The following is a 70,391-nucleotide window of genomic DNA, read 5'->3' as shown; positions in this document are numbered from 1 at the left end:
TTTAACCAGTTGGCTTGGATTAGCGTCACACATTAATCCTGTTGGCCCTGTAACATAGGGTGTGTTAAAAATACATAACTGCATCAAACCATTCCAATGATTTGCTGTAGGGATACAAATGGAACTTTTAACAGACTGTCACATCTTGTTAATTTCCGTAATGCTGCCAAATTCATGAACACATTGGAAAGACACCTGGGGCTGGTGAACTTGAGATATGTTCTAAGAACTGTAGTTATTGAATGTGTCAGGATTATACTACTTTCCACTAATCTAGTCCATATCTGGTGATTTCTCCCTGTGGTGAAGAGATTGATTAATGCAGATAACTGAAAAACATGATTCAGAATACAGAGTAGCAGCTGTTAGTCTGTATTCACAAAAAGCAAAGGAGGACTTGTGGCACCTTAGAGACGAACCAATTTATTTGAGCATGAGCTTTCGTGCCGCAAGTGTGCCTTTTCTTTTTGATTCAGAATAGTATCATCGGGATCCCTCTCATCAGTGTAATGCACACGTGTGCCACAGATGGAGCTAATGACAAGATTTGTCACCAGTTCATTGGGTTTTATCTCCTACTTGCTGCTCATTGGCTTTGTGAGTGATGAGTGCTATGAAAAGCAGTTTGAATCCTAGAAACAACATAAAACAGCTGATGAGTTTTAGCCACAAGGTGGCAGCACTCCACTACAGACTACTGAATTTGATCAGAACAAGTAAAAAGAACAGGAGGACTTGTGGCACCTTAGAGACTAACCCATTTATTTGAGCCTAAGCTTTCGTGAGCTACAGCTCACTTCATCGGATGCTCACGAAAGCTTAGGCTCAAATAAATGGGTTAGTCTCTAAGGTGCCACAAGTCCTCCTGTTCTTTTTGCGGATACAGACTAACACGGCTGCTACTCTGAAACCTGTCCGAACAAGTGTACGCTGCACAATAGTGGTACCTTCATCTGGCAGACCTGGAACCAGTTTAAGCACATCTGCTTCTTCTGGGTGGTAAAAGCTGTTAACCTTTCTGGACCGGTAGTTTACATCATGTTAGTGATGATGCTTTATATTTTTCGTGATTCTTAACTTGCTGCTGTTATTGCTGAGTGTGTGTATCTGACTCATTGCTGGTAATTGTGGTAACAGGCTCTAAGAAGAAAATACGATTGGTCCTAATTAGACGCTTCCCTCGATCTCGTCCCATCCTAAAGGTCCGTAAGAGGTCTTTCAGAGCAGGTGGGTGGCGCTGATCACCGATCACTGTGTGGGTGATGGGAACCTCTTCTAAATTCTGCGCTTTCCAAATGCTGCTTAAGGAGTGCTTGTGGTTTGGGTGTGTATAAGCACGGTGTTTAAAGGTGTGCTTGGTTCATATCAGTATGTTGCTTGCTGATCTGACTTTCTAAAATGGGGAGTTTTGTGAATTGCATCTTCGAAACAAGAGCACTTTTGTACTCTTGCCAAATCACCTTGTATGTGACCTCTATCCTGTGTAGAAAACTGATAATTGAAATGCACTAGATCCAGTCGTCATGAGACCTGCTACATGTGCCTTAGGACCTCGGCTTCATTCAGCAAATGGGCAGTTGTTCAATGTTTCTCTTTACTCTCCGCATTCAGTATCAGGCCCCTGCTCTCATTTACTGTACACTATCCAAAACCTGCACTGAATACAAAATTAATCATTTCCTCTTGGGCATCTCTGTGGTGGTCTCCCCATAGGATTTGTGTTTTATAAACACTGATGAAGTTATCTTCATGACGCTCTTGTGAGATTACATGGTGGCATTCCCATTTTGCATGTGGGAAACTGAGAGATTAAGGCCAAAATTGCCAAATCTCCTAGGAGCTGCTAGGAAGCCCAGAGATGGAGCATCCTCAAAGAATGTTTGGCGAATGTAGCTGCTAAACTCTGACTCTCTGAGCATGTGTGAACTGGAGATTTTTTCAGTTTAACTTGGTCAGATTTGGGCAAATTCTCACAGGCACAGAAAAAGGCACATCCTTGACCCAGGGTGACCTTCCTGCCAAATGTCATCTCCCTGTGCCAAAAGGATGGTGGGGCTCCAGCTTCTCAGTGATGGCTGGAAGAATTTTTTTTTTTTTTTTAAAGGCCCAAACACTGTATTTTTCCCCTGCTCTCTTTCTTGGAAACAGCTGAACTGTTCTAGCTGAAATTTATATATGGAAAAGCCAGAGGCAAACACCTGGCATGGGAAATTTCAACTCGAAGGGCTAAAATTAAGTTATCAGACCCTGGTTTTGGTTATTTATAAAGGAAAGTGTCAGGCAATCTGAGTTATAGGTGATACTATCTTCACTGCCTATCCTAGTGTCAGCAAGCTGGGACTTCGCTCTTATGTGGGTGTAGCTCTTGTATGTTCAGCTCCAGAGCATCTGACTGCTGGAATAAATTGGCCCACTGAGTTAGAAATGCAGTTAAAAGGCCTTTCCTTGGGTAACAGCCCTTTACTCTGAACTCTTTCTACCTTTGCTTATCCAGAATGTTGTTGGAAGAGGGGCTCCTAGGGAGAGACTTCCTGCAGTTAGCTTTCCTTGCGACAGGCAGCTCTGGGGATGTTTTGAAAGCTGCAGACAGTGATGGTTACCAGTGGGCATTTCAGCAAAGTGGTGGAGTTAGAGAAACACAACCGGTTATTTTAGCCACGTCGTCTGTGGCTCCAGGTCATGAGGAGGAAGCATGCTGTGTGGTCATAGCTGCAAGGCTAGGCCTGATTCGCTGTGTGTATTGAACTAAAACAAGCTGAGCATTGTTTTCGGATCGCTTGTCCATGGGCAGTGAAGATTTCTAGTGTCACTCTCCAGGAAGAAAGTGGCTGTCCCAAGTCTTAGCCTGTGGTCTTTAATCTGTCAGGAAGATGTAAAATTGCCTCTGCTACCGAGCCTATTTTGTTTAGCACTCTCCTTCCTCACCCCAACATTTTAGCCACTAATCTGAGGGGGATTCGTGTGTTGTCCTGTGCTGGGGTTCCCTTCTGTGTGAGTGTGGAGTGGGGCACAAGGGCAAAGGGGGGCGTACAGGAGAGTGAATCTGAACCTGCGTTAATGACAGCTCTGTTGCATGGTGGCAAAGTTGTTGCTGCCTAGTAGTAGGAATGAGGCCTACGCAGAGCATGGAGATCCAAATTTTATTTGGCACCAGCATGATCTTCAGTATGTGGTGTCGCCTTGGATTTGCCCGTGCCCTGCCCTTTTTACCTTGTGCTCTAGGGAAGGAGCAGGCATGCGAAGGTCTTCCATTTGGGGAGGTACGTGTCCATTGCCTACCCTTTCCTGTAGCCTGTGTTCTCTCTTGGGTTCCCGACTGTGCTCCAGGCAGTATCATTAAGGCCTTTGTGTTGGTCTTCCAGGGGATTGTTACTGTGCTGTTCTGAAGCTTAATTTAGTTAACTGTTTAACTCCGTCCCATAGATGTGCAAGGTGCGACACAGACACACACAAGCAACAAGTCCCTGCCTGAAACACAGCCCCACAGGAGCGAACGATAAAGCGTAGTGTAGGAATTAAGGAAGAAGTGAGGCTAAATCATGATGTGTTCACTTTTCCCTCCCAAAATTTTACTATAAACCTTTGGGACAGTGTCTGGAATGAAATCCGAGAAAGGGAGCTCTGAGGAAGGGTTTGAAAGATCATGGAGGATGTCCTGTGTATAACAAAGCATCTGAATAGGCAAGGTCCGATTGGACGAGTAGAGTAGTCTAGGATGAGATGTAACATGCAGGCCCTTGAAGACAAGGTGTTGAGAGAAGACCTTTTCAGAGAGGTGGATCTTCTCATAATGGAAATATCAACTCCTTAGCACGTGCACGCACGCAAAAAATAATAATTGCCATTTAACTCTAGCTGTTACAGTTGGAAGCTGAAATTTCGTCCATTGCAGCGTCCGCCTTTGATCCCCCAAAATATGCAAACCTAGCTCCTTTCTTCCTTGGCTCCCCAAACCTTGCTTTCTCCCTTCTGTATATGCTTAGTAAAAATAACTTCTTCCTGCTCCAGGCCACCGAGCCCCACCAGCAAGGAGCGGCCATCGTTGTGTAGCAGATAACGCCAACCTGTACGTGTTCGGAGGGTATAACCCGGACTACGATGAGTCTGGCGGGCCAGAGAATGAAGACTACCCTCTCTTCAGGGAACTTTGGCGATATAATTTTGCAACAGGCGCATGGCATCAAATGGGCACCGAAGGCTATATGCCTAGAGAACTAGCATCCATGTCACGTGAGTACAAGAATCCAGTTGCTGCATGTGAAATCTATTCTAGTGGAATGCCCTAGTGCTGTGCAGATCCAACTGTGTAAAGACAGTGTGGTGTAACTAGAGCACAAGAGAGAAGTGAGAGAGCTGTGCTCTGTTTTGACGCTCCCACGGACATGCTGTGTGTCTGTGGGCAGGTCACTGTTACTGTTGTCCTCTTTCACCTCACCCACCTTCTTCCTAATGAGCGTTTTTAAAGTGCCTGGCATAAATCTAAAACGAGTAGTGATTCTGAGTGCCCACTTGAGACAACTTGACAGGGCCTGACTTTCAGAGGACAAGTGCCCAGCGCTTGCTGAAAATCAGCCCTCTCTTAAGGCATCCAAAAATTGACCTCCCAAATCACTAGCTGCCCTTGAAAATGTAGGCCCCGTCACCATAGCAAGCAGGCACTTAGCTTGGGCCTCCTTACCTTTCTCCTGTGCAGCACTCCAAGAAACGTTAGTTCTTCGTCCTCTCAACAGAGACAATAATAGCGCAGTCCCTTTCCATTCTCCCAGAGCGGCGTATGACCCAAACCTGTGCTCCTTTTTTCTAGTTGTGTTGCATGGGAACAACCTGTTGGTATTTGGCGGCACCGGGATCCCATTTGGGGAGAGCAACGGGAACGACGTCCACGTCTGCAACGTGAAGTACAAGCGATGGGCCCTACTCAGCTGCCGAGGGAAGAAACCCAATCGAATATATGGACAGGTACCAAGTGAAACCTAGGGTGCAAAGGCAACCCTTATTAAATAGCCTTCTAATGCCCCAAGTGGATGGGGTGCAACTCTGCCCCACTTTGCTTAGAAGATACGCATGTGCGAAGCTGCCTGTTCGTTGGACGTTCAGTGGTTCTTTGTCTAGTGCCTTCCCCCTCCCCTCTGCTTGTGGCCAGGCCTGTTGTCCTTCGAAGGGTGTGTCTACACTTAAAGCCCTACAGCAGCACAGTTGCAGCGCTTCAGGGTAGACGCTCTCTACAGCGACAGGAGGGGTTCTCCCGTTGCAATAGTAATTCTCCTCCCCAAGAGGAGACGGTGTGAGGTGGACAGAAGAATTCTTTTGTCGACCCTGCTGTCTACACCAGGGGTTAGGTTGGCATGGTTACGTCTCTCAGGTGTAAAAAATCCACACCCCCCACCCCCTCGGAAGACAAAGCTAGGCCAATGTAAGTTCCCAGCGCTGACCAGCCCTTGGACTTTGTCAAAGATCAAAAGTATAAGGTCAGAGGCTCGTCGGTGGTAGAGCAATAGGAATTGACGCTTGGAAGTTTTAAAGGAAGTTTTGAATGGAAGTGGATTGGCCAATGCAGTGTTAATGCATCAAAGTCGACCAATGGAAGGGAGCTTCTGTGGCTGTTTTTTGTCTGTTTCTGTGGTGTGGGAACTTCAGAAGATTTTATGCTCACAAACCACAATGTCAGATAGAAAAGTCTCTCTCTCATGCATCTAATATTCTTATTTGTAAACCACTCTTTTGGTACCACTCGTGATAAATCTTGGATTAAATAGCCTGGTATGGATGAGCACAACCGATCCCCATATGCGCGCACATAGCAGATATCATCTCCACTTGCATCTAGGTACTGTCCCCAAGTGCGGGATGTATAAAGCATATTCACCATCCCCAGTTCGGCACTCACTGAGCTGCAAGATACTGCCTGTGTGCCAGAGAAGCGTCCACATCTCTGCTATGGCCTGGGATCATTTCTGCCACCTCCTTCTGACCACACCTTTGCCCAACGCTGTAAATGGATGGACATTTAAAACACTCTTGAATTGTAAAGGCTGCCTCATCTGCTATCTTGCATGTGTTGTTTTCAATGCCCAGGGTTTTCATCCTTGTCACTGATACATGCTAACTATATGTATGTGATAAAAAGCTAACCATTCTGGTCATTGGTCAGCCCTGTACGGACTCACAAGGTTAACTGTGGTTGAACTTGAACATTCAAACAGCCCCTAGTGCATTGATCCGTCTTTCTTTTTTAGTGCATTCAGAATTCAGCAGTTCTCAATGCCTTGCTTGCTATTCAGACTGTCACTTTCCCTCTTTAAATCCTTCCACTTACTTCATTTTGCCTCACATATCAAATTTAAGCTTCTCGATGTGACACTGGGAATGTTCTGTAATATTTTTTCTGAAGCTGGTGTGTGCCTCAGTTTCCCCAATGCGCTGCAGGGTTGCCTGGGGGTGGAAAGGGTGGTTTGCTCTCTGCAGAGGCTCAGAGACACAGGTTGGAATGGCTTCTAGCTGTCCGGAGCTTAGGTCCCATATCGGTGGAGTATCTGAGAAGACTGGCAAATCAATCGTCAGGACTTTGATACCTAGCAATCAACGACCTTAGATGGCCCACCTCTCTGCAGGAAGCCAGGCAGTGTTTGCCCAGGTGGAGATCAAAGGACTGGGAAGGCGCTAGGGGGTGGTTAAGGGTTGGGTGCTGAGGGCTTCTGGGGACACACACCTGAGCTGGGACAAAGAGGTCAGATGGACTGTGCTATACTCGCTTTTCTCTGTGCTCCCCGTGTTCCCATCGACTAGTAAACTCGTCGGTGTTACGGTGCGAGCTTAGTGTCACTGCAGATGCCGATGGAGGAGGTTCTTTGCTCCCTACGATTGTGCAAGTCTCCCTTAGGGGTCTGCCTCAGTTGGACTCGCTAAACGGAGCTCCCACGGTGGCTGCTGATGGCCCTGCTGTCCAGGCTGAGGAGGCGGTGAAGCTCTGGAGCAAGCGTGAGACCCCTAGAGGTCTAGCACACTGAAGGGGTTCTGCCTAGAGACTGTTCCAAAGCTGGGGCCGTAGCGCCAATCTTGTGGATCTGTGACACTCTTCTTCCCCTTCAGGGCACTGCTCCATATTACTTGGCTACTCTCCTTTCTTACCACTCTGCCAGGAATCCTGTCTCATGCTCCCCATCGCTCATCTTTGCCTTCTCCCAGGCAGCTCCATAGGCTCAGAACTCCTTTAGCCCCATGCTCCAGGTGCCCCTCTCCTTTCAAGTCCCCTTCAAACTCCCTCCTGCTATAAAGCCTGCATACGATAACCTCACCCTACAGTGCGCTTCAAGATAGAACCAGTGCAGTAGGGGGTTGCCTATTTAAAATGTAAGCCCTCTGGGTAGGACTCAGTATGTTGGTGATTAACTGCTGCTGAGGGACCAGTCTGGAGGGCCTCAGCGTTACACTAGAATGAAAAGCCTTGTTCTAAACCAACTTCTCGCCTTCCCTTTGTTGGGTCTGTTCATGCGAATGTCGTCATTGACTGACCAGTACTGAGCAAACGACATGCTGGTTTATGGGCTTTGATATGGCTCTTTCTCCATGAAGGTGCACTCATTTCCCTATGTGGAAGTCACCCCCACCTGCTTTTCTCCTGTCCCCATTTTCTGGGAAGTAGCTACCTGGCCACCTCTACACTGACTCCATTAGGCCCTGTTGAGCAGCTCCTGGCTGCCTCTTCCCCTCCTCTGCTGCATTACTTCTGGAAATGTGGTTTTGTAAGTGATAAAGGGCCAGTTTTCTAGTGTATACATGAGTCATGAAGAATGGGAAATCTCCCCTTCCTTCACTCACTGAACTAACACGTCACTTCTAATAGGCCTGCCTTCTTTCTTTCCTTATCTTCCAGGCTATGGCTATCATTAATGGATCCCTATATGTTTTTGGAGGAACAACTGGTTACATTTATAGCACAGATCTACATAAATTAGACCTTAACACTAGGGAATGGATACAACTGAAACCAAACAACATGCACTGTGACATGCCAGAGGAGAGGTGAGACGCTGACGGTTTTATATTCCCTGCGAGCTTTCGTTTGTTCCAAGATGCGTATTTTGAAAGGAAATTTATGGTAGACTTGATACGAAAAACTACTCTCTGCTCTAATGGCAAATGCATTATCTCAAGAGGGCTTTGACTAGGGAACACACTGTAACTTGTCTGAAGTGGGAGAAATTGAAAGAGCTAATGGGCACGTTTATTAGCAATAGTCGTGTGTGTCTGAAAACTTGCACTTCTGGTATACGGATCCCAGGAAGGAAGTGGCAAACGCCTCAGTCTTGACCCTAAAACTAGACTGTGCAACACAAGAACAGTTGCAGTGCTCTGGGCTGGCTGGTGGGTGAAGTGTGGGGGAGGGAAGGAAGCTGTATGTGACCCATCTCTCATCTGATCCTGTAACGTGATGTCCGAGATCAGAAGAAGATGGAGCTAGTTTTATGCAGGACAGTTGCAACGATACCGTACTTCTCTCAGGGCTTGGGTTTGCTGTCTGGGTTGCTTGTGAAAGATCCCAAAGCACCCAAGTAAAACTCCTGCCACTGCAGACTGCTTTAGGATAGCAGGTAGGCTGTATCAGCCTGAGCCACTCAAGCTAGTCGTGTTTAGAATAGCTTTTAGTGCCAGACTGCAAGGGAGTTATCAACTTCTTGTGATGCTAAATGGACCTGGCTTTGTACCCTCAGGTACAGACATGAAATTGCACATGATGGGCAGAGGATTTATATCTTGGGAGGTGGAACTTCCTGGACCGCTTATTCCTTGGATAAGGTAAAGAGATCAAAATAAATAAATGGAAAGACCTAGGCATTTGGCAGTGGAGGGTTTGAGACAGAGCAGGGCACAATCAGCACTCTCTCTCTTCATCCCCAGCATGTCATCCTAGTTTGACACTAGGGAAGGTGATAAGAACTGGGATAACCAGAAGAAGGGAGAAGAGCCTGTTATAAGTGTACTCCTAGGGAAATTCGGTGCAGCTATGCATGCGCAGAATTCATGTCCCGTGCAGATTTCTTTGCTTCCCTGCGGATATATGACTTTCTGATGAGGAAGCAAAGGGAGGCCACCAGAGCGGTCATGCGCCCCTCCCCAGCAGCATAAGCCAGCAGAGACGTAAATCACTGCGGGAGATGCCCCGAGAACAGGCTCGGCACTTGCGCTGTGTCAGGGTCAGGTGCAGCCTCACTGCCAAGTCCATGTCCTGGGCGGCGGAGGGACTGCAGGGTGATCTCCCACCTCTGTGCAGCCGGTCGCCTGTGCTCCCGACTGCCATGTTGGAGCCTCCACATTTATTTATTGACCAATAAAATTTGCAGAATTTTTCTTTTTTTGGTGGCGAATTCCCTCGGGAATATAAATGGTGGCGTGATTAAAATGTTGACTTGTGAAGGAATGAGTGTACTACCAATTTGTTGTGTTGAATCCCAAATTAAGAAGTCATTTGGTAGATTCTCAACAACCACAGCAATTTCCCAAAGTAACTTGTAGTTCTGTTGAGAAGGATCAGCTTAATGTGGTTAAAGGGAAATGATGTTCTGCTCGAGCATCTTTCCAGACGTACCATCTGTGCCAAAATAAGGAGGCATTGATTCATTAAAAGGAACGGAATGATACTGGGATTCAGGTGTGTGTCTGACTCCTATACTCCACCACCCCCGACTTGTGCTCCGTTTCTAATGGTAAATACTTCGTCTTCACTTCCTCGTTTTGTGGAGCAAATAGGTTTTAGATGCAAAGACACTTGATGGATAGGGAGAGGACTCTAAATGATGCTACATTTTCAAAAACTTTTTCTTTGTCACAGTTCAAATGATTTGTCCTCATCTCCCTGTTCTTTGTGCTTCGTATCTTTCTTCCTAGATAAGTATATCTTGATGCAACTAACTACTGCTGGGAGGGGGGAGAGGGGGAAATGATGTTAAACTCTGCGCTTCTTGCCTTCAACTGTGGGATTTCCTCCCCTGCCCCCCTCCAGACTAGATTTAACTATTACAGACCGTCACAACACACAAGTTTGACAGATACTTTTCTGCCTGGGTTTTATTGTGGGCACTGTTTTGTGATATCTTTTTGTGTCAAAACCAGGGTGAAAATGATTTAGAGTGGCTGGCAAAGGTAAACCATTCTTGGCACTGCTTTCAGAGTAACAGCCGTGTTAGTCTGTATTCGCAAAAAGAAAAGGAGTACTTGTGGCATCTTAGAGACTAACCAATTTATTTGAGCATAAGCTTTCGTGAGCTACAGCTCACTTTATCCGATGCATACTGTGGAAAATACAGAAGATGTTTTTATACACACAAACCATGAAAAAATGGGTGTTTATCGCTTCAAAAGGTTTTCTCCCCCCACCCCACTCTCCTGCTGGTAATCGCTTATGTAAAGTGATCACTCTCCTTACAATGTGTATGGTAATCAAGGTGGGCCATTTCCCGTGGCCCACCTTGATTACCATACACATTGTAAGGAGAAAGAAAAGGAGTCCTTGTGGCACCTTAGAGACTAACCAATTTATTTGAGCTCATGCTCAAATAAATTGGTTAGTCTCTAAGGTGCCACAAGGACTCCTTTTCTTTTTGCGAATACAGACTAACACGGCTGTTACTCTGAAACCTGTCATTGTAAGGAGAGTGATCACTTTACATAAGCGATTACCAGCAGGAGAATGGGGTTGGGGGAGAAAACCTTTTGTAGCGATAAACACACATTTTTTCATGGTCTGTGTGTATAAAAACATCCTCACTGCATTTTCCACTTTTATGCATCCGATGAAGTGAGCTGTAGCTCACGAAAGCTTATGCTCAAATAAATTGGTTAGTCTCTAAAGTGCCACAAGTCCTCCTTTTCTCTTGGCACTGCGTATGGCAGCTGAAGATAGTTTCCTGATGCTTTAATGTGTTGCATATCCTCAGTTGTTTCTGTCCGTGTTCAGTGGGACTGAAGGATGCTCAGCACCAGACCAGGATTGGGTCTTGTGCCAGTAGCTGCCTCTCCCTATTAATTTTATCCTGACAGCACCATATGAGCTAATGTGTCACCTTTGTCCTCCTTAAGATCCATGCATACAACCTTGAAACAAACACATGGGAAGAAATTGCAACGAGACCTCATGAGAAAATAGGTAAGTCTGGGATTGCAGACCTCTTACTCTTTTATGTAAAATGGATGGCAGGGAAGATTGCCTACTAGTAGCAGATGGCACTCAGAAATTCAAAGCCTTTTGTAACGTGGCCGTGTACAAACGGGTCTGCTGTACCTAACTCCACTCACTTTGTTACTCCAGCAGTTGGAACGAAGTGGTCTGAAGTCTTTTTAGCAGTTTTAACCTTGTCGCAAACTGGTAGAGTTGTAATGGTCAACCCCTCCCCGGAGACGGAGCCAGACTGGCTTGTCATTTTCCCGCTCCTCCCAGAAAAGTCACCCCCCCCCCCCCCCACTTCCAGAGTCTCCTGGCCCCTTTAGCAGTAGGGATCATCCTAGCTTACAGAGCTCTGACTCCTGTCCTCTTATAGCGATCCAGAGATCAGAACTCGAGGTAGGGGGCTGTGAGATGTTCTCCCCTGCCCCTGGAAAGTGGATTAGACTCACATTAACCACGTTGGCCCTTGTGGCCTATTGCTGAAACCTGAAAAGTGGAGAATTTGGAGATCATGAACGTGGCAGCCATGTGGTGAAGATCTTAAAAAATCAGATTTTTTTTTTCTCCCCCAAATAAAGGAACTGGCTTATAGCTGTATGACCCAGCACTGAGCTGTTCAGTGGCATTTAGATTTCTCAGTTTGATATTCATGACCATGCTCTTTTTGCAGGTTTCCCGGCAGCCAGAAGATGCCACAGTTGTGTACAAATAAAAAATGGTAAGAATAGCAAATGATCTGTTTCAATGCCTCATGTACACTTAAAGAGAACTTGCCCCAGCAGTGGTAAGAAATGGGATGGCCTGGTCTCTGTAATATGGGAAATGCTGTCTCAGATCCTACAGGAGACCCAAAGAAAAGCAACATTCGGGGGGGGTGTAATAAAGGGTCCAATCCAGCAAAATACTTGCCATCTTCTGTGGGACTGAGGACACAGCACCTCGTGGGACCAGCACCAGAGACTCTACAGTTTATCAAAAACCTTAACTTTCAGTGTCAGTGAAGTGCCACCAGCAGGAGGCGATAATACGCATAGATGTTCACAAGAGAGTTTAGTTACTCCTTGTGCTCAGTGGAGCCAGCTGGATGGAGCTTAAGGAGTGTCTCTTACTACTCCCGGTCACTTTAATTTCTGGAATATAACATACTTTATTTATTACAAATATGATTCTGAAGAGTCCAGAGCTGTAATTATATGCAGCATATAAACTACCGTTTTAGGTGGTGGTTTGTCTTTGAGTGTATTACAGCCTCAATATACAGCACTTTACAACATAGCTGATAACATGATCCACACTTACCAATGAGAGCCCTTCCTCCGATCTGTCATTAACCTCTCTGCCCCAAGAAAAGAGTCAGAGTCAGAACTTTGAAATGGAGTTCTTTAGAGGGTTTATCAGGCACAGGGGCCTTTTTGTGATGGCCTATAAAGCTGTGTGCAGATTAGATTAAAAGACAGTATCAGAGTTGAGCCTGGAACCGCTCATGCAGTAACAAATGAGAGGCCATTATATAAGCTTGCAAAGAAAACGCATTGAGTTTTCTTGGCCTGTGGTGGTGGAGGTTTCTGCTCTCTTCTCTCCACCCCCTCCAGGTGATCTCACTAGAAATCTTACTTTGCTCCATTGCAGAGTTTGCAATGTAGCCTTGGAGAGGGGGGAGGGCAAGCATATGAGATCCATACTCGCTCCATGATGAGCGTTGGCCTACAGCCATGAACCGCCTTGTGAATTGCCTCTGACAAAGTTGAGATCCTCTCTGTAGCCCCAGCAATCCATGGAACGCTTCTGCCCTTCTAGTTCAGCAGCGGCAGCCATGCAAGCTGGTTAAGTAATTACTCACGTGCAACTTCTGAAGAAATTAAAGTCAAAATAGTGACCCTTGACGTCCAAGTCTTTCAACTGAGGCTTACATGTTAAAAGAAATGGGAGCCTAATCAAACCACACCACAATTAACCTAGTCTCAGGTTGATTTTAAGACTTTTTTTTTTTAAAGCAGCAACCCTTGAGCATGGGCGCTGCACTTGCTTCTCAGGCAGGGGCGATTCTATCTTGTACCTCACCGCGTAAGCAACTGCTGTAATTGCCATCTGGCTGTTGTGGGCGCAAATGGGCTGGGAGGTGATATGTGCATAAGTGAATGGCAGGGGAGGTGTCCACACAATCTCTGTTAGCTCTGGTCCCTACCGTGATAGTTCTGAGAGGGTCTTCAGAGCTCACATTGATTGTAAAGTGGACATTCTTTCTGGAGATGTTCTAGAGGACCAGTTGCTGGTTTCAGTTAGTGTGTGTGCTGTAACTCTTAAATGAATTGGCCGTGGCTGATCATCATGCTAGATTGGTCTCTAAGCATTGTGTGGTTGTTGTCCCTTTTCTATAGATGTGTTTGTCTGTGGGGGATATAACGGAGAAGTGATATTGGGAGACATCTGGAAGCTAAATCTTCAAACTTTCCAGTGGGTGAAACTCCCAGCTGTCATGCCTGAACCAGTGTATTTTCACTGTGCTGCTGTCACACCAGTAAGTAGCTGTAGTCTGTCTTTCCCCTATGTGCCTTGTTAGATACAGCTTAATTCATTCACTTACCTGTTCAGACACTTGTGTGGGTCTGGAATATAGATACTAAGGCCAGAACGGACCATTGTGATCATCTAGTCTGACTTCCTGTATAACACAGGCCAGAGAACGTTCCCAATAAAACTCCTAGAGCAGAGCTTTTAGAAAAATATCCCGTCTTGATTTAAAAATAGCCAGTGATGGAGAATCCACCATGACGCCTGGTAAATTGTTCCAGTGGTTAGTTATCCTCACTGTTATAAATGTACACCTTTATTTCCACTCTGAATTGGTCTAGCTTCATCTTCCAGCCATTGGCTCATGTTTGGCCTTACTCCGCTCGATTGAAGTGACCGCTATCCAATATGCGTTTCCCACGTAGGTACTTCTAGACTGCAGTCAAGTCAGTCCGCAGCCAGGCTCTAGCCTTGACAGAAGTCTAGCTTTACAATGTATGGCATGGAGCCACTGGCATCAGTAAAGAGGAACATATTCAGTGGGCTTAAACAAAATCCAGCACACAGGGGAGACTAAGGCCAGAGATGAGTTCCTGCCTTTAGAACAGGAATTCCCTGTCATTCTGACTGTGTACCCAGCGGGGTGCTCTCTGGCTGCCACGGCACACTGCATGCTGTGCTTCCAGAAAGCAGCGATGCTGTTCTAGTCTTCAAACTGTGTTAGCCCAAAGTAATGATTCTTCTCTGAACATCAGTTGCCCAGTCTATAAAAACCAACCTACTGCTGTGGCCTTTGGTCCCCTGAGGGACTGCAGGGAGTTGAAGGTGAGCAGGTGTATAAGTGTCTTGAGAAGACTTTCGCTGTGTTAAGTGAGCGAGCATCGGAAAGCAACCTCCAAACCTGCTGGACAATCCAGGAATTAGAAATCATGGATCAGCTGTAGGATCCGTTTCTAACTAGCTATTGCATAAGGATGATTTGGTATCCTTTAAATGACTCACTGTGACACAGTCTTAAAGGGACACTCTCAGGACTTCTGGTGATATTAATATGTTATCATATTTGTAAGATTCTCTTACAGGCGTTACCTTTCTAGCTTGTCTCTCTCACCAATAGAGGTTGGTCCAATCAAAGATATTACCTCACCCACCTTGTCTCTCTAAGCTTACCTTTGTCCTATGCTCTGTAGGCCTGGTCATTATCCCTTAGACATAAATCTGCATGACTTTAGTGGGACATTTGGGAATAATGGTTGCAGGAATAGGTTCCCCTAGTCATAGTCTGACAAGCTCTTTCTTCTAATGGCCCTCAAAATTACATCGCCTTTTGAGATCAGCAACATTGGTGTCCATACCATCCCTAGAACGTAAGTTGTGCTCCCTCTGCTGGCTCATCAGTAGCACAGCACAGACCTTTTCTTGAAATCAGAATGACTCCTTGGTTCTAAAGATCAAATAGAAATGTAGGGCTGGAGCAGCTCGCAAGAAGTCAGCTAGTCCATCCTCTCACACTGAGGCAGGACCAACTATGCCTAGACCATCCCTGACAGGTTTTTGTCCAACCTGTTCTTAAAAACCTCCAATGATGGGAATCCCACAACCTCCAGTGCTTAACTACCCTGATAGTCGACATGTTTTTCCTAAATCTCCCTTGCGGCAGAGTAAGCCCATTGCTGCTTGTCCAGATGCTTGGTTCTCTCCAGATGTGGATGGCAGGGTTCTTCTGAGAAGCACATGAGCTTCAGAAGCGTAGCCCCACACGCAGTGAGTAGTGAGCTTAGCTCTGTGCGTGAACATGAGTAACTTCCCTCTTGTCCTGTTTCCACCCAGGCTGGCTGCATGTACGTCCATGGAGGGGTGGTCAACATCCACGAAAACAAACGGACTGGCTCCTTATTTAAGATGTGGCTAGTAGTCCCCAGCCTTCTGGAACTGTCATGGGAGAAGCTGTTGGGATTTTTCCCTCATCTAGCAACTCTCTCCAGATCGCAGCTTTTGCACCTTGGTCTCACACAGGGACTCATTGAGCGACTGAAATGAGAATTCCTCGCTGTTCTCACTCTGCCCTAGAAACACTAAAGAGACCCCCCCGCCCTTTATGGATGCCGCTGCTAAGGAGATGGGAGGACCCTGCTCTCAGCGCCTTACTCAGCAAATACGTCGGATGCCTTTCTGTGAATGTTTATTTGGTGTTTATGGAAATCAGCTTTTTATTTATGGATCTCTCTAAATACTTCAGGAACGAAGATGCTGTTCAGATCTCGTTCATAACGTACAGCCACCAACCTGCCGTTAGCACATGCCTGTGGCCTAATAAATGCAGGGAAGGGGCTTAGAAATTGTGGCAGCTCCTGCTTTCACATGGTGTTTAACTTATTGTTTCTAAAGATGCATTTAACGGAGTAGGAGATGCTAACTGCACCAATTCAACCACATGCGGAATGAACAGTCCAATTCCCCTTTGCTCACAGCAGCATCCATCCTCTGAATGCCCGAATTGGCTGTGCCTCTGTATAGCATTCGCTGCCTGAAGATTTGCATGTGTGTTGTGGGCATGTGATCATCGTCTTTGAGTTCTGGCAGATGGCTGGCACGTGGGAGCAGCAAACGAAGATCGCCAGCGCAGTTTAAAATCTCGGTGCAGGGTGGTGTGGTTTTAAGCAACAGTGTAATTGTTCCTCACCTTTTTCATATTGAAACGTCTGCCTGGAAGGGTGGTTAAAAATCGCCGCTTATGGACTACTGTGTAGTTTTCTCTAAACAGGTGGTGGGAAGGGGCAGTGTTATGCTGCACCTTCCCCTTTCTGCCCATGTTGCACTCTGAAAAAGCGAACTGAGGAAACTTACTATAGCGATTTTAAAGCTGTCTTTAACCTTAAGTATGTCATGCCCTCTGTATTCAGGGTCTAGTCCATCTGTGCCAACTCAACATTAGTTACCTAAGCATAACTCGGTAGCCTGTTTGTTCTCTCAGGCATTGGAATTTTTTCTGAATTGCCTGTCCAATGCTTTGTTTTATTCCTTTTGTGTGTGGCTTTTTTTTAACTTCTGTGGACAGTTGCTTCTGGGGAGCTGCAAAATTAACAGCTCATTTTTTCACAATGTTGTCTCTTGCCTTGCTGTGAATACTGTTCGCCTTTCTACAAAAGCGGGAAAGGAAGAAATGTCGATTTCCTGAGTGTCCTTCTCTTCGTGCTCCATGTCACTGTGAAACCAGCTCGAGAGAATGTACAGAACTGGCCATCAAATGTGGAGCAGCTGAACTAGGCTGAGACATTGGGTTTGAACAAAACAATTGTATTTTGAAGACCATTTTTGTTAAGTGCCTTTTTTAGTAGTTTTTCCAAATGACTCTCCCCCTCCAATGTCTAAAGCCAATTTTAGAGGTTTGCTTTTCTTTTAAGAGGTTGCAGTAGTGTTCAATAAATCCCAATAGCAAACCCCACAAGATGGATCTGAAGGCTGATGAGTCTCTGCGGCTACTTTGTGCTCCCAGCTCCACTGCTCAGTAACTACCTAATATATGTTGTGTTGTAAGGTTCCCTAAGTTTCTTTTGCAGATTCCCCTGCCCTATCATTTTGGGTCAGTATTTTACCGTAATTTAGCTTCTTCCTTTCATGGCCTTAGCGAAATAAGGGATGTGGCAGCTTTTCAAATGTAAACGTCTTTCAGTGCCTTGTAATTCAAACCATGTTTGTTTGCTCTGTGCTTTTAACGCTGATAACCATGCTGTCTCAGGCCCCCTTCAGTGCAGTTTAGCAGGATGCTCTCGGCTGCAAGGAGAAGCTAGATGTCTTCTGAGCCTGCAGGATGGCTGATGATATTCATGCAGAGACCTGCTTAAGACCTCCTATGTGGTTTCTCCTTATACCCAGGTGGGATGGTGCTTGCGTCACTTGATGGTCAGCATGTTGGCCTCTGAGTCTCCCAGGTTTGTTCTAGTCTTGTCAGTCTTCGGAGGACGATCCCCATGGGCAGAAAGTGTGGGTTTGTGTGTGGAGGGCACGGATCAACATTTCATTTCACTTTCTGTCCTCTCTCCGGGTACTAGTCTGAGCGACAGCAGCTGACGCTTCCATCCACTGGCATAGCTGTATGCTGCTGTCTGAACTGAGAGCTCCCAATGGAGCTGGATGTCGGGGACCAATAGCCAGATAAGCCCATCAGCAGGTTCTGTGTGCAGGTGGCTGTTCGTAGTAATAGTGCCTAAGATGTCGAGCTGGTGAGCACTCAGTTCCTGGGCTTCCAGTCCCTTTTCAGTGACCAAGGCTGCGGTGTGTGAGAGCTCACCAAGATGTCTGAAGCTCTTCTCCTAACCCCACTTCCAGAACGCTCTCTGGAGGCCCAACTTGATGCTTCCATTCAGCTTCCATCCACCTGAGACTTTCCCTTTGGCCTAATTCTGGCGGCTCCTGTCTTCTCTTGCAAAGATCTCACATCTACACCAAGCCTTAGGGTCTCCCGTTTTTGGCCAAGAGCATCATGTTCGAATGGCAACATAGCACAAGTTCTGGCTCTTTCTTCCCGAGTCCCCAGCGCTTCTTAGGCTGAGCGCTCTTCCACTCCTCCAGCAATTCCAAAGGCAGCATTAAGAGGAATGTAGTGGATCTATATACATGCACGCTCCTGCTCTAGATGTTCTTGTCGGCTCGCATGGCCTCATGGGCTCTGCTTTACACTGGCCTTCCTAAGCCTGTCTGTGATGTGATTTGCCTTGCTGATGCCGTTCCTGACTTAAAGCAGCATTGAAGACAACCCAAGTCCACCCCTGCCTCTGGCAGTCTTTGTAATCTACTTTCACTACTGCAGATTCTTACTTTTACTGCAGATCTCTCAGCGCAATATGGTCAATGCGACTAGACTGCGTGTGGTATGTAGCGTTTTGGTGAAGCTAGAATATAGGTCCCTACAGCACCTTGAAACTTGGCAGCATGTTCACTTACCTCTTCTACACTAGCACCTGGGGCTACAGCTGCACATCCCTCTCTCCCAGTGACTTCCGTGGGAGTTGGATCATGCTAAGAACATCAAGGACCAAGCCCTGAGTAATGAGCCCATTTCATCCTCTCCATTGTAGACCAATAGTCTGATCTGTTAATACTTTGATGGCCTCCCTGCATCTCCTTCTGATTCCTCAAAATAAAGTGGAGCAACAATGATTCTCCACTTGATAACAGTAGTCTCAGCTGAGTTGCTGAAATCGCAGACTTGTATTCTCTATTAGCACTGTACTTTCCAGTGAGCTTGAAATGTGACTAGAAATACCCAGTATTGCTGGGGGGGTTTCCAACCATAAAAATAGTACTTGTATGTGAGGGGAAAGGGTTAAGATGAGCCCTTTAACCTGCTTAATAAATTCTGCAGTTTGAGCAAAGGGGATTCTTGGGCAGAAAACTACGGCAGTATCTGATTTTCATATTACAAAAAATCCTTTTGGACACTGCACTTCTGTCCCATATGAATGTCTTTAGGCTAGTTATTTTGATCTTTGGAGGAAAAATATAGTCTTTATTTTTTGTGGGTTAAAAAAAAAAAAAGGACTTGAAGTACTGCAAACCGAGCTGCATCCTGCAGAGAAACCGTGTTCCTGCATAGTAAAATAAGTGTGGTTGAAACATTATTTTACATCAAACAGCTTCAGCTACATTTTCCCCTCCCTCCTGTTGCTGCTAACTTCCTTTGCTTGGTCCTCCTGATTGTCAGGAGAAAACCTCCTTTCCCTACAACGGTCAATAAAACAGGATCTCTTCCCAACTTCCACGCCTCATTTGCAGCCCTGATGGGTGAGATGTTTGGAGCAGTTTTGTGTAGTGGCTTAAGCATTTAAAAGCGAACAGCAAGCAACGCTTTACCAACCAACCGAGCCTCTGAAGCGTGTCTGCACAGGCTTAAATAGAAGTCTGGCATTTTATAATCACAGGTCAGTAGTTCTTCCCTGGACAGTGAAAATGCCAGGCTTCGGTTCCCCTGTGCTAACTGACAGCTTCACTGTGCTGCCTGAAACAGGTGCCCCTGTTCTGGGACACACACAGACTCGAACTCCCCCCCCCCCCCCCCGTTTTGCTTTTTCAATTGTGCCTCATTAAAGACGTGCAGTTCTCCTCTGAGCTCATGCTTGTTTGCAGCTTTTCTGGTGCAGCTGGAGGATTTGAGTAATAAAAGCCATCATTGTCTCTAAGCAATATGAACTTTGTCACATTAGAAAACAGCCTGGTACCAAACCCTGTGAACAGCCGGAGCAGGGCCTGTTGCGGGGGAGTTCTCCGAGGCCTGATAAAGGGGTAGTGGCACTCTACAAAGGGGGGATACGTTCCTGCCACATCTCTGTAAAGAACAGCTTCCAAGCACTGCTCTTGCTTTTCCTTCCCAGGGAGGTGGGCCAGTTTCAGGAGCTAAGTAGGGCTGGTAGGCCAGCCGGGGCAGATGGACTAGCGAATTCAGTCTCCGGTAACCTTCACTTGGTTGGTGCTGTTCCTACACGTTAGGAGTGAATAACCCACTAACTCCTGGGCTTTGCCATTGTTTAGAGAAACAGGGTTGTAAGTGTTGCAGCCTGTTACTCTCTTCTCTCTCTCCCTCCCTCCCTCCCCCCCTCCCTGTGATGCAGAGTTCCCCCAGCTAATGGCTTGAGTGGGAGTGGGGGCTCAGCACCTCTGAAGCAAGCCCCTATTGTGTAAAACAGGTCCCGTGTTGAAGTCCTTACTTGGCTTTTCCTCTGACAAAAAGGAATGAGTGATGACTGCAGTGTTTGACTAAAATAACCCTTCTAAGTCCTAATCACACGACCCTATGCCAAAGACTTTCCCAGAGCACTACTGTGACCCTGTGTTCCAGCTACTCTGAACGGAGGTCTCCTGGGGAACTAACGAGAGATGCTGACATGACCTGACAGTGTCTTTTTAGATTCCAAGTGTGCGGTTTCAAATCCTGTAAGTGGTTCCCTTGGTGCCAGGCTGACTAGCAGTTATTGCCCTGCTCCAAGCAGGCTCTGCCTCTACTTGCTTCTCTGAGCAGAAACAGTCTAGTAACAGAGCGCTGGACCAACATGTATTCAGCTGTGAGGGAATTGCCACACAAAACCAAACACTCTTCGTTGCTGTGTCAGATAGTCCACGCCTAGAACAACGGAGGATGCAGGAATCGTGCTGCTCCTCCCATGTTTACAGTGTGTGCTGGCCATAGATCTGTTGCTATAAAATGTCTTGAGTTTTCATCCCACGACACTAACTCAATTGTATGCTTCCCTTGCTCTGGCTTTTCTCCATTTATTGCCACTTTAACCTGGTGACTGAGCCTCATGGGTGATGATGGAACTGTTGCTGTGATTTTTTTATTTTTAAATCCTCCTCTGCATTATCCTCCCCCCATCCCCCTTTGATCAAAAGCCATTGGCGGCCAGTTCTAGACACTAATAGACCCAAGGGCAATGTTCTCATGCTATTCGGTATGGATGCAGAGTCCAATGTGAAGTTACCTTAGCTGTAGGGGATGAACTGGGGACAAGTCAGCTGTGTAAGTGCAGTTTCTTTCTTTGGTGTTGAGGAATGAACTTGTGCCCTCTTTCCAGCTGGGGAGCGTTTGGCCAGCCTCTGCGTTTGCCTGACATTCAATCGGTGTCCCCTAGTCCTGTTCGTGTGTTTAGTGTGGGAGTCTGATATGCATGCAGCAATGGGTAGTCATCCCTTCTGTCGCCATGCCAACATCCTGAGGTGTGAAGCTGTGCTGGGTTGGTGGGAGGGCGAAGGGCTGACCAAGAGATGTACTTGCCTGTATTTATGGACCTTGTCAGTGTTTTTGCAGTTTTTTTTTTAAATCCAATAAAAAAAACCTCTGTCCAAATCACATGCTGTGTCCCTTCACCTCTCCTTTTCCTCTTCTGTTGGCCAGGGTAGAGACAGAGCCAACACAAACGGCAAAGTGTGCAGCATTCAACTCAATCATTTCACAGCAGTGGACATGTCGTTGTGGTGTTGAGGGAGAAGGGGTAGATTCTAAACCCATTTCTTACTGAGGGACTTTGTGCTTTATAGCACTTTATTATCTCAGGATCTAAGCAGACAGCTCTTAGGAGTAGAGCTAAAGTGTGTTACTCAAAAGGTAGCTCTGAAAGCTGCTTCCTATACCCCAAAGTTTGGCTTCCCATGTTGGTTGAAAGCTTAGCATGAGACTCCACTGCCTGTCCATATTGGTCCCAGCCCTCCTGGTATCATCCTTTTATTAAGTATGCTACTAGCATCCAGCGTGGATTTAGCACTGAAGCTAGTGTTGCAAGATTATAAATAATTCTGCATTGTTGAAAGTTGCTTCTAGTTTGAACCTCAGCGATCAGTCCTGATGCATTCTTGTTCCCTCCCATTGTCTTCCATGTTAGTATCTGCAGCTGCTAATATCCTTAAAAAAAAATCTTTCAGGGCTATTGCATTAATAGCTTTTCTACTTTCACTGTCCCTTGCAACCAACCCTCTGAATGCTCCTGTGAAGTAGGTATTGTCCCTATATGTGTCAAAGCAGAATTGGGAGCAGAGTTTTTGTCTTTAAATCTTAGGCCTGAGCCTATGCCTCACCCTTGCTGAGATCTAGAAGCTACTAGGGCCAAACTCTTGTTCCCAGAGAGTAGTTATTAGTGGTACGCAGTCATGATGGAAAGGCATAATGAATGGGGTCCTGCAGGGATCAGTTCTGGGTCTGTTCAATATCTTTATCAATGATTAGAAAATGGCATAGAGAGTACATGTATAAAGTTTGTGGACAATATCAAGCTGGAAGTAGTTGCAAGTGATTTGGAGGATCGGATTAAAATTCAAAATGATCTGGGCAAACTGGAGAAACGGTCTGAAGTAAATAGGATGAAATTCAATAAGGACAAATGCAAAGTACTCTACTTAGGAAAGAACCACCAATTGCACACATACAAAATGGGAAATGACTGCTTAGGAAGGAGTACTGCAGGAAGGGATGTGATCATAGTGGATCATAAGCTAAATGAGACAGTGTAACACTTGCAAAAAAAAGCAAACATTGAGATATATTAGCAGGAGAGTTGTAAGATGAGAAGTATTTTTTCCACTCTACTCTGCTGATTAGGCCTCAACTGGAGTATCGTGTCCATTTCTAGGTGCCACATTTCAGGAAAGATGTGGACAAATTGGAGGAAGTTCAGGGAAGAGCAACAAAAATGATTAAAGGTCTAGAAAACATGACCTATGAGGGAAGATTGAAAAATTTGGTTTGTTTAGTCAGCAGAAGAGAAGACAGAGAAGACATAAGTACATAAAGGTTGTTACAAGGAGGAGGAAGAAAAATTATTCTTAACCTCTGAGGATAGGACAAGCAGCAGTGGGCTTAAATTCCAGCAAGTGAGGTTTAGGTTGGACATTAGGAAAAACTTCCTGTCAGAGTGGTTAAGTACTGGGATAAATTGCCTACAGTGGTTGTGGAATTTCCATCACTGGAGATTTTTAAGAGCAGGTTAGACAAGCACCTGTCAGGGCTGGCTGAGAGAATAGTCCTACCATGAGTGCAGGGGACTGGACTAGATGACCTCTCGAGGTCCCTTCCAGTCTTATAATAGCGATGGTGTCACTGAAGCATTTGCTTGAGTAGCCAATGCCGTTATCACCATTAAACTAGCTGACCCTAGATTTCCAGGCATGTACTGGTGCATTAGTCCACAAGCCATGCCAGCATTTCTGTGCATGCACTTACTCCATGCTTGGAGCCTGGGCTGGGCCACTGTACCAGTCCAACTTGGAATGAAATTGCTGCAAGTCCAGTTCCACTCATGCAGGGAGCCCTCCAGAGCACTCCCCCAATACTGCTGCCCAAGCTGCAGTACCACCAATGATCACCTGTCAAGCAGAATGCCTGCAAGCCTGACAGCTGCAGGGGTGCCTTGGGTCTTTAACCCCCCTGCCCAGAGCAGCAATGGAAGAGACACCCTTTGACATGAACTTTATGGATCTATCACTGCAGAAGTAGGGAATCTGCTTTATTGCAACCAAACTTAGTTCTGGAGGTTGTACTAGGAAACTGCTGGCTGCCACTGAACGATCCCCTAGCGCTCTCTCTATAGGGTCTTTAACAAAAGTCCTTGGTCTGGGAAGAAAGGAGGCCTTGGGATGGAGATGCAATTTCTTAGATTCCTGTTCTCTAAGAGAACAGGAGACTTGCTAACAGCTTTGGAAGAGGGAAGGCAAAGCCTCTGTTGGTTTGTGGGTAGGAGATATTTGCCCCAAGCGTTACCTTGCTCATTCTCAGTCAAGCCCAGAACTCACGTTAAGTGAAATGCTAAATCCACACCCCTGGTTGGTTTTTTAAGGCAACAGTTGAGAGGAGGTGGAGTGGTTCTTCTCTGCTGGTCTGTACTTCCAATTCTCTCCTTAAAGGGGCACCACAACATGGAGGCAGTAGCCTGTGGGCAGTAGGGGAAGGAAGAGAGCTAGAGGCACAAGCCTCCTGTAGTAATTAAATCACTCTTTATAGAGCATCAAAAGTCTCCACCTTACTGTCAAACCATCATCCCCTTCTTGTGGCTGATCCGTAGGAAGTGAGCCTGCTCCTGTTACTAACCCTTACTAGTAGTGGAAGGGTTAGTACGTGTGTGTTGCACAGGTAAAGCCCTGTACAAACCGTGCTGATGATCGGGTGGGGGAGAAGAGAGAGAGAGAAGGGCAATCTGAATTTTTCAGGTACTCCAGGGGAACCCAGATGGGAAATAAATCCTTTTAAGGCACAGTTTGGGATGTAAAGTCAGGTACCCCAGAGAAGGAAGCTTTGGGTACTTGTGCTTAGCTCAGGCGCCAGGTGCCCAGGCATGGATTGTTCTGGGCTGGGGCCTCACCCTCTGGAGTACTTTTTTGTCCTCATTCAGTGAGTGGTCGCAGGACTTATTTACTGCACTGACTAATTTCCTTACTGACATTGCTAGAGCATTCTCACACCACTGTCCATGCTTCCAACATTAGCTCTGCCTTAGCCCAGGGAGCTGGTATTAGGCACCTGTGAAAGCTAGCGAAATAAGACCCAGACACATGAAGGCCAAAATTGTCAAGGGTCCATTAACTACAGGCACCCCCCTGGAGACACCTAGAGCCAGACATTGCAGCATATTTAGTGCAGTATGGCCAAAGCCCAGCTCCACTTGCCCTGAACGCTCAGGGCACGTGGCAGTCTAGCCCCAGCCGTTCCTGTTCAGTGTCACAGTCTAGCATCCTCTAGGAACACGGGGGCAGAGGTAGGGATACAATCTCCCCCTCAAGGTCTTCAGGCACAGTGGAAATCAGGGTTTGTCTGATTTAAAGCAACCCAGGCTTTAAGTTGCGGCACACATGGTTTTGAAATACAAAGGGAGCAACTCCTATCAACCATGCTCTTAAAACCTAAGAAGAGATACCAAAGGCTGAGCCCTGCGCCCGCGGCTGGCTTATTGACACCCCTAGCGCACAGATCTAGGGCTAATGCAAGACCGCTCTGCCCTACCAGTAGGGCTGCAGTGGGACACAGGCTATAACCACCGCTCTAGAGCGGAGAGGGAGATTTAAGAAATGGCTTCTCACCGAGAAGCCCAGACTAGGGAGCAGCAGCAAAGTTTAACAAGAACTCACCTGACAGAAGCATCTCTTTAGACCATTCTGCCTTCTGGTCTGTACTAACAGAGGCAGAAGATACACTCCGAGCAGAGGACAGAGGCCCTGAGTGATGGCGGGATGTTTACTCCAAGGAAAGGGTCTCTTAACAGTTGGCTTCTCCGACCGCACATGGGTCGTGCTACATGGAGACTGATCATCAGGCCTAAAAACCTATATTGTCCCTGAGTAAGTTAGTGGTGTGAAGAAACCAGATAGGTCAGTCAACTACAATCCCCCATATCCCTGCATGTGGCTGCCTGCAGAGACCCTTGTTTACCCCTCTAGATACAGGACCAGATCCAGCTTGTACAAAAACTGCTTTAATCAGAACAGTTGGGGAAAAAAAAAACAAACAGGATTCATTTCAAGTTACAGCAAAACCCACCTGTGTTATTTCTACAGGCCAGTGTTAGAGGCTGCCATGTGCATGACAAGCAGGTAGCATTCTGAAAAGAGAGAGTCCTCTCCTGTCCTCCCAGGATAGGTCTGTTTCAAGACAGCACCTTGGAGAGGGCACCACTTTCCCAGCAGCAAGAGAACAGCGCATCCTTCAGAGTCTAAAGAGGACTCTTCTGTTCCTCAAAAGCCTTTGCCAACAACAGATTTCCCTCTAGCCACAATCCCAGACTGAGCTGTACTTTGGTACACAAGGAAACACTCTGGCATTAAGGCTTCTTCTTCGGTTAAGAAGGCGTGACCAGACTACGACCACCACCCCCACCCTTTTCCAGTGGTTAGCAATTCCCCAATTCCATCCCATCTTTTAAAACAGCTGGTGAAGGAAAAACAAACTCCGGTGGCAGGTTCTTTAGCTTCATGCAACTAATGGTTTTAGAGTAAAACCAGACCAGCCGAGTCCCTGAGAAACACTCAACATTTGTTAACAGAAGCTGCCCTGCGGGGTGGGAGGGGGAAGTCTTCTCCCAAGAGAAGAACACAAGGTCCATGGAGTCAGGCCTCAGCAGCCAGCAGGGGAAGGAGCAAAGAAATACACAGCTAGGAGGATGAAGTAGACCATCACCAGCACTGTACCTGGGGGAGTGAGAACCGCCATGGTTAGGAACTAGAGGGCTGGAATCACACACTCAGTGAACAAGACTTGGGAAGGTGGATTTTGTACTAGATGGAACAGCTGCCAGTCTGCTCCGGACAGAATCTGGAAGTTCACACTGGGACAAGTGCTCCAGGATGTGAAACTACACTGTATCTCCAAGTTAAGGGACACTTTAAGCCAACATTTGAGTGCCAGGTAACAGCACGTTATGACAAAAACCTTCTTTGGAGCTGCTTCCTGTGGGAATTGAGTCATCTACCAGTTAGAAGAATCCACTCCTGGGGCAGCAGATTTAAGTTCCAGTTACTGAGCCAGTTAACTGTGAAAACCCAACACCACATCATGAATGATCAGATGGTCTGAAGCTCCTACTGGGGAGATTAGTACGAAGGAAAGGGCCTCTCTGCTCCAAGAGTGGGATTGCAGTTAAGACTTTTTAACCTTAGAGCAATCAGATCTGGAGTCAGAGACAGACATGGGACACAGGGATGCCCCTTTTACATGGTCAATCCCGGTTCCTGAATGAGATTGCTCAGGAAGAATGGGAACATTTGTAAGTGGCTATGGGAGGAGTTGGATAGGATTAAAATTCTCATGGGAGAAGAAGACTGGCCCACATGGACGGTTACCTTGGAAGTAGTCACACTTGCCATCCATGAAGATGTAGTTCATGAGGACCACGCTGAACATGCTGGAATAGACATGGAGGTCACTGAAGACAAGTATGAAACCTGTCGGCTGTGGAAAGGTAGAGAGCAGTTTTCAAACCCTTGGTAAGTCAGCCATGGTTATGCCCTGCATGGACAGTCAAAGTAAATTCAGAAAGTTTGTTCTGCCCATTTAGACAGTCCCAATTCCTTACCCAGAGACTCTTGAAAGACTGTTTTCCACCCACTGCAATATACTCTACCTGCAGCAGTGTGGACAAACAAGCTATGCACATAGTCACAAGAAGCTTAGTATTTTCAAGTCCATGATCAGGATAAAAATGTATTAACCTGCCACGTTCCCAGTCCCTGTGGCACAGCAGGAGGACTGGTTTTAGTCACTCTGGTTCACACACATTAGCAATAATCTCACCTGTCCCATCTGCTCCCCCTTAAAAATCTAATGAGCATGTTTGAGACAGTGAGGGAGTTGTTAATTTGACTGTGCAGTCAGCCCACTGCTTGGGAACCTGGGGAATAGAGACTGGCTCTCCAAAAATCAGAGGTGCTGGTGCAGGGAACCCTGCCTTGCAACTGCCTCCACCATTCCTGCTCTAAGGATAGCGTAGCTCAGTGGCACCATTTCTCCAATACCTTTCGCCAACACCAGCATGATGTTCCTATTTGAGTGACATTCTTAGGCGTGCAACCGTCATAAACCCCTGCAACCACAGGGCGCTTCCTCCTTCCCCAAAGCCCCAGTGTCCACAAGCCAAGTGGAGAAAACCATAGTAACCATGAAGTCTGGCTCCAGCTCCATTACTTACGTAGAAGATTGTGAAGAGCACCAGGATGGGAATCTGAAGCATGCAGACCTGGACAGCAATACAGCTCCCAATCTCAATACTAGGGAGGAGGAGCAGACACACCATAAATTAACCTGTATTCGAGGCTTCTAACACAGCATCTAGAGGTCCAGCGGGGAATACGGAGCCCCATTTCATTATACTGCACTCTTTTCCTGCACGCAGTAGCACCGGTCACACGTTTGAGGGGACCCGGCTTTCAGGAAGGGGCAGCGCTGTGTACCGCTCAGCTGTGCAGGAGGGCCATGTTCGATTTCATTAGGAAAAAGGATTTTTTGGGATCAGTTTCCAACATGGGCTGCAGGCCAGGTCAATCCTGCCCTGCGGACTCTGGTATGCTCAGCACCACCAGGCAGAGGAAAAGACAGGCTAGTGAAGGAGAAACAGAGCTCAAGAACAGGTTTGCAGAGTTGGAAAATGAAGAAGAGGCTCAGCTGGTAGTCGCTGAAGGTGGAAGGGCACGGAAGAAGAGAAGAGCAGCTAGTCTTATAAGAAAAGGGAAAGAGTCAATGGAGATTACACCAAATATGAGCCCCAGGAGGATACAGGATGGGTTGAAAAGGATTACAAGGGAGAATAGGAATGGAAAGAACTTGCAGCCAGAGGGAACAGGGGATAGACTGGAGAATAGCACCATCACCAGGAAAAGGCAGGTCTATGTGATCGGGAACTCTTTACTGAGAAGAATAGACAGGCCTGTAACCAGAGCTGATCCAGAGAATAGAAGGGTGTGCTGTCTTCCAGGTGCTAAGATATGGGATGTAGACCTGAGGTTGAAAAGGATCCTAAAGGGAGCAGGAAAGAATCCCCTAATTATCCTTCACGTGGGAACAAATGATACGGCTAGATTCTCGCTGGAAAGTATTAAGGGAGACTATGCTAGGCTGGGGAAGACGCTTAAGGAAATCGAGGCTCAGGTGATCTTTAGTGGGATTCCGCCTGTTCCTAGAGAAGGGCAACAAAGGTGCGACAAGATTATGACTATCAACAGATGACTTAGGCAGTGGTGCTACAAGGAGGGCTTTGGGATGTATGGCCACTGGGAGGCATTCATGGACAGAGGACAGTTCTCTCGGGATGGACTTCATCTGAGTAGGGAAGGAAATAGACTTCTAGGATGGAGGCTGACACAACAGATTAAGAGAGCTTTAAACTAGGAATTAGGGGGAGATGGTTGGGAGATGTCCAGGTAATCTCCACGCCGGATTTTAGCATTGAGAGGGAAGAAAACAAAGTAAGAAAGGATACAGCTGTGGGTAGGAGAATGGCTATAAGGAGGAAGGGCAGCGTGGATACCAGTCTAATAGGTTATACTGGCTGTAGAATGACCATGCCTAATAGGGTACAGAGTGTGAGCGAGGCCAAAACAGCAAAAATTAAGATGTTTGTACACCAATGCGAGGAGCCTAGGTAACAAAATGGAGGAACTAGAGCTACTGGTGCAGGAAGTGAAGTCAGATATTATAGGGGTAACAGAAACATGGTGGAATAGTAGTCATTACTGGACCACAGGTATTGAAGGATATGTGCTGTTTAGGAAAGACCGAAATAAAGGTAAAGGTGGTGGAGTAGCATTGTAGATCAGTGAGGAGGTAGAATGTAAAGAAATAAGAAGCAATGAAATGGATATGACTGAGTCCGTCTGGGCAAAAATTACATTGGGGAAGAAAACTATTAGAGCCTCCCCTGGGATAGTGCTTGGGGTGTGCAACAGACTGCCGGGATCTAATTTGGGTATGGATAGAGCCCTTTTTAATGTTTTTAATGAAGTAAATACTAATGGAAACTGTGTGATCATGGAGACTTTAATTTCCCAGATATAGACTGGAGGACGAGTGCTAGTAATAATAGGGCTCAGATGTTCCTAGATGAGATAGCTGATGGATTCCTTCAGCAAGTAGTTGCTGAACCGACTAGAGGGGATGCCATTTTAGATTTGGTTTTGGGGAGTAGTGAGGACTTCATAGAAGAAATGGTTGTAAGGGATAATCTTGGCTCAAGTGATCATGAGCTAATTCAGTTCAAACTGAACGGAAGGATTAACAAAAATAAATCCGCAACTAGGGTTTTTTATTTCAAAAGGGCTGACTTTCAAAAATTAAGGAAATTAGTTAGGGAAGTGGATTGGACTGAAGAATTTATGGATCTAACGGTAGAGGAGGCCTGGGATTACTTTAAACCAAAGCTGCAGAAGCTATCGGAAGCCTGCATCCCAAGAAAGGGGAAAAAATTCATCGGCAGGAGTTGTAGAGCCAGCTGGATGAGCAAGCATCTCAGAGAGATGATTAAGAAAAAGCAGAAAGCATACAGGGAGTGGAAGAAGGGAGGGATCAGCAAGGAAAGCTACCTTATTGAGGTCAGAACATGTAGGGATAAAGTGAGAGATGCTAAAAGTCAAGTAGAGTTGGACCTTGCAAAGGGAATTAAAACCAATAGTAAAAGGTCCTATAGCCATATAAATAAGAAGAAAACAAAGAAAGAAGAAGTGGGACCGCTAAACACCGAGGATGGAGTGGAGGTCAAGGATAATCTAGGCATGGCCCAATATCTAAACAAATACTTTGCCTCAGTCTTTAATAAGGCTAAAGAGGATCTTAGGGATAATGGTAGCATGACAAATGGGAATGAGGATATGGAGGTAGATATTACCATATCTGAGGTAGAAGTGAAACTCAAACAGCTCAATGGGACTAAACCAGGGGGCCCAGATAATCTTCATCCAAGAATATTAAAGTAATTGGCACCCAAAATTGCAAGCCATTAGCAAGAATTTTTAATGAATCTAAACTCAGGGGTTGTACCATCTGATAGGAACTATGTTAGCAATTCTCCAATTTTTAAGAAAGGGAAAAAAATGATCCGGGTACCTATAGGCCTGTTGGTTTGACATCTGTAGTGTGCAAGGTCTTGGAAAAAATTTTGAAGGAGAAAGTAGTTAAGGGCATTGAAGTCACTGGTAAATGGGACAAAATACAACATGGTTTTACAAAAGGTAGATCGTGCCAAACCAATCCGATCTCCTTCTTTGAGAAAGTAACAGATTTTTTTAGACAAAGGAAACACAGTGGATCTAATTTACCTAGCTTTCAGTAAGATGTTTGATACTGTGCCACATGGGGAATTATTAGTTTAATTGGAAAAGATGGGTATCAATATGAAAATTGAAAGGTGGATAAGGAATTGGTTAAAGGAGAGACTACAACGCTCCTACTGAAAGGTGAACTGTCAGGCTTGAGGGAGGTTACCAGTGGAGTTCCTCAAGGATCAGTTTTGGGGCCAATCTTATTTAATCTTTTTATTACTGATCTCGGCACAAAAAATGGGAGAGTGCTAATAAAGTTTGCAGATGTTACAAAGCTGGGAGGTATTGCCAATTTAGAGAAGGACAGGGATATCCTACAGGAGGATCTGGATGACCTTGTAAACTGAAGTAATAGTAATAGGATGAAATTTAATAGTGAGAAGTGTAACGATATGCATTTAGGCATTAACAACAAGAATTTTAGTTATAAGCTGGGGATGCATCAATTAGAAGTAACGGAGGAGGAGAAGGACCTTGGAGTATTGGTTGATCATAGGATGACTATGAGCCGCCAATGTGATATGGCCGTGAAAAAAGCCAATGCGGTCTTGGGATGCATCAGGAGAGGCATTTCCAGTAGGGATAAGGCGGTATTAGTACCGTTATACAAGGCACTGGTGAGACCTCACCTGGAATACTGTGCGCAGTTCTGGTCTCCCATGTTTAAGAAGGATGAATTCAAACTGGAACAGGTGCAGAGAAGGGCTACTAGGATGATCCGAGAAATGGAAAACCTGTCTTATGAAAGGAGACTCAAGGAGCTTGGCTTGCTTAGCCTAACTAAAAGAAGGTAGAGATATGATTGCTCTCTATGAATATATCAGAGGGATAAATACTGGAGAGGGAGAGGAATTATTTAAGCTCAGTACCAATGTGGACACAAGAACAAATGGATATAAACTGGCCACCAGGAAGTTTAGACTTGAAATTAGACGAAGGTTTCTAACCATCAGAGGAGTGAACTTTTGGAACAGCCTTCCAAGGGAAGCAGTGGGGGAAAAAGATCTATCTAGCTTTAAGATTAAACTCGGTAAGTTTATGGAGGAGATGGTATGATGGGATAACATGGTTTTGGTAATTAAATAGTCATGGTAAATAGGCCTAATGGCGTGTGATGGGATGTTAGATGGGGTGGGATCGGAGTTACCCAGGAAAGAATTTTCTGTAGTATCCGGCAGGTGAATCTTGCCCATATGCTCAGGGTTTAGCTGATTGCCATATCTGGGGTCAGGAAGGAATTTTCCTCTAGGGCAGATTGGAAGAGGCCCTGGAGGTTTTTTGCCTCTCTCTGTAGCATGGGGCACGGGTCACTTGCTGGAGGATTCTCTGCTCCTTGAAGTCTTTAAACCACGATTTGAGGACTTCAGTAGCTCAGACATAGGTGAGAGGTTTTTTGCAGGAGTGGGTGGGTGAAATTCTGTGGCCTGCGTTGTGCAGGAGGTCAGACTAGATGATCATAATGGTCTCTTCTGACCTTAGTATCTATGAACCTTCCCACCAAGGGACCGGTATGAGATGCAGTGCACCGACACACACCCCTGGGGTCTGGAACATACCTCAGCCTGGCCCTTCTCAGTGCAACTCCAAAAGCAGGGAGGGGGAGATCGGAGATACCTCACCCTGGAGTTTGTAATGGGCCGTTTTAGACATTTAAGGCTCTAGGAAGACTGGACTCTCTCTGCTTAAATAATCCGAGACAAGGAGCAGATGGCTCTTCCCCCTAGATACCATCCTTGGAAGCCAAGTCCTTTATTACAGTGAGAAGTGGAGAGCTACCAACACCTCCACATGGAAATCCACTGCTGGCTTGAACACTGGAGAGTGGCTTGGTGCGTCAGATTAATTGGTCCCCATGGTCAACTCCAGCCAGGGGCAGCTCCTCTTGGAGCATCCCCCTCGGTGAACTAGAGCATTAGGCACATGTCCCAGCCTCTCAGAGCATTAAAGGGAGTTTCCTACTAGGGAACATGGTGACGAGATTAGCATCTATCCATTTGCTCTATTTGAAGCCACGGGCTAGGACTAGCCTCTGGCAACTCATGCCAGCTCTTGCAGAAGCCCTGTGGGATTCCGAGGACTCACTCACCTCAAGCTTAGGTTGTTCTGCAGGGCAAACTGGATTCCATTGACTATCTCAGGGAGCTCGGGCACCATAGCCAGCACGGTCACCCCAATAAAATACTGCCAAAGAGAGCAAGAGAGAGCCCCATCACAGAGCTAGCGAACTGCTCTGCTTCCTCCACAGCCACGCCAGGGCTGAAGAGAATTAGATAATTCATTGATGGACCCATCTTCCATGGCTACTACCCAAGATGGGCAGGGATGCAAGCCCAGGCTCTGGGTGTCCTAAGCCAGTGGTTCTCCACCTTTCCAGACGACTGTTGCCCCACCACCCATGGCAGAAGCTAGAGCCCCACCGCCCGGGGCTGAAGCATGTAACTTAGCATGGGGGCCCTCTGTGGTGTGGGGCCCCAGGCAACTGCCCTGCTTGCCACCCCCTAAGGCTGGCCCTGCCCCTGCAAACCCCTCCCCCAAACCTGTCCCTTGACTCGCCTGGGGGTTGCGACCCCCCAGATTGAGAAACACTGATCTAGAGGAGTTGCTGTACCCCCAGGTTGAGAGTCACTGTCCTAAGCCCCTGACTGCCAGAAGATGGATCACGGTTCTGTTCATTCCCTCTGGGGCACCTGGCACTGGCCACTGTCGGAAGACAGGACACTGGGCTACAGGGACCATTGGTCTGACCCAGTCTGGCCATTCTTATGATGAACTAGCCTCCCTAGTCTGACACAGAGCATTAGGTGCACTAGCTGCATTCAAACCCAGTCACGTGGCTAAACGGGGTCAACTCTCCCGTGACTGAGTGAGGCTTCCCCTTCAGAAGTTTGGGTGTCAGCAACCCAGGATTGCCTGCCTGTCAGGCAAGGGGCCAATGCAGGTGAGCAGAGACTGAACCTCATGGGGGCCTCAGGAAAGGGAGCTTGAAAACAACACAGTCCCGCTCTCAGCGGAGAGAGAACTTGCTGGTTAAGGACTGTATTAGGCCAGGCTCTTCCTGCTAGTCACTAAGCGGCCCCAACTCCACACCTACCACATCAACAAGGTTACATGGCCCATCAGCTGAGCACCAGACAAGTCCTTTACCTGGGGCCATGGGGCTGGATTCCAAAGTAACATCATTCATAGTGACATCGGCATCGGGCCCTGGAGCCTGCTCTGTGTGGGGGTGGCTCTGGGTTCTAGGCTGATCCCATGCATTCCAATCCAGGCTTTACGGGGCTACTTATCCACTCCACTGTGGTTCCCTGCAGGGTGGCTGCAGCACGACCGGCCCGTGGATCTGGGCAGGCCGAAGGCTCCTTACCTGAGACACGGTGGAGTTGGTGAGGATGGGGCTGATGTGCTCCGTGGCTAGGTCAGCGCAGGCGGACATGCACAGGGTGGAGAGCAGGAGAATGATCAGGGCCCTGCAGCGGGACCAGTGGACCACGGCGCTGTGATGGTGACCGGGCACTGAGGAAAGCAAGGAGGCATGTGAGCAGAGACAGACCCCCTAGGCACAGACCTGGGCTCAGCGATTGGGACAGGCCCCCCATCTACCCATCCCCACTCAACTGGTGCAGCCTATCGACACTATTAGCTGCCCAATTATTCCCCTGGGTTAGTCCTTCCAGGGAAGGGGGAGACATTACCGCCCAAGCTTTGGGTCGACACAGTGTTGCTCCCCAGTGGTCTCCAGTCTGCCACCCAGGTCTGGGGGTTAGAGCCCTGCATCTACCCACTGTGCTACTCAGGCACTTCCATGGCACTGCAGGGCAGGTTCCAGATACAGGTCCCGTCCCCGCCTTGTGCACAGAGCCAGCGGCAAGGCCAGGAATAGGACCCAGGAGTCCTGGCTCCCAGTCCCCTGCTCTGGACAGCAGAGAGCACAGAATCCATCTACCGTTCTCCCGTCTTTTCTGTAGTGGGCCAGAGGAAAGGTCAGCCCAGCGCTCTGGGCCGGCCGCGGTGGGGACTTACTGTGGCAGTCGCTGATGTGAATGTCGTAGATGTGCGAGTGAGTCTTCAGGGTGAAGAAGAGGCCGATGAGGTAGGCGGCAGGAAGCACGAGGGACACCGTGTACACCAGGGGCCTGCAACACACCAGAGCTGCAGGGAGCTGGAAGGAGAACCGCCCCCCGCCCCGTTCCGCCTCTCCCACCAACTCCTGGGAATTCACCTCTGGCTCTTCCCCGAGGGGGGGGCAGGGAGGAGGGGTTTGCTGCCTTTGGTCAGACTGGTTTCGGTCACTCTACAATGACTGGGGGCGGGGGTGAGACGGGTGCTACTGTCTGTCCCCCCTCCCCGGGCTCAAGGTGCTCAATCCTCAGGGCTCTGGCAGCATCCAAAGCCAGCTGGCTGCTAGAGCCCCCTCCCCGCTTCTCTCCGCTAACCCTCTGGGTGCCCGGTCTTGCTTTTGCAGGCACCCGAGGGGATGCAGCAGCTTGGGGGGGAGGGGCAGGGGGGAGAGATGTAGCTCATCTCACACAAGTGGCCCCCAGGGGAGCTAAGCCCACCCTCCCTGGCCAGGAGCCCTGCCCTCTGAAGCAACTTGCTGGAGAAAGCCAGGGTCAGAGTGGCAAGTGCGCTACACAAAGGAGCTGGCAGAGCAAGCAGTGGCCAGTGAGGAGGGAGACCTAGGAAGGATTAACCCTTCCTCACCCACATGGGATTTGAGTGCCCTAGAACAGAGCACCCCCCCTCCCCCGCGAGTACTAGCCGATGGGAATCAGAGATGCGGCCATTACATCCATGCTGCACTGGGTCACCCTGCTCTAGCATCAAAGGAGCTGCAGAGATAAACGGGCCCTGTTGTGTCTATGGCTGATGGGACTTCGGGGGTGGGGTGGGGTCAGCTAAGAAGAGAGCAGCACGTGTTCCCCAGACACTGGAGACAGTCATCCCAACCCACCCCCCAGGAGAGAGGTATTAGGCCCATTTTACAGGTGATGAGACTGAGGCCACATGGCTAAGCCAGTGGCAGAGCCCAGATCAGCCCCTGCTCCCATAGAGCAAGCTGACTTGGCCCTCCAGGCAAGGCACCGAGAAAAGCATGAAAGCAAGGCAGCTTGGAAGGTGCTTGGGCAGCCCATTAGGGATCATCACAGCTCTCATGTGCTTCTTTAGTGGGGCCAGGGCTGACCCATTACGTCCAAGCAACAGGACAGACCGTGAGGCACTTACTGGACATGTTTGTAGTACAAGGTGCCATTGTTCTCCATCTGAAAAACAAGAACCACAGGATAGTTTGGTTGGTTCTCCTCTCACGTGCTCAGCGTAGGATGGTTTATGAATGGTGAGATGATACACTGAAGCCATGATCTCCACACTCACCCCTCCCCACAGATGCTAGCGAACAGCAGTTCGTTCGTCAGACTGGAGCAGAGCCCCATGCAGTGACCAGGAGAAATGAAGGTGACTTACCTGTAACTGGAATTCAACCGACTCTGCATATTCCCCACTAACGGGAAAGACTCCGGTACTGCTGAAACTAACTTGGAGACGGGAACAGAGTCCTAGCTGAACAAAGACTGAAGCAGTGCCTCGCCAAACCCTGCATCCACTAGCAGCCAAATCCAGAGCCTAGTGCTGGCTGGAAGCGTGCACCGAAATCCAGATTGCAGATCTCAGCAACTAGTGCCTGCCTCAGCTGAGTGAAGGAAGCAGCCACAGCGCGAGTGGAATCTGTGCAATTGAAGCAAGGACAGGAACTTTTGCTGGCGTGTAATACTCAGCAGTCCCCTGGGAAGAAAGTGTACGCCCTATGTTGTTCTTAGCATATGAAAAACAAAATCAATCTTGAGGTTTTATGAAGACTTAGTTCTGTCCGAATAACAGGCGAGAGCCCTTTTAGCATCCAATGTATGGAGGACAGATTCTCCTTACAATGGGGCTTGGTTGTGGGCAGTGGAAGTGAAATAAAACGGACTGATTTAATCCGGGGGGAAGAAATCTGATGTCACCTTTGCTAAGAACAGGATCAGGTCTAAGGATTGCTTTGTCCTGGTGAAAGGTGGATCAGCTATGAGGGCATGCAGTTCACTCGTTCTCCTGGTGCCTTGAGATAGTTAAAAATGATGAAAAACCACTCAGCCAATGGTTTGATCAGAGATGTTATCAACATGGTCAAAACCAAACTGAAGTCTCAAGAGGGCAGGGTCTCTAACAGAGCAATTACACATTTGATATAAATCTCAAACTTTTTAACCAAAACATAAACAAACAGCCGTCTACAGTCAACTAAGTAGGATACATGGAGTTAGCTGCCAAATGGACCTTTAAATTATGAGATATGCAACCCCGATTTTTCTTTTCAAAAGACATTCAGCATTCCAGAACACAAGAAATGAAGACAGATCTAGGAGAATCAGACTTCCTCTGCACCCAGGCCTGAAACCTGGACTACTGTAGATGGCAGCAATTTCTGGTGGACCATTTCTTAGAGTTAACTAGTATGTCTTGCACAGATGAACACCAGTGCAGATTGCAGGGCTAGGTGAAAAATCCTGCTCCCCTCTTGGGACAGGAGACCGAGGGAGGTGCAGCACGACTGCCAGATAGCTGAAGGAAATTGGTAAACTACTGCCAAGGAGGCCAAGCCAGTGCAAGGAGGATCATCCTGGCCGTGTCCTGACTTATCTTCTGCATCAAGGGAAGCAGAGGAAAGGCATACATCAGACACCTCTTCTGCCTGCCTCCAAAGGAAAGGGTAGAAGAGTGCTGGTTGGTTGGTTCTTGACTCTCAAAGGTCTCACCAAAACAGAGGGTGGACTTGTCTGGGATGAGGATGCAGGCGGTTTAGATTTGGAACCTTGTTTGAAAGGCCTCTTTCCAGAATGGCTCTGTGAGGCTGCACCTTGTTGACGTGTGACTGGATGACCGAAGGTTGGGGTAATGCTGCCGCCTCCGGTACTGGCAAGAGGACTGGAGGGCCTCCTTTGAGTAGATGGCATCGACCCCAAAGATTGAGTTGTTGATCTTATCTCTTTTAGTTTTACCAATGGTCTTTTCACGGAAGAGACTCTCCACTCCAAGACGACGCTCTCCCAGCTGACTTTGAGCATCCATAGCTAGGATGGAGGATCAAAGCAACGCACGTTCCTGATGGTCACACCTGATGCCAACGCTCTGACATCAGAGTCCAAAGCACTGAAGGAAGCCCTGAGGGAGTGTCTAGCTACTTTCTGACCCTTCAATAAGATGGCATCTACTGGCTGTGTCTGGTCATCAGGCAAGACCTGGAGAAAAAGCAACACTCCCCCGCTCTGCCCCCCATTGATGGAATTGGTAATGGGCCAGGACTGCCAGATAATTTGCCACCCTAACACGGAGGGAGAAGGAGGACATCTTTCTCCCCCTTACCCCACTGGAGTGGAGTGTAACTGTCCAGACCCCCTGTTGCTGGCAGCAGCCAGCATCAATGAATTCGGCACAAAGCAGGTATGGAAGGAAGATTCCCTTCAGAAGGAATCTGGTATAGTTCATTAGAGATGGGTTGTCAGTGGGCCCCGCAGAGGTGGCTGGCCCTCACAACTCATCCAGGACAGGAAGAGATATCCTACTCTTCGCAGTGGCACTGAGGATGTAAGATACTGAGAAGTCTCTTCCTCCAGTATTGCAGGGAGATTCGAGTGGACACCATGGGATTCCCTAAGTCATAGAAATGCACAGTATCCCCAGAAGGAGAAAAGCCTGATGCCACCCCTGCATTGGTCGAGTGATAGGTACAGCTTCACCATCAGGTCCTAAAAGCTCCTATTCAAAGAGAGCAGCTCTCTTCATCCTCCTCAGACAGAGTCCCTGGTCTCTCTGTAGTGTCAATGGAACTAGGGGAGCAGGATTGGAGGATCCCTGGGCTTAAAGATTTCTTTGCAGATGAAGTGTTCCCTCTCCATCCATGCGGAGGATAAATTGGAGAGGACCTGAGGTGGTCCCTCACTAAGGCCCCAGGACTGCCAGGTCTCCCCTACTACTGGGTGTCAGGAACATGCCAATAGGGGGCAGACCAAAAGGGTGGTTGGAATCTCACTGCAGGTCAGTTCTTCCTCTATACTCCTCCTGGAGAGGGTGCAGACCTGGACCCGAGAAAGTATACTAAGGATAGTAACCGATGCAGAGGGAGGAATGGGGATTCTGCTCTTTGCTGAGGCCCTGTAGGAAGCCTAAGAGGAGGGATGAGAAAGGTCCTGGGAAGAGCCAGCGGGATCTGGTCTCTTCTTCCTAGGAAGTGATGAAGATGACAATCCTGGAACCAAGGATACATGCCTCCTTTTAGGAGCTGTGCGCCTTGCACCAGGATCCAAGGCATGCACCCGAGCAGAGAGAGACAGAACTGTCCAAAACTGGAAACGACCGCAAATCCAAAAGTTTGGCCACCATTGGATCCGATGACCCGTGTGAGCTCCTCTCTTTAGTTACTGAAGCTGGAAGTGGAACAAGTTTCTGCTTCGGAACTGTTGTGGCCTTATCAAAAAAAAAAAAGAAAAAGAAAAAAAATCGGATGGATCTGCTAGCATTTCTGGTTCCCACGAATCAGAACTCATGCTGGTGGTCTTGCTTCTACGCTGCTTTTTCCTCGGTCTCAGCTGATGCTGCAGCGACGGTGCTGAAGGCCCTAATTCAGAGGCACTGCTTACATCTGTCTTCCAGGCAACTGCAGGACCAGGGTCTCTTCCAACCGCAGGGGCTGCGTTGGGGTTGGACTGCCGTGAGGCATGAGGTACAGCACCAGCCAGGGCAGCTGAACTGGTCCTCAACCTGTCTTCCGGAACCGGACCAGTGGGAACCAACCACCCAGCCCTCAGTTAAGCCACACGATGCCTTGGGGCTTGACTGAGGGCTGCCAGAACTGAGTCCGGCCCAGACAGGGGCTGTGGCTTCTTGGAACCCTTCAGCTGGCTGGAAGCAGAGGCGGCCACCAGGATAGAGGCTGAACATTTAGACCTTGGAGCCGGAGTCTGAACGGATGCAGAGGGGCTAGTGTTGAGGGCTTCCTGAAGCAGGGAGTTGCAGATGAATCTCCATCCTGGCAGGCACCCCCTATATTGTCCTCAGTACATCGGGGATGCTGAGGGGAGAGGCGGGCATGAGAGCTCTAGCTGCCATGGCTGGACGAGGGTTCTGCTGCAAGGCGCGCAGTACCCGTAAGTGGGAACGTGCCTTGCCACTTGAACAGCGCCTCCTGCTCAGAGCTGTGCCCAGTGGGTATCCAGTCACCCCTGCTCAGACATGAGCCCCTGGAAGGCCCATAGCTCTAGTGCAGCTAAGGGACAGCAAACTGGAGTCTGCTCCTCGTGCAGCAGAGTTTAGTTCTCTTCCGGTCAGTTTTACCTGTACAACCCTGCTGAAGACAATGGGGCTGCACAGGAATCTGAGGAACTCTTGTGGTCCTCAGACCCTCTTTCTGGAGACTAGGCACAAGATGGCAATAGCATGCGAGCAGAGAGTCAAGCTGGGTTGAGTTTGCAGTTACCAAAAGGACTGTTCTCCCCTAAGTTAGCAGAGTAGGCTGGAGAGACTGATCTGGAACCTCACAGTGACTTTAGAGTCTTACAGAAGACTTTTAGCTCCCCATATGCCTAGTGGAAGAGGAAGCAAGGAGTCTGGGTGCGTGCAGTGGAGAGAAAAGCGGTCAGATTAATAAGAGACCTCCCCATTCCATGTGATCTCAGTCTATTCTCTCCTCAGCAGCCTCACCCCAAGCCAGGTGCAGGATGCAAGCGAGGAATTAGGAACGCCAACTCCCAGAAGCTAAGAATTGGACCAACCTGCTCTGTAACTCTGGCTGGCACACCAGAGTGTTTGAGTCCTGAAGGCGCACACAGAAAACCCTCGCACGCAGCTCAGTCCTCAGTGGTTAGTTACCACCAAGCACAGGAAAGTCTGTCGGGGTGACCACCAATGCACCCCAAGGAGTTGGCCTGTAAAGATGCAGATCTCAGGGATGCCTCCACCCCAGAGGTGGCTGCATTTCAGTGTACAGGACCAGTAGTTTTGTACAGCATTTGTGCTGTCCAGAAAAGCAAGGCCCTTTTCTTCTTGAGCAGCTGCCTGCTGATCATGAGTGCAAGTTTTGCTAGTTACTTGAATTCAGAACATCCTGTACACCAGGCATCACAGAATGTCCCAGTACACCTTACCCCCGACTGGGTCTTTCCTGTTCCCAACCCAACCTGGAAGCCCCTGTAATGCAGGAACACCCATGTTACAGCAGCCACCAATCTCACCTGGAGGATTCACAGATTAGCAGAGAAGTCTGGCCCTTGTTGGATACACCCTGCCCCCATCAAGGGGGCAGACGCTGCTAGGCAGCCATGGGCACTGCAAGCTTGAAGAGGCCAGTGATCAGGCAGCAAATCCCCTGCATGGCTGGGCAGAGGTATCTGCAGGCAACAGGCCCTGTACAAGAGCTAATACACTGACTTAGGTGCCCAGGTTTCCACCTACCAAGTCAAAGTGGCAATTCTGGCAGAGGTAGTGTCCCGCTGGACTCTGGGTAATGTTCTGGCATTCACCACAGACCAGCCTCCCATAGACTTTGGAGAACAGCGTTGGAGCAAACACGCCTGTCAGGGGAGAGAAAAGGGGATTGGAATGGATCCGGGAGAGGGGGTGGGGTCACATGACACCTTTGGCTAACGCTGGCAACAAGGCCCAGGGCAAGAGGAAAAGGGTCCAAGAGAGACATCACACTTCCACTGGGAAGCTGATCAAGACTTTGGCCACAGAGACTGAACGAGCTGCAGAGCAGAATCCCACTTTGCTGTGGGCCAAATAAGTGCTGATTCTCCTCTCCAGCAGCTGGCTAAGAGGAATTCCCATCCATCTCCCCTTCATCTGGGCCATACCTAGGAGACGGGCCATTAGGGAATAAAAGTCCCTTTAATAGGCTGTTCCCAACCCACCAGGGAGCCCAAGAACACACATCCTCTGTCCAAGGAACAGTACACACTTCCCCCACACTGCCCTGCCAGTGTGCTCTGACCAATACCCACGGCCCCACTCTCTGCACAGGAGTAGAGTTTGTGTCTATTCAATCCCTGGCTTTTTGATAAAAAGCAACACATCCTGACTGCATGGCCACTCTGATGTGGACACCTGCCCGCTCCCAGGACTTAGGCAGAGCCAAACCCATTTTAGGCCAGCCAGCCTGATGGAAGTAACAGCCCTAGGAGTCCAGGTGTCCAGTACCCAGGGGAGGTAAGAGGGGCAATACATTCTGCTCAGGGCACCCCACCTCTAGCTCTAGGAGCTGCATTATGCATTGAAGGGTGTCCCACCCAGCTCCCTGGAACTGTGCGAACCTCCCTGCAATGATGGGCCGCAGCATTTTGTGAGCAGTGTGTAACTCCAGACACTGTCCCAGATTTGCCATAGGCGCTGCCAATTGAAGGGATAGAGCGGAGATGGATCTCCGCAAAAAACCCACCTGAAACAAGGTCATAACCCCCAGGGGATGTGCACAGGGTACATTTATCCCCCAAGGCTGAAGCCCTGCAGCAGAGCTAGGCTTCACTGGAGAGGCCTCGAGATCGGAAGATGGGGACAGGCCGTAACAGCCAAGCCCTGCACAACAGCATGGTCAGTGGATGCGGCCAATACATTCAGGTTAGGAGACGGTCTCATTCCTGGACCCAGGGCTTCAGCGCTTGGTCAATTTCTTGCTTACCTCCCACGGAGAGGAAGAGCAGGGCAGAGCTGACGCCTGCCGATCTGCTGTTAAACCTCTGCTCCTGGTGGCGGATGCCTCCAATCACCATGCACAAGCCCTTGAAAGGAACAGGGGACATTCTGTTATCATCCCGAGCCATTGGGCCACCTCACCTGGAGTGCATTTCATTGCAGCCCAGCTAGCAAGGTAACCCTGCCCCCCACTCAGTTGTGTGTCCCACAATCACTTGCACAAGAAGCGGCTTCGAAGAGGAAAGAGGTCGGCCGGGGCGAGTCTGAACGGAGCGCTTGAGAAGAAAGAGGCAGAACTACCAGAAGCTGCCCGCTCCCAGGGCCCGGATCGACAGCGGAGCCTGGAGCACAGCCCCAGACCACGAGCCTCCTGCCAGACTCACCGGCACGAGGAGGACACAACCCAGCAGGGTCCCTGTCAGGGCCGACTTCACAATCTCCTCGTAACACTTGTTCCCTTCCCGGGAGCCCTTGATCAGCGCCGTGATGTAGAAGGTCAGCTCTATGATGGAGCCAAAGGAGGCGTTCACCACAGCCCCCACCGCGAAGTTACTCTGAGCTGAAATACTAAGTCACATGAAGGCAGGGGGGTTAGCTAGCAGAGGGAGGCTCGAGACAGACCCTGGGTGGAAACAGTCAGATGGATCATTCAACATGAACAGGAGAATTCCGGCTACTGGTGCAACCTTCTATGTTGGAGACACATGGCTCCCAGCCCTCACAAAGGGTCTTTTTTTAGGGCAAGATTGATTGTTTTAGGGAGGGTGCCGTCCTCCTCTGTCCACCAAATCTGTCCACCAGCAGGGCTGCAGTTACGCCCCTTTGTGCTGCACTCAAGCTAAACGGAGCAGCACTGAAGTGGAAACCCGAGGATCAGCCAAGAGCTGCTGGAAGCGGGGTCCCTTCTGCAGGCAGCGCTTGGAGTCAATGCCTCAGTCCAGTGCTAGGGGGCTGGACAGCTTAGCATCATCTCGGCAGACCTTCCCATCGGGGGTACTGCCCGTGGCCTCCCTTTCTAGGGCGGCCTGCAGGGTTAGTGTAGGAGCAGGGGCAGATTAGGGTGTTAGGGGCCCCTCCCCTCCTGCAGTCCCCCTGCTCTGCCCAGTGCTCCAGCCGGGGCTTGCCCCGCTCCGCCTAGCTGGAGTGCTGGGCAGTGGGGTGGAGCGTGACAAGCCCCCGCACCCCAACTGGAGAGGGTCTGGGCAGAGGGTGCCCATTTTTCCAGAGCCCCCAGGCCTGGGCCCCATTGGCCAATCTGCCATTGCATTGGGGGGCTGCATATTCCACCCCAGAGACAGCAGGGGCGGTGCCTGGATACAGAGCGATGAGCCAGCTACGCACAGGGACACTCCACCAGGAGTCCAAGAATCCCACTGGAAGTTCATGCCTTCAGCTGGATTGCACAGCACCTATTGCAGGACTGATCTGCCCAAGCAGCAGCCAGGACTCCTCCCAGCAAGGAGGGGTGAGATGGGAGGGGACGAGAGTCCCGTTGTGCCCTGTTACGCCGCTCACTGGCGAGACGTCATGACGCGGCTTCGGAACGGGACTGGAAATTAACACAAGGGGTTGTTCTGAACCCCAGCCCCCTGCCGGACCTGGGAGAAGGCGCAGCCTCACCTGGCAATGGCCATGCCGATGTAGTACGAGAGGGGCATGATGGAGAGCAGCGAGAGGGTGAACTTCACAGCAGAGCTGGTGAAATGGTTGTGGCTGTCGACGTAGCCCAGAACCAGCGTCACGATCACGAGCGGCAGCAGGTCTGCGTTGCGGCCAGTCAAGGGGCACTTCCAGGCAATGTTGTGGCTCCCGTCACGAGTACCAAAGCGCCTCGCCTGGGGATGTGCTTAGCCTCCACGCCCCAGGAGGGAGGATTTGCAGAGGTTAAATAACCTGAACAGGGGAGTCCATGTATATGGACTGAACCCAGATGTCCCAACTCCCAGGCTTGGTCCTCAGCCACAAAGCCAACACTCACTTTTCCCCTACTACCTGGCCATGCCTCGTGGTCAGAGAGCCCAAGCGTCTGCTGAGCACATGGTACGCCGCTCGCACCTCTGCCAGCCTCCATCCGAGGCAGGGTCCTTCTCCCCCTACCCTGTACTAGCCATGCCAGCTGCTCTGAGCCAGCTGAAGGATTGCCTTGAGCGGATCAGGGATCTGCAGAGAACACCAGGCAGCCGAGAGGCTGCACCCACACCTCTGTAGGAGGTTCCTGTATGTTCAGTGTCTCCATATCCCTTCTCCGCCCCAGGGGAGCCCTGGGCTGCCTGACATGCACTACCCAGCAACACCGGCGTTTCCCCAGTGCTGGCCCCGGAGCCAGGCGTCCGTCTGAAGGATACTGACGGCGAAGACGTTGATCCCGTCCACGGCGTATTTGTAGTAATAGGCGTTAACGGCCCGGTAGCAGCACAGAACCACTTCGGCTTCCAGCGGCACCTCTGTCTGCGGGGTCAGAGAGCCCAGGCGTTAGGTGGCTTCTAATTCGCAGCAAACCTCACTATTCTCGGCAGCGCTGGGAGAGACGTCTCCAGCTGAGGTTGCCTAAAACTTCCCATTTCCTGGTGTCCCCCAAGGAGGGGAGGATTGTTTGGACAAGGGGAAATGGCCAAGGATTCCCTGGGCTCAGGAGGCTCTCCCCTGCCCTCCTTTGTGGGATGGAGGCACCTTTAATGAGGGTCTTATCAGAGCAGCTCTACTGTGCCAGCCAGAGCTCTGAAGCAGGCTGGTCTGGAGCCCTGTGCTAGTCATGTCGACCGGCTTAGCCCTGCGCTCACCTGCACTGGTGTCAGGAAAGGGATATTGGGGGTGGCTTGAACCCAACCATCCTCCAGGTCGCCCTGCTGGCTGCTTCCCCCCCTGGCCAGCCTAGCTCTGCATGAGAAGCAGCCAACCCGCTCAGCCCTTCTGCAGCTGCTCGGCCTGCTCCTATGTCCAGGAGATTGGGAAGCATGGCACTGAGCCAAGATGAACTCTCCTCCCATGCAGATGGTGCTGGGATGAGGAGAGCAGTCTCTCCAAAGTCTTCCCAGTCCAAACACCACCCCCCCATACAGGAATGGGAGAGGTTAGCAAGTAACGGGCCACTCTCTAGATGCCAGGCACCCCCCCGCCCTCCCAAGGGGCAAGCTGGAAACACGTTCCAGTCACTGCGGAACCAACCTTCCTCATCCTCTGGACGTGCACGTGCTCCGGGGGCAGGAGCAGGACTTTGGTGACAGTCCGAGCGTTCATCTTGGCAACGGGGATGATGAACACAAAGAGCCAGGCGATGAAACAGACCAGGCCATGGGCAAGTGCGAGGACTGGGTAGCCCAGCAAGAGCCAGATATATGTGTTCACACGCCGCTGGTGGGAAGAGCGAAGCAAGGGCTGCGTGAGTGGCCACGGGCAATGCACTTCCAATCAGGAGCCATCGGGGCTCCCCAGCTGTTACTCGGATCTGCTGGGACATCAGCGCAGACCATTACGCCCATACTTTGGTTATAGGGACCGTACAACTGGAGGAGACCTACTGGGATCCTGTTTCTCCATCTCTTGGCCCGGGGAGTATCGGGGGCAGGGATTCAGAAGCCAGAGAAGTTTCCCTGCTGGTTCTTTCCCATTCCGAGAGGGTATTCAGAGTGCCACAGGACTGCATTGATACAGACCCAGCAGCGTGAGCCAAGCCACAGCTGATCCAGAGTAGGAAGGGCCATGTCTAACTCCCATCCAGGGGTGGGGTGGGGGGCATTTAGACGAGGAAGGGGAACCCAGCTCCTTCTGGCCTCTCTGCTGCGGGAGTCAGATGCAGGCACCTACCGGGCTGATAGCTGGGGAGAGGCCTTACAACTTGAAGTCACAGCTGAGCTGGTGCGTGCCAGTTTGTAGCAGCCATCCCCTGAGCTGTCCATGCCAACAGCACAGGGAGCAGCTCGAGATGGAGCATCTCTGACTCCTCCCTCCGCCCTGGGCAAAGGGCCTTACCCAGTGCGTGGCATCAGCACGGCTGCCGGACTCCTGTGGAGTGCCGGGCGCCAGGTCATGGCGGATGAGGAGGGGGGTGCTCTCTTTCGCCTCGTTCGCCTCCGAGATGACTTCACATTTGTTGAACTTGATGCTGCACTTTCGAGAGTACGTTCTGGTCTAGGAGACGGGAGAGCAGGTCTTCAGAGAGGGGCAGAGATTTGGGGGTGGGGGAGAGTACTGGAGGGGACATCAAAGGAAACCAAGAGGCAGAGAGGATTCAGCCATGAGTAAAGCAGCTTTCCTCTCCCGCAGAGGCTGGTACTGGAGGCCGAGGCTCAGGGCCTGCTCCAGCTCCCTTTGCCAATTTTACATTTGTTCTCTGCAGGTCACGTGATTGCTGCTCCATGCTGGGTCAGGGCCCTGCGTTAGAGGCACCTTCTGCCACGGAGCACGCGATCATTGCTACCACGGTAACAGAGGCCCCGAGCTGCATTAGGTACCTATGCAGGGAATCGTTCCCAGCATGGCTCCTTTTCTGGCCAGGATGTAGAAGGCAAGCAAGCCAGCTTCCCCCTGGAGAGGGAGGGAGGGGGCGGGGAAGAGTCTATGCTCGTGCAGTTTTGTCAGCCAGTTGGCTAGGGATCCCCAGTTCAGAACTGGGCATGAATCCTGGCACAGCGAGGAAGCAGGTTGCTCATTTTCCACCCCACCGCTCCCCTCTACCTTCTGAATCACTTTGCCAAATGGCCAGAGAAAATACCCAGCGAGTTCCCAGCACAGCTTCCCTGTGGGGAGAAAGGAGATGGCAGTCAGCTGGGACAAGGCTCCCTGGGATATTTCCCCTTGGCCGGCAAGGCGTTCCCTCTGAGCCAGAGGAGGATTACCGAGGCTGTCCTGGGGGATGGGCCTTGCCTAGGTGGAAGGGAAGGTGACCTGCCCTCACCAACATGATGAGTGCTGGGTGGAAGGAAGCTCACGGCTCCTATGAAGCGCTCCTGCAGTTTAGCCTAGCTGTTTCTGGGGAGAGGCGAGGCAAGACCGACAGGGTCCAGGAGACAGGACTCTTGCACCAGAAGCAAACTGCCTGCAGTAGCCGCAGAGCTAGAATGGAGGCAGAGCATCCTTCAGTTCTCTGGTCATTGGTAAGGAGACGCTGACTCCTTCCCCCAACAGTTCACCCTGGGGCTTCTGACCCAGGGCCACCAACAGCCTTTTGGTCGGAGGTCCTACTACCTACCAGGAAGGGAAGAGGAGACCATGTATCCAACGGAAACAAAGAATTACCCACTAAGGCCATCCCATCCTGTCTACCACCCTCCCTTGTTGCACTAGGCTGCCTAATCCTTTCTGGGGCCCTGGAGAACAGGAAGTGAAGTCCCAGTGGATGGTGGCCCTTGGCCTTTTCATCCACATAGCGCCCGCTTAAATCCAGCCACCCCGGAAGAGAGGAAATACCATTTTACAGAGGGGGAAGATGAGCAGGGTTTAGTGATTTGACTTCATGCCCCAAGGGGAGTGTGATCACAGCTCTGGGAGTAGAGCCCAGGAGTCCTTGCATTCAAGCGGTGGCATACAACTTCTCACACTTCCATGAACGGTTTATAGGGGTCTGCAGGCAGGTTTGGGAAGCCAGCTTTTGGGGACAGTGGTCTCACTGCAGCAGGGTAGTGAGATTTGTCCCCTGGATGTTTTATGTAAGAGTTTCACAGCAAGTTCTTTTGCTGCCTACTTATCCATTTGAGGGGGATGACTCTTGGAAGTTGTGCACGCTGCCTGAAGAATCAGAGGCAGCTGCATACCTTAACTTAGGAAATCTTTCACCAATACAAGGTTCAGGCCAGCTGGCAGGCCATTAGATCAGCTAGCCTGACCTGCTGCAGATTTTATCCAATAATTCTTGCATCAAACCCAGGAACTTTTGGTTGAATTAGAGTGTCTCTTTTAGCAAGACACTCAGTAATGAATTAAAGGCTCAGTGGTGGAGAATTTACCACATCCCCAATAAATCTGCCCCCATGGTTAATTACTAAAGGGCTGCAAGTTCTCAATCACCTGGAATCTAAGTTATTGGATGTCTTATATTGCCTCCCTACACCTTATATTGCTCCTGTTTTCCTCCCACAGATGTGATCTAATGCTCTAAGGGGTGGGAAAAATTCAATTTTTGTTGGGTTTCTACAGCAGCTAGGACAACAGGGTCCATGACCAGGGCTCCTAAGCTCTACGGCAACACGTTATTAATGTAACACGAGGTTTATTGTAACTCAGTGTTCCATGAGAACTGCGTTGGGTCTAAGAAATAAAACAGCTAGCACAGATCACTGGCAGGGATCGCATTGTGTGTATCCAGTGCACAATGGGCCCTGGCTACTAGGCCTATGACAATACACATCGCAGTTCAAGAGTCTCTGCAGAACGCACCGTATGGAGCTCCCAGTACTGTGAGGAACATCAGGGCAGAAACCAGGAGATAGAGGAGGGACAGCCACCATCCAAACAGCAGCAGGTAGAGGATGTTCCCACAGGTGACTGTGGAACCTGGTAAAGAGAAGATATAAGGATTGAGGATGCGACCTGTGGAGAAACTAAGATATAAGCTCTGAGGAGCCCATCTGAGGGTGGCCCAGTTGGTCTGGGAGTCAAGTCTCATACCCAGAATTTTGTCCTGGTGAAAGGAGCTGAATTAGTAGCCCTAGAGACTGAAGTCCTGCTTATCCACTAAATGTGTACAGCTGGGCTTGGGAATCCAATCGCTCACTGCCCACAAGCAAATGAGGAACACTGCCTGGTGGATGAGGTGACTAAGCCCCTACTCTGCAGAATTTAAGCACTCCCTTTTAGATGTTTCAGCCCTTATATCTGCAAAGCTAAAAGCCTGCAACTGTGATGGGATGCAGTGCAGTTTTCCTGAGTCTGCAGACAGACTTCTCTGGTACCTCTGCTGCTGCTCAGCTTTGCCCAAAGAGCAGAAGGACACTAACTGGACTGCTGCTATTCCAGAACCCTTAAAGGAGCAGTGGAAGGGTTGTGTTGATTTCACTCTGCTACTGAGAAGAGGTGGGAGACAGACAGTGGCTGGAGCTGTTCATGAGTAACGAGGACTTCCCCCCACCCCAAGGCTGAGAGGGGAAGTTAGAGTAGCTGGGATGAGAGGAAGAGCTCTCTTCCAGCATAAGAGCGACTATACTGGATCAGACCAATGGTACATCTAGCCCAGTATCCCGTCTTCTGATAGTGCTTCAGAGGGAATGAACAGAACAGGCAATCGAGCGATCCATCCTCTGTCATCCACTCCCAGCTTCTGGCAAACAGAGGCTAAGGACACTCAGAGCATGGGGTTCAAACCCTGACCATCTTGGCTAACAGCCATTGCTGGACCTATCCTCCAGGAACTTATCAAATTTTTTGAACCCTGTTACAGTTTTGGCCTTCACAACATCTCCTGACAATGAGTTCCACAGGTTGAAAGCAGGCAGGCTTTGTACTGCAGACTCCTGATAGCCACAGGCAATGAGGGGGAAAAGCCCCTGATTAGGCTGCACCAATAGCACCCCTCTTTCTCTGTAGCTGGGGGCCTTTTGTGGGGAAGAAAGAGGGGTTTCTCCTGGGCGGTGACTTCTATTTCTGCAGATCTCTGCTGCCCTCTTACCATTTTTGTATTCTCCTCTGGCTAAGGAGCTGAGCCCCAGGCTAGTAAGCACCCAGGGAGTTCTTCTGAGCCCCAAGGTACAGCATGGGTAGCAACACCAACTCCCCCAAAATCCCTGGCACTGTATTCAACCCTGGCCCAGAGGAAACTCCGCTAGGACAGGAGAGGGTGGCCATCTGCCCATTCCGTTCTTGGCTTCTCTGCGGAGACTGCCAAGTAGCACTAGTTTGGGGGACTCTTATTCACCAGGAGGGGGACTGAGACCAGGGTCATTCCCAGCTCACTGTTTGACTTCAGAAACGGGAACCACATGAGTGACGAAGCTGGTTAGACGGAAGTTAAAAAGGAGAGAGAGAGTCACCAGCAGGAAATGCCTGAAAGCTACATGGATGCCTTTTAAAAACACCATGAGAAAGGATCAAATTAAATGTATACTCCAATTTAAAAAAAAAAAAAAAAAAAAAGTAAGAGGACCAAGAAATGCCACCAGGGCTCAGAGTAAAAGAAGCAGTTAGAGGCAAAAAGACATCCTTTAAAAAATTGGAAGTCAAACCCTACTGTGGAAAATAGAAAGGGCCACAAATTCTAGCAAGTCAAGTATAATTAGGCAGGTAAAAAAAACCAAACAAATTGAAGAGCAACTCGCAAAAGACTCAAACTAACAGCAAAAAAAAAAAAAAAAAAAAAAAATTACCCCAGAAGCAGGAAGCCTGCCAGACAATCACGGGGCCACCAGACAACGGAACTGTTAAAGGAGCACTCAAGGAAGACCAGGCCATTGTGGAGAAGCTAAATTAATTCTCTGCATCAGTCTTCACTGCAGAGGACGGGAGGGAGACTCCCACGCCTGAGCCATGATTTTTAGGTGACAAAAATATTGATCACTTCAATCTGGGACAGTTCCTCAGAGTGGTCTTGGAACAAATTGATAAAATTAAACAATAATAAGTCAACCAGGACCAGACGGGATTCACCCAAGAGTTCAGAAGGAACTCCAATATGAAATTGCAGAACTAACAACTGTGGTATGAAACCTATCACTTAAATCGCCCTCCATACCAGAAGACTGAGGACAGCTAATGTAATGCCAATTTTTAAAAAGGCTCCAGAGGCGATCCAGGCAGTTACAGGTCAGTGAGCCTCACTTCAGTACCAGGCAAACTGGCTGAAACTATTGTAAAGAACAGAATTAATCAGACACATCGATGAACACAATTTATTGTGGAAGAGTCAACACGGCTTTTGTAAAGGGAAATCGTGCCTCACCAATCTATTAGAATTCTTGGGCGGGGTGGGGTGGGTTCCAAACATGTGCACAAGTGTGATCCAGTGGATATAGTGTACTTGGACTTTCTGAAAGCCTTTCACGAGGTCCCTCACCAGAAGCTCTTAAGCAAAGTAAGCTGTCATGGGATAAGAGGGAAGGTCCTCTCATGGATCAATAACTGGTTAAAAAGACAGGAAACAAAGGGTAAGAATAAATGGTCAGTTTTCAGAATGGAGAGGTGTAAAGAGTAGGGTCCCCCAGGGATCTACTGGGACCAGTGTCGTTCGACATCCATAAGTGGTCTAGAAAAAGGGATAAACAGTGAGGTGGCAAAGTTTGCAGATGATACAAAGTTACTCAGGATAGTAATGTTCAAAGCAGACTGCAAAGAGTTACAAAGGGATCTCACAAACCCGGGCAACTGGGCAACAACATGGCAGATGAAATTCACTGTTGATAAAGGCAAAAGTAATGCACACTGGAAAACAATCCCAACTACACATATGAAAAGGGGTCTAAATTAGCTGTTACTACTCAAGAAAGATTTTAGAGTCCTTGTGAATAGTTCTCCGAAAACACTCACTCAATGTGCAGTGGCAGTCAAAAAAAGCTAACCATGTTAGAAACCACTAGGAAAGGGATAGATAATAAGACAGAAAATATCAGAATGCCTCTGTATAAATCCATGCTTTTGCCCACACCTTGAAGATTGTGTGCAGTTCCCCATCTCAAAAAAAGCTGTATTAGAAATGGAAAAGGTACAGAAAAGGGCAACAAAAAATGACTGGGGTGTGGAACAGCTTCCATATAAGGAGAGATTAAAGAGCCTGGGACTGTTCCCTTAGTCATCTTTCTTTCAAGCTGGAGATGACGGAGGTCTATAAAATCATGAATGAGGTGGAGAACGCGAATGAGGATGTGTTATTTACCCCTTTGTTTAACACAAGAACTAGGGGTCACCCAATGAAATTAATAGGCAGCATCTTTAAAAACCAAACACAAGGAAGTACTTCTCCACACAATGCACAGTTAACCTGTGGAACTTGTTGCCAGAGGACGTGAAGGCCAAAAGCATAACTGGGTTTAAAAAAAAAAAAAAAAAAAAAAGAGCGAGATAAGTTCCTGGAGAATAGGTCCATCAATGGCTTTTAGCAAGATGGTTAGGGATACAACCCCTTGCTCTGGGTGTCCCTAAGCCTCTCTCTGCCAGATTCTGGGACTGGATGACAGGGGATAGATCAATTCTGTTCATTCCCTCTGAAGCATCTGGCACTGGCCACTGTTGGAAGACAGGATACTGGGCTCGATGCACCACTGGTCTGACCCAGTGTGGCCGTTCTTATGTTCTTAACCACCAGGAGGGACTTAGGTCACGGACGTGAGCCAATGATCAATCAATTGATCGATCGCTCACATACACCCCACCGTTAACTGAAGTGAAAAGCTCTTACTCTGTTACTCCAAGCGGTGGGATACATATGACCCAGGATCTGACCTGCACTGCTCAGCTCAGAGACAGACGCAGACAGCTCAAGCCCTAGCTCCCAGCCTTTAAAGGGACGCTCCAAGCCGAATGGGCAGCATGCCCTCTATTTCCAAGATGTGGACAAACATTCCCCTAAAGTTACACTGCCCATTCAGGGAAGCAGTCACGTAAGCAATGGGAATGCAGCACATTAATCAGCTAACTAATGGCTCATACAATGCAGAGAAGAACGTGGGGGGAAGAAATCCCACCGTGCTGAGTACAAACATTCTGCTGCTGTCCACAGGTCCTTGGAGGTGCCATTTCTACTTGCTACAAGAGTCACAGACATGAACCATTTCCTTTGGGGGCCCAGGACACCACCCTCCTTCAACAGAGAGGGAGAGTTGGTCACTGCGGCAGCCACTGCCCTGTAACTGTCACCCTGCTGCTGGTCTTGTGGGCAGGCCTGGTGTATGTTACATTATGAATGCCGAAGCATGGCCACCATTGCCTTCTGCTGAGGGCAATCGAGTGCTTCCCTTTGGCGGGAGGTGGTCTTAAGGAGGGTATGCACAGAGGCCTGGATTTGGAAGCGGTGGCTCCCATTCGGTGGCACTTTAAACACAAGGGCTGGGTCAGTCCATAGGAGTTTGCGACAATCACCTTCCAGACGTGCTGACAAGTTAGAGGGTTGATGGATTCCAGGTGCCCCTCACTGGCCTTGCAGATAAATATGATCAAAACAAAACTCTCAGGACTGCTAGCTGCCCCAGGGGAGAGGGGGATTTAGAGATGCCCTTACCAGAAAGGGGGAGTTTGGGCAGGGCATCATTTCCTACCTGTGGGGCTTTTCACAACGTTCAGATCTGAGTAGAGCTCTTTCACGATTTCCGACCGGTCTTCCCAGGGCCTGGCTGTCACGTGGCTCTTCCATTTCTTAAAGCCAAACTGGGAAGCAGAGAGAAACAAGTCAGACCCCAAGCGACTGCACCTGGCCGGTGCTGCTGTTCCAGAGAGCATGTTCCACTCCTTCCAGCTAGTCAGAAGTGCTGCGGGCTATGGGCAGATATACGGAGGGGGACGGAGGGCAGGAGGCAGTGGCTGCCCCATATTAGGATTGCGGTTCCTAATTCACAGGAGGTTGAGAGAGACCGGAGACAGTAGTTCGATCGCACAGGAGCATGTGGGGGGAGAAGGCAGAGCTGGCGCTCCTCAGACTAATCAGGGAGCCGGCATGCCAGGCTAACTCCAGAGACCAGGAGACAGAGCTGGTGAGGGACTTCTGGCTGGGGTCTCATTTCCACAAGGGCAACCAAACATCAGGATACAGTTGTCTGGGACTAGCCGACTGAGACTAGCCACCAACATAGTAGTGACAACTCCCCTCTGCCCACACCCCTGATTGTGCCCCAGAAACCTCAGTCAACTTCTTCACTGCCCAGCCCGGATGAGAAAAGCAATGGAAGATCCTGTGTGTGGTTAACACACATCATCATCAACAGTGAATACCAGAGCCAGTTAATCCTCGCTAACGAGGACAGACAGGGTAGGTAAGACAAACCAGCAGCACCGTGTCTCATGAGCCTGGGTCAGCTGACTCAGACTTGTGGGGCTGTGGGACAGCAAACAGTGCAGACGTTCCAGGCGAGGGTCTCAGAGCCCAAGTCAATTGAGCCAGGCTCAGACTCGGTGCCGGGGTTTTCTTTGCAGTGTAGATGTACCAAAAGGCATTTTGCCTTCCTGTTACATGAGGGAGAGGTGGTAAAAATCCATCCCCAAATCCCAGAATTCCCTGGAGAAGGGCATGGCAGGTGTGAAGGACTTTCCCCTACAGAATGTTTGATCAGTTCCAATTTGGACTCCATGGCCCGAGTTACCTGTACCGTGTTTTGGTAAGTGAAGGCAGCAAGAATGGGAGGGAATTTCGAAGTTCCCCACAGCACAGCAGAAGGATGGCCTAGCGGCTAGAGCACAAGCCTAGGACTTGAGACCTGGGTTTAATTCCCTGCTTTGCCACAGACTCCCTGCGTGACCTTGGGCATGACCTTTACTCTGTACCCGAGTTCTCATCTGAGTGGGGGGGACAAGAGCCCTGCCCTACCTCCTGGGGCACTGTGAGGATAAGCTATGCAGTGAGGTGCTCAGGCACTAAGGTAATGGGGTAAGAAAAGAACCTCACACAGGTAACATTGGTGCTCTCCCCCAGCCTCTGGTATTAGACACAGGTTACATGCATTTCCCACTCCTAAACTTCATGCACCCCAACCCCCTTCCAGCTGTAGATGTGGAAGTAACTAGACACAAGACTGTGGAAGTAATCTGGACACAAGACCATGACCCCCTCAGCTAAAAGGGGGACGAAGGCACATTAGATCACCTGGGATCTTCAGTAGTTTTTGCTCCCCGGTAACCAACGGACTACAAGGGACATTCAGTTGCCTCCAGGTCCTTAGCTTTGGGTCAGACTTTATAAACCCAATGGAAACTGGGCACTGCGTTGCATTGCTCATGGCCATCTAATAACGTGCTTGTAGCCAACATATGCTGATGGGGGAGTAATGGATGGTGTAAGGCTGGGTCTACATGATCATCGTACATAGGTATAACTCCATCATTCAGGGGTGTGAAAAATCCACACCCTGGAGCGACACAGTTATACCAGCCTAACACTTGGTGTAGACAGCGTTGTGGCGATGGGAGAGCGTCTCCCATTGACAAAGCTACCAGCTCTTGGGGGCGGGGGGGAAAGAAGGGGTGGAGGACCTACGTCAACGGGAGAGGTTCTCCCATTGGTGTAGTAGCATCTTCACGGATATAAAATGCTGCCTTGTAGCAACTGCAGACCTGCTCTAAGCACGCCCCATTGATTGCTTTATGAACAAAGCTTCTGTACGAAGCGAGACAACTGTGTGGGGGGGACGGTGTCTCAGAAGCCAGCTCATTTCTGTAGCACTTGGGCACCACCAGCGTCACAGGACTGAGGAGAGCACCTTGTCACCTATCTGAAGTTCAGACTGCCCAGAACAAGCCCTCAGAGTGCCCTTGTGTTGATCTGTTCTCATCCCGTCTGGAGCTGGTGGCTGGTTGCTGTGGAGCATGCCGCAGAGTGGTTTTGATGAAAAGCCTGTTTGTCATTCCCAGCTACCTACTGCCCCAGATGAACCAGACCCATTCCGTGCGGAGGCAGCGTCAGCAGCCCCAGACCCATGCAGGGCTCAGCAGTTAGGGCTACTTTGCTGAGGTCCTCCAGATTACGTCCAACTGAAATTAATCCAGATTAACGGGCGAAAGGGAGTGAGAAAATTACGATTTTACAGAACAAACAATGGTTGGTTTTCAGATGCATGACTCGCCAGTTCTGCAATTTCACGTAAGTCAGAAGGTGCTATTATGAGATCACGGCTTCCCCAATGGAAGGGCAATCAATTTGCACAAAGTTAAAGGCTCTGATCAGAGCTACGTCATTCATCAATGATGTGGGGGATGGAAGGGGAAAGGACAGTTCCCACTTTTGCCACACCTAGGGCATCTACCTTTCTGTTCTATTCTACATTGGTTTGTACAACACCACACAGCATCCAAGCAGCTACCATCAGGGCACCGAACATGACTAGTGTGTCCCGTGTGGTTCATTCATAGAATATCAGGGTTGGAAGGGACCTCAGGAGGTCATCTAGTCCAACCCCCTGCTCAAAGCAGGACCAATCCCCAATTAAATCATCCCAGCCAGGGCTTTGTCAAGCCTGACCTTAAAAACTTCTAAGGAAGGAGATTCTACCACCTCCCTAGGTAACGCATTCCAGTGTTTCACCACCATCCTAGGGAAAAAGTTTTTCCTAATATCCAACCTAAACCTCCCCCATTCTCTCTCCCAGGGGGAAAACTGTGTGATCAGTGCAGGGCCGGGAGGAGTTGAGCCATTCCCAGATTCAGATACAGGGTGTTTTTTGTATTTTATTGGTCAATGGGGCGGCTTTTTCTCTGCACCCAGGAAGGTAAAGCACCATTGCTGTCGAGCCTGGGAAGAAGAGAGTGGACCCCAAACCCACCACTGTGAGGGAGATCGCCTTTGCATGCATCTCAAGCCCCTAAAGTTCCTCCCAGAGTCCACACTCTCCAGGATGCTCAGACAGAGTGGTGACTGTCATACAAGTCCCTGCATCAGAGGTCCTTGCTTTTGCTCACCTTGATTCTTGCTCACCTAGTGGCCTTCTTTGTTCTTAGTCTATAAAGAAAGAGGACTACATGGTGGAGGTCAGAGCAGGACAATAAACTCTTCCTTTGGCCGGTTGGCCTCTGCCTCACCCCTTTGGCTTCCCACAGGGTATGAGGGTTTCCCCTTCACCGCCAGGCACCAGCCTCGTTAGATGAGAGTGCTCCCTTGGAAGCAAGCCCTTTGTGGGATTAGGTGCATCTGCTCCCCAAGGTCTTCTCTCAGGTAGCAGGCTCCTCCTGTCCATTAGCCTGGGACAGCTAAAACCTTGATCTAGACAAGTGAATTTAGTTATTGACTATCTGGAGAAGCTATTGTCCGACCCATGGCTGAAGAGGAGAACATGCCACGTACAAGGTGACTTGTGCCGCATGTGGCTTTTGAGAGGCCCTATGTGCCAGCCACAATCTAGGAATATAGGCCCATGTTAGATGTGGGTGAACTATGGTTTTAAATTGGAGGTGGGATATTGGCATAAGCAACAGGCCCAAAGCATGTGACCAAAATGGATGAGGTCATGAGACAGAAGAGGTGTGTTACACTTGTAGTGACCCTTAGAAAAACCAGTTCTCTTATTTAAGTTCTGTTACCTTAGGCTGAACCTAAGACATGGTTAATTGGGTACCTGGTTCAGTCAATTGGTTAAATGAGAAATGCCTTCATCTTGCTTTAACGAAGGCCCATTACTTGGCAAGGACATCACTTGTTAACAGGTACAGGAAAGTAAACTCTTTAAAAGGGTCAGGCAGATATTAGCAATGAACCAAGTGGGAGTCAACGGTGTCTAAGCACCCCTGGGTTTAGCCCATTTTTAAGTATCTTGGGCAAATGCTTCTGTTGCTGTTTGGATGTAGCGAATTGCTTATTAGTTAGGCATGTTTAGAGCAATTGTACCTTTTGATTTAACAAAGAAAATATGGTTAAATCAGTGTTGCCGTGATACCCTGCGTAAATAATAATTACAACACATGATCTACGGAAGAGGCACAGCTGATGCGAGTCAGAAAAGGTATTTAGCAAAGCAGCAGGCCCAACATGCAGGTCACTGCCACTAACAGTATAAGAAACATTTAGAAGAGAGACTTAGGCAGGAGGCCAGTTTTCAGCCTCAGATTGGCCAGACGGGGCCTCTAGGAGTTACGCTCAGATTGGCAGCATGGGTGTAAGAGGAGTGGAATTTTAGAACCATCAGAACACCCCGATCAGGCAGTGCTGTTAACCCCGTTTTACAGATGTGTATGAGAAGTTTAAAATTAGAGAATTAAAGTTAACTTGAGTTTGGTTAAGGAAATGTGCGTGTTGTAAAGAAAGGCCCTGACTAGCAAGTAGCAGGAAGGCTTTGGAAATAGTTATAAAGCCAGAAGGAATGAGGTAGGGTGGATGTCTGGTTCAAATAACAACTAATAAGATAAGGGGATGTTTCTACAAAGGCGGCCTCTGAGCAACAGGGTTAACTGCAAATGATTTTAAATCAAACCAAGAGGATCAGTCTTAAAATGAACCAACTTGGCCCTCCCCCAACCCACACACCAGTGTTAAAGCCGACGTGAATCCAGGTGCAATGGGAAAACTGGTGTACAGCAAGAAGGAGGGGAGGAAAGACCTTGGGAGGAGAGGAGGTTGTAAATCTTATCTGGATTAAGACTGGAAACCAGGGTGAACGTCTCAGGTTGGTCTTTAGCTGAAGTCAGTCATTGGCAATGACATCACTTGTTTGTTAAAGGATATACAAAAAGTAAACTCAAAGGGTTCATTGCTAATACCTGCCTGACCATGCTGGAGCCGACCAGTATGGGGCGGAACACCCCTGGGTTTAGCCCATTTGTAAATATCATGATCAAGTGCTTATAAATATGTTTTGTTACTATCTGGATGTAGTAAGCTGCTTAATAATTAGGCTTTTAATAATAGTTTGAGTGACATTGGGCAAGTCACCCTATGTGCAGCGGCAGTCAAAAAAGCAAACAGAATGCTGGGAATCAAGAAAGGGATAGATAAGACGACAGAAATCATGTTGCCTCTATATAAACCCATGGTACGCCCACATCTTGAATATTGCATGCAGATGTGGTCGCCCTTTCTCAAAAGATAGATATTGGAGTTGGAAAAGGTTCAGAAAAGGGCAACAAACATTATTAGGGGTATAGAATGGCTTCCGTATGAGGAGAGATTAATAAGACTGGGACTTTTCAGCTTGGAAAAGAGGCGACTAAGGGGGGATATGATCGAGGTCTATAAAATCATGAGTGGTACAGAGAAAGTAAATAAGGAAGTGTTATTTACTCCTTCTCATAATACAAGAACAAGGGGCCATCAAAAGGAAATTAATAGGTAGCAGGTTTAAAACAACCATTTGACCTTTGGATTTAATAAAGGCATTTATGGTTAAATTGTGTTTGGTGATTTCCCATATTAATTTCAAATAATAATTCCAGCAGACGGGAAATTAAGGCACAAAGGTTAAGTGACTTGCCCAATGTCACAAGAAGTCTGTAGCAGAGCAGGGAATGGATACCAGGTCTCAAGGCCTAGGTTAGTACTCTAACCACTGAGCCACCCTTCGTCTCAGACACTGAAGTAAGACAACCGACCCCATCACCCCAGTGCTAGACCCCCGTTGCAGGAGTGGGTTTTTACAGACTAGGCTCCTCACAGAAACAGCTGACACAGTGCCCCGGACTGTGCAGTGCCCACACTTCTGTAGGGAATCCGAACAACTGCCCTGAGCGAAGGAAAGAGCCTAGTAGCCACAGCGGAGAACAGAGAAGCACTTTCTGAAGCACCCTAGCTTGAGAGCATATGTGCCAGCAGAGAGGTTGCAGCCCTCATGGAGATTCTGGGCTTTCAGCCACCGATGCATGACCCCAAAGAGAGAAGGGTGCGGGTGAGGAGAACACAGAACAAACCTTATAGTTGTTGGAGAGTTTGTTGGCTTCCACCTCGTTTTCCGCAGTGATGGTGGTTTTCACCAGGCAGCCGTCACAAATTTGCACCTCGTCGGAGAGGTGCTGGCAGCAGGCAGGTGTTGAGATCACTGCGCAAGAGACCAGCGAGGAGAAACCCAAGATTTAGACACACATCACCCCCAGCCAGAGCCCCACGGCCAGCTATAGGGCTGCCCTGTAAGGATCCTGCATGTCTGGCCTGTAGGGCTGTTCAGAGAACCATAGAATATCAGGGATGGAAGGGACCTCATGAGGTCATCTAGTCCAACCCCCTGCTCAAAGCAGGACCAATCCCCAATTAAATCATCTCAGCCAGGGCTTTGTCAAGCCTGACCTTAAAAACTTCTAAGGAAGGAGATTCCACCACCTCCCTAGGTAACGCATTCCAGTGTTTCACCACCCTCCTAGTGAAAAAGTTTTTCCTAATATCCAACCTAAATCTCCTCCACTGCAACTTGAGACCATTACTCCTCATTCTGTCATCTGCTACCATTGAGAATAGTCTAGAGCCATCCTCTTTGGCACCCCCTTTCAGGTAGTTGAAAGCAGCTATCAAATCCCCCCTCATTCTTCTCTTCTGTAGACTAAACAGATCCCCAAGTTCCCTCAGCCTCTCCTCATAAGTCATGTGTTCCAGTCCCCTAATCATTTTTGTTGCCCTCCGCTGGACGTTTTCCAATTTTTCCACATTCTTCTTGTAGTGTGGGGCTCAAAACTGGACACAGTCTCCAGATGAGGCCTCACCAGTGTCGAATAGAGAGGAACGATCACGTCCCTCGATCTGCTGGCAATGCCCCTACTTATACAGCCCAAAATGCCATTGGCCTTCTTGGCAACAAGGGCACACTGACTCATATCCAGCTTCTTGTCCACTGTAACCCCTCGGTCCTTTTCTGCAGAACTGCTGCCTAGCCATTCGGTCCCTAGTCTGTAGCGGTGCATGGGATTCTTCCGTCCTAAGTGCAGAGTCCTGCACTTATCCTTGTTGAACCTCAGATTTCTTTTGGCCCAATCCTCCAATTTGTCTAGGTCCTTCTGTATCCTATCCCTACCCTCCAGCGTATCTACCACTCCTCCCAGTTTAGTGTCATCTGCGAACTTCCCGAGAGTGCAATCCACACCATCCTCAGATCATTTATGAAGATATTAAACAAAACCGGCCCCAGGACCGACCCTTGGGGCACTCCACTTGATACCGGCTGCCAACTAGACATGGAGCCATTGATCACTACCCGTTGAGCCTGACAATCTAGCCAGCTTTCTATCCACCTTATAGTCCATTCATCCAACCCATACTTCTTTAACTTGCTGGCAAGAATACTGTGGGAGACCATGTCAAAAGCTTTGCTAAAGTCAAGGAACAACACGTCCACTGCTTTCCCTTCATCCACAGAGCCCGTTATCTCGTCACAGAAGGCAATTAGATTAGTCAGGCATGACTTGCCCTTGGTGAATCCATGCTGACTGTTCCTGATCACTTGCCTCTCCTCGAAGTCCTTCAGAATTGATTCCTTGAGGACCTGCTCCATGATTTTTCCAGGGACTGAGGTGAGGCTGACTGGCCTGTAGTTCCCAGGATCCTCCTTCTTCCCTTTTTTAAAGATGGGCACTACATTAGCCTTTTTCCAGTTGTCTGGGACTTCCCCTGATCACCATGAGTTTTCAAAGATAATGGCCAATGGCTCTGCAATCACATCTGCCAACTCCTTTAGCACTCTTGGATGCAATGCATTCGGCCCCATTGACTTGTGCACGTCCAGTTTTTTTAAATAGTCCCGAACCACTTCTTTCTCCACAGAGGGCTGGTCACCTCCTCCCCATGCTGTGCTGCCCAGTGCAGCAGTCTGGGAGCTGACCTTGTTCGTGAAGACAGAGGCAAAAAAAGCATTGAGTACATTAGCTTTTTCCACATCCTCTCTTACTAGGTTGCCTCCCTCATTCAGTAAGGGGCCCACACTTTCCTTGGCTTTCTTCTTCTTGGCTAACATACCTGAAGAAACCCTTCTTGTTACTCTTAACATCTCTTGCTAGCTGCAACTCCAGGTGTTATCTGGCCTTCCTGATTTCACTCCTGCATGCCCGAGCAATATTTTTATACTCGTCTCTGGTCATTTGTCCAAACTTCCACTTCTTGTAAGCTTCTTTTTTGTATCTAAGATCAGTAAGGATTTCACTGTGAAGCCAAGCTGGTCGCCTGCCATATTTACTATTCTTTCTACACATTGGGATGGTTTGTCCCTGTAACCTCAATAAGGATTCTTTAAAATACAGCCAGCTCTCCTAGACTCCTTTCCCCCTCATGTTATTCTCCCAGGGGATCTTGCCCATCAGTTCCCTGAGGGAGTCAAAGTCTGCTTTTCTGAAGTCCAGGGTCCGTATTCTCCTGCTTTCCTTTCTTCCTTGTGTCAGTATCCTGAATTCAACCATCTCATGGTCACTGCCTCCCAGGTTCCCATCCACTTTTGCTTCCCCTACTAATTCTTCCTGGTTTGTGAGCAGCAGGTCAAGAAGAGCTCTGCCCCTAGTTGGTTCCTCCAGCACTTGCACCAGGAAATTGTCCCCTACATTTTCCAAAAACTTCTTGGATTGTCTGTGCACCGCTGTATTGCTCTCCCAGCAGGTATCCAGGTGATTGAAGTCTCCCATGAGAACCAGAGCATGCGATCTAGTAACTTCTGTGAGTTGCCGGAAGAAAGCCTCGTCCACCTCATCCCCCTGGTCCGGTGGTCTATAGCAGACTCCCACCACGGCATCACCCTTGTTGCTCACGCTTCTAAACTTAATCCAGAGACTCTCAGGTTTTTCTGCAGTTTCATACTTGAGCTCTTGAGTCATACTGCTCCCTTACACACAGTGCAACTCCCCCACCTTTTCTGCCCTGCCTGTCCTTCCTGAACAGCTTATATCCATCCATGACAGTACTCCAGTCATGTGAGTTATCCCACCAAGTCTCTGTTATTCCAATCACATCATAATTCCTTGACTTTGCCAGGACTTCCAGTTCTCCCTGTTTGTTTCCCAGGCTTCGTGCATTTGTGTATAGGCACTTGAGGTAACCCACAGATCGCCCCTCTTTCTCAGTATGAGGCAGGAGCCCTCCCCTCTCACGCGCTCCTGCTTCCTCCTGGTATCCCACTTACCTCAGGGCTTTGGTCTCCTTCCCCTGGTGAACCTAGTTTAAAGCCCTCCTCACTAGGTTAGCCAGCCTGCTTGTGAAGATGCTCTTTCCTCTCTTCGTTAGGCGGAGCCCGTCTCTGCCTAGCACTCCTCCTTCTTGGAACACCATCCCACGGTCAAAGAATCCAAAGCCTTCTCTCCGACACCACCTGCGTAGCCATTCGTTGACTTCCACGATTCGACGGTCTCTACCCCGGCCTTTTCCTTCCACGGGGAGGATGGACGAGAGCTAGTACAATATTATTTATTTGTATTACCATAGCCCCTTTGGAGCCATGGCCAGGATCCCATTCTACGAGATGCTGAACAAACACAAAACACTGAGACAAAATACATTTGCAAGTCTCAGCAAGAAGAATGTGCCAGCATCAGTTTGCTGCTATTTGTAAGGTCAAATTATTAGTTATTCACCCCGGGCAGACAGCTGATGGATATTTGGGTGAGTGGTTCTAATCCACACGTCGCAATCAGGGAGTAGAAGCAGTGCCATATGACCAGCCAGACCCCATGAATGGGAGACACTCAAGCCACCCACCACTGTTCCTCCAAACCAGTGGTTCCCTAAGCTGGGGCCTGCTGCACATCACAAAATCTGGAGCGCTTGCTGGGGGTGTGTGGAGAGCTGGCTGCTCACACGGTGCTGGCTCCAGGAGCTAAATTGGATTAGACATGCTGAAAGATCCATTCCTCATAGACTTTAAGGCCGGCAAGGAGCATCATGATCATCTAGTCTCACCTGCTCAGTACAGGCCACAGATACTCACCCACCCTCTCCTGTGGTAGGCCCATAACCTTGCAATTTAATGTGCCAGTTCCTTTAATATTCTTGGATGGAGATTTTCCAGCCCCCCCGCCCCCAATTTGGTCCCATAAAGCACTTTCCCTGCGTTACTTTTCTTGTGAATTTCTAGATTTTTCCACTGCAACTAACAGGAGAGGAGGTCCCCGAGCCCCATCTCTCATTGGACAGACGGTTCCCTGCTATGGGGACATTTGAGGACCCCCATGGCAAACCGTTCAACACAGCCACGTTCCCAAAAGTCACAAGTGCTTTGGAAAACACGTAATAGAAATGATTCTTAACCAGTCCTTCCAGCCAGTCTCAGGAGCACGTGAGAAGGGACAAGACAGCCCAGTCGTTCTCTGTGGATTTTGTGAGGATGTTGCTGTGACCAGAGAGAAGGAAAAGGACTAAACCAAGCAGACATGAGAAATAACAAAGAGCTGATTACGCATTTGTCAAATTCAGTACGCCACACAGGGGAAGTTACCAAGAGAGAACTGCGGGGGGTTGCACCCAAGGTGTATGATTATTAGCTAATTGCATACCCTAAACACTGCCCCCCCCCCCACACACACACACACGGTCAGCATTCCCACTGTATGGGCACAAGAATGGTGGGAGAGAGGTAAAGCAGCCATGGCCCAGCGTTCTTGGCACAGACTGTGCCTCGAATAGCGGCTTTTGACGTAGAACTGTTTAACCCTTTCATTGCTGCTCCCCCTGTTGCTGTTCACGGAAGTCAAGGGAACGCCACCGTGTTCTACCTACAACATTCGCAAGCAGTCCCTTGGCAAGAGCATTATTCCTCCTATCTAGCTAGATGCAGGTCATGAGAGCACTCCTTGTCTGAAGTCTGCTCTGGCCCAGCATCACTTCCTTGCTCTCTTCATAATCACTATTTAAGTATTGGGTATTTTTGCAACCAGAGATCAGTCTCCTCCCCTGGGTAGGTGCTAGGTTAGCCTGCCAGTAGAGGAATACGTTACAAGAAATTTTATTTCAAGATCTTTGATGCTAGAAAACCTGAAGTGCTTGCTATTACAAATAAGCTATACTCGCCATGCTAATATAATACCATCTACCACAATAGGATTTCAGGGGATCCACCCATATAACAAGCATTTATTAGTTAGAGCCCAGGACTCCTGGGTTCTGTTCCCAGCTCTCCCATCCACTTGAAAGTCACTCTATGTCCCAGGTCTGCTCCTCTAAGAGAAGGCAGATTGCCTCTCCTCACACCATGAGAGGCAGGCATCACTTGTATTTGCCAAGCATTTAGATCCTTCAACCAAAGGTGCTAGGTGAGTGCCACAGGGTTCTGGTGTGACACCCCAGAGCTGGAGAAGGTGGTCAGAGACAGACCCCTTTGCACTTGGAGCCCCCCTTGCATTCCCTGGGCTGTCTGCACAGTTTCTGTTGCAGTGCATTTCTTAGCTATGGAGCATCAGCCACCTCATCCTCTCCTCTCAAGAGGGACTGAATGAGAAAGGCGCCCTCTATAACCCTGTCCCATTGCCCCAGGGCCAACTCTGTGCAGTAAGCCCAGCACCATTCCAGGCGACCCTTTCAGCTCTGCTTACCCGGCAGTATCCTGGGCGTCATTATGCTATGCTGATGGGATCCCGAATGCATGTCCCCAAGGTCTCCATGGGTGTTGTTAATGGCAGCACAGTGCCGGTCACACAGCGACCCTCGCCGATGGGGGTCGACCCGATGCTCAAATTCCTTGTGAAAATCTGAAACGGATACAGTAAAGGGAGAGTGAGCAAAGTAGCCAGTCGCCATCGGGGTGCAGTGCTTCTAACCGGGAGCCGTTATGGGAACAGGCAGGATGGGGGAGAGAAATGCTGAAGGTGAGAAAGCACGGATGGAGGGGAAGAAAGGCCAAATCAGAAGAGACAATAGAGAAACTCCTCCACGGCAACAAACACTGGAGGACTTTTTCCAGTGAGCGTCACCTGCTGCATTCTGTCGAGCTCATAGACTATCAGGGTTGGAAGGGACCTCAGGAGGTTATCCTGTCCAAGCCCCCTGCTCAAAGCAGGACCCATCCCCCATTTTTGCCCCAGATCCCAAATGGCCCCCTCAAGGATTGAACTCGCAACCCTGGGTTTAGCAGGCCAGTGCCCAAACCACTGAGCTATCCCTCTCCCCCTTCTCGCTTAGGTCATCCTTGGGGAAGGCACCCCATTTTTACAGCTCTGTGGACTTACACAGCAGCCAGTAGATGCATCAAGGAGGAAAACTCAAGTGGGAGGCAGTATTTTTGTTACATGGAATGTTTGCTTCCTGCTGGGTTAGAGGCAATGGTGGGTTGGCGGTCTCTAGACAGGGTAATCTGAAGGCTACCTTTGGGCAAGGAAAGGGGGCCCAGGTTCCACCCCTCCCTGCAGACGTTATAAAGCCCCCTTGTTTTCCTTCTGACGTTGGCAGGTTTGGCCTAGATAGATCCGTTTCAGGGCGGGGCTGGAAAAACTCTACTCTTGCTACCACCAGAGCAGAGGACAGATCAAGCAACCCAAAAATTCCAGCCAAGTTACACGCTCACCCAACAGAGGTCCACTGTGAATCAGATGACAGCTAGGATAACAAAACACAGCTCACAGGGCTGGTTTGGAAGTGGCTTCACATGATCGTCACCAAACTAACCAATTATACTGTCACGGTTACACCAGTTTGACTGACTGACAAGGTCCCTGGGGCTTCAGAGACAGAGCCTGGAGCTGGTTTAACCCATTGGTCACCTCCAACAGCGTATGGCTTTCAAATCATTTCAGTTTCCCCTTTATGTTTAGGGGATCAATCCTCCTCCCCCTTCCCCCACCCTATTTGTTGACAAAAGATGCTAGGTAAGGTCAGTTTCCAGGGGTGTCAAAGGGCAGATGATCAAGCTAGTTTCCAGCATGTACCTCATCTACCTACCTCTAGGTACAAAAAATGGGACCTCAAAGTTGGTATTGTCTAAACCTGCCATGGGTCCCCAGAACACCCCTACACACAGAAATATTGTCTGACTGCCCTTTGCAGTGCCTAGCACTATATTGTACAATGCTGACCCACCCCGCTAAGACAGGCTGAAGGCAGAGGCGCCAGGAGAATAAAATCTGGCTACACATCTGGTCTTGAGTCACAGCTATTCATGCTTTATAACCAGTTCTTTCAAGCACTAATACAATAGGGAAGCTTAGACAGACAAAGAAGGGGCACTTCCAAGATAAAGCCATACATTTAAAGGTTACTTGTACATGGTTTAGATAATGGAACTGAAAGAATTTGAGGAGTCTAGTTTATTTTTCACCAGTGTTGCCAACTCTCACCACGTTATTGCCGGTCTCACCATCTTTATATTTTTTTCCTTAAAGACCCAGCTGCTGGAATCATGCTATTGCATGAAAATATCAGCTTTCATGTAAGTTTCTAGTCCTTATGGTTGCAGAGAAAAGCTTGTAAATTTAGAGCTTGTGCACCCTAGAGACTGGGGGGGGGGGGGAGGGAGGGGAGAACCAGAAGGTAATTGAATAACTACAAAATAGTTTTAAAATCTCACGATTCTTAAGCCAATGCCGTGATTGTTGGCAGTCTGGGGTTGACAATGCTTCTGCGCTCATCCTCAAGTCTCCTACCTGGAGGAGATTTAAATTGGCCTTACAGACTCCGTTCTGCTTAGACTAGATTCACAGCAAGCAGCACACCCAAGTTGGTTGTTGTTTCCCCAAGCGTGGCACGCCGCGGACTGCCCATAGACTGAGCTTCCCGGGCCTAGGCCCAGTCCTTGCACCTAGCACACGGGGTGGGTGCTACCAGAAGCAAACATGTTTCACTCAGAACACACAGCAAGATACACTCGCTTGGTTAGCCCACGTTTTATACCCCAGGAAGGGTTATGCACCCCATGCACAAACACAGCCTGGGTTCAGGGTCTCCCACACCAGCAGGATGCTGCATTAGCACCCGCAGGGGCATCCGCACCTCATAGAGGTTTTCCACTGGGTTTCAGAGGTTGTTATTCGGTGCCAAGGTTTATAAAGCCTCAGATGCTCAGTAAATTGGGGACCCGAGTTAATCCAAGATCCCTACCCTTTCTGTGGGGCAGGGCTTTATTTATACATCAACAGAAACGAGCCAGAGAATTATTTGGCGAGCTCGAGCCAGCAGGTGTCCGCCTTGCTCTGCCCAGGAGAGGGTCTGGGCGGCATCGCGGGAGCCAAGACTTAGTCCGGCTTGGGCCGGGGCTGCAGCAGCCCCCCGGTTTTCGTGCACGCCGGCGAGGGGTGGGGCCGGGAACGGGAGGCTGCTCCCCGGCCTCTCGGCACGAGCCGAGCGAGCAGGCGCGGCCCGTGGCCGGCTAGCGGGACTCTTCCCCCTCCAGGGCAGCCTGACGCGCGGCACCAGACAGCGGCTCGCCCCGCCGCGCCCGCCCCGCGCCTGGGCGCCCCCAGCCGCAGCCACGGGCCCTCTAGGGGCCCAGCGAGCTCCCGGTGCAGCGGGGACGGGAGCTTCCCCGCGGCTTGCAAACCAGCCCCCGGCCCCCTTGCAGGCGCCCCCCGGCCGCTCACCGAAGGTGTCGTGCGTGTAACGCCGGCGGCGGCGGCCGGGGTCCGACTCGTGGGACATGGCAGCTCCCCCGGGGATCAGCACGTGCGGCGGCAGCAGCCGGGCCTGCAGCCGGGGGATTTAAAGGACGGCGCGGAGCATGCGCCTGGCACCGTCCCCCCCGCCTCCTCCTCCGTCTCCGGGGTGAGGAGGGGAATGTGTGCGCCCAGCACGGCCCGCCGGGGTGTCCTAGGGGTGCCCGGACCCTGCCCCCCGCGCCGGGTGCGCGGAGCTGCCAGGGGTGCCCGGACCCTGCCCCCCGCGCCGGGTGCGCGGAGCTGCCAGGGGTGCCCGGACCCTGCCCCCCGCGCCGGGGGGCAGTCACGGGGGCCCAGTTGTGCATGCATCTTGCACCTCCCCCCGGAGCGCGTCCCTTGAAGAGCCCAGGGCTGCTGCCAGTCCCGGGGCCTCGGAAAATCATGTGTCAGACCCCCCTTCCTCAGATCATGAGATTGGCTTAAAAATCGAGGGATTTTTTTTAAACGAAACCCGGGTTCTCTTTATTTCCCTTCCAGTTTCTGAGCCTGCAGGGTGCTCTCGGGGCACCCATCTGGCTGACAGCAGGAGCCTCTCCTGCGGGGATGGGGCCGCAAGGAGGGGCGCCCCTGTCCTCCCCAGGCAGCTGGGGCTCCCCCTGTCAGCAGCCCCGCCGCCAGCGCTGACAGCGGCTTCTAAGTGAGGTTGAGAAGCCCGACTCACGATCATGACTCAAGGCTTAATTTTACTTGGAAATGGGGTGACCCCTTTTCAACACGCAAGGCGGGACACACGGAGGAGCCCCAGGCATGGGTGGCACCTCCTATAGGCTGGGGGATGCTGTGCCTCTCCAAACAGCCCCGCCTGGCCTGCCCACGCTCTGCCCGGAGGACCCTCCTGCTTGCCCACTTCCCCCTTGGCCCCAGGCAGGCGGCTACTCTTCTGGGAAGGGGGCTGGGGCTAGGGTGGCTGACCTGTGGCCGGGACTTGGGGTGGCTGGGGCCGCACAGCGCTGGGGGCCCTGGGGCCACGCTGATGGCACTGGGGCTGCCTGCCCTGTGCTCGGGATGGAGGGGGGGTGTTGGTGGGGCTGCGGCGCTCCGGGGCAGGGGGCCGCACTGTCTGCCCCGGGCTCTGGGGCTGGAGGTGCTCAGGCAGCCCGGGAGGGGCAGGGCCTTGGGCAGAAGGGGCAGGCTGGACCGGGGGCTCGCCTCCCCAAGCCCGTGGCTCACCCACTGCCCATGGGCCCCACCCCTCCCTGTGGCCATGCCCCCTGCTCCTCATGGACTGCCTGAGGCCCTGCCCCCGGCTAGGCCAGAAAGCCAGAGCTGCCAAAGACGCTGAGGGGGGGGAAGCCCCGGACCCTCCACCTGCCCTGGGCCCAAGGGCAGCCGCCGGCCCGTGTCTCTGCCCCCCAGGGCAGGTGGGGGGTCCCCACAGCGGCCTGGGCTCCATGGGCGCCTCTTACTCCTGTCCAGCTCCAGTTTCTGACCTGGCAGGAAGAGAAAGAGCAGGGGCTAACACCCACCTCGCACCCCCACCACCCCCGGGAAGCATGTATTTGGGTAAAATTTGAAATATTCATTACCTTGGTGGGTAATATGTTCAGTCCTTTGGGGCTGATAGAACTTTTTGTATGACGAACAAGATTTTCAGTAATCCTCATCGTATTTGTCTTGGTTGTCTGGGTGGAAGCCC

General features: G+C 49.5%; 2 protein-coding genes across 4 annotated transcripts in view; one reads left to right on the top strand and one right to left on the bottom strand.

Moving 5' to 3' along the window:
* Positions 1-21,515, top strand: part of KLHDC10 (kelch domain containing 10) — a 32,833-nt gene extending 11,318 nt beyond the window's left edge. Inside the window, exons 2-10 of one of the 3 annotated variants that reach the window (XM_077837483.1) lie at positions 1,138-1,227; positions 4,009-4,230; positions 4,805-4,959; positions 7,874-8,022; positions 8,712-8,796; positions 11,077-11,143; positions 11,832-11,879; positions 13,540-13,679; positions 15,503-21,515. In XM_077837483.1, coding sequence (XP_077693609.1) covers positions 1,138-1,227; positions 4,009-4,230; positions 4,805-4,959; positions 7,874-8,022; positions 8,712-8,796; positions 11,077-11,143; positions 11,832-11,879; positions 13,540-13,679; positions 15,503-15,712 — 1,166 coding nt within the window. In that variant the 3' untranslated portion in view covers positions 15,713-21,515. The remainder of the gene's footprint in view (positions 1-1,137; positions 1,228-4,008; positions 4,231-4,804; positions 4,960-7,873; positions 8,023-8,711; positions 8,797-11,076; positions 11,144-11,831; positions 11,880-13,539; positions 13,680-15,502) is intronic. The other 2 variants (XM_077837466.1, XM_077837474.1) reach the window with 2 other exon arrangements.
* A 4,735-nt stretch (positions 21,516-26,250) lies between these two features.
* Positions 26,251-68,738, bottom strand: LOC144259626 (uncharacterized). Its single transcript, XM_077807921.1, has 20 exons — positions 68,681-68,738; positions 65,705-65,860; positions 60,125-60,252; positions 53,845-53,953; positions 49,043-49,159; positions 47,345-47,406; positions 46,640-46,798; positions 45,836-46,021; positions 45,016-45,118; positions 44,291-44,432; positions 43,054-43,237; positions 42,657-42,756; positions 41,435-41,553; positions 36,173-36,210; positions 34,970-35,082; positions 34,314-34,462; positions 33,036-33,130; positions 27,829-27,907; positions 26,984-27,092; positions 26,251-26,332 (listed from the first exon to the last, which is right to left on the bottom strand). The coding sequence occupies exons 1-20, from the start codon at positions 68,736-68,738 to the stop codon at positions 26,259-26,261; spliced, it is 2,280 nt and encodes a 759-aa protein (XP_077664047.1). The 3' UTR covers positions 26,251-26,258.
* Between the last annotated feature and the right edge of the window lie 1,653 nt (positions 68,739-70,391).

The sequence above is a fragment of the Eretmochelys imbricata genome, chromosome 1 (assembly GCF_965152235.1).
Source record: "Eretmochelys imbricata isolate rEreImb1 chromosome 1, rEreImb1.hap1, whole genome shotgun sequence".
NCBI classification, from domain to species: Eukaryota; Metazoa; Chordata; order Testudines; family Cheloniidae; genus Eretmochelys; species Eretmochelys imbricata.
The sequence above is the reverse complement of the archived record's forward strand: the minus strand, read 5'-3'. Positions and strand labels throughout refer to the sequence as shown.

Coding starts and splice junctions, on each gene's coding strand:
- LOC144259626 (XM_077807921.1), bottom strand. CDS start 68,738: ATGTCCCACGAGTCGGACCCCGGCCGCCGCCGCCGGCGTTACACGCAC. Junction 60,253..65,704: donor GACGCCCAGGATACTGCCGG/GTAAGCAGAGCT, acceptor TCTCTTGCGCAG/TGATCTCAACACCTGCCTGC. Junction 36,211..41,434: donor AGAATTGCCACTTTGACTTG/GTAGGTGGAAAC, acceptor CTTGTTTTTCAG/ATGGAGAACAATGGCACCTT.